Raw genomic sequence first — 53851 nt, 5'->3', positions numbered from 1 at the left:
TGCATCTTCGAATGTTGTATTTTAGATTTGTGGTTGGGAGCTGTTGGTGATCTTGAATTGGGGCTATGAAATTTACTGTAGTGTCTAAAATAGTGGTTCTTAATTTCCAGGTGGTACTTGGCAGAAAAAAGCTACATCTTTTGGGTATCTTTGCTAGTGTTATTTCGTATTGGTATATTCGCACTGCTATGTCTTGGACCCTCAGTGCACATTTATGTTGAGTAACCAAGTTGTGAATGCTTTGGTTGTTTTTCACTTTGATATATCTATGTGTTAAGTTTATAATCATTTGGAATTCCAAATGCTACACTGTCATCTCACTTCCGTCTTACTTTCTTTATACTTATTGCCCATCAACATTGAGTTTATTGTTTTTTATTTTGTATGTGTTGACATTTTACATTTGTATGTTAATTGGATAGGTTCCTTTGTGGTTGTTTCTTTTCTTCATTGATTGCGATTCCCAGCTTGTCTTGCTTCCTCCACAATTCATTATCTTATTTTTCATAGTTATATCATTAAAATGATGTCTTCTTTTGAGAAGAATACTCCAGCTATGCGCTACATTTAACGAACTAGATCAGAATGACTTCTGCCATGGTGGTGTTGGTGGAGGGGATACAGATGGTGTACACTCATAAGGCAGGGCTCAACTTGGCTCTGCTGCTGGATGTGATATAGACCAGTGCAGGAGCCTTCAAATCTCTGGATTTGTACGGAACTACGATTTGAAGAGGGCATTAGAGCCTGGATATTTTGTGAGCCACTTCGTGAAGGGCTTGGGGATTTTCTTGGAGTGTCAGAACATGGAGATGGCTTTGCTAGGGTTGGTTCTTGCTGAGCTGCTCTTTCTGTCACTCAAGGCTCATGGGGAGGGTGACTTGACCCAAGTGCATGCTTATCTAGAGCGGCTTAATAATGTTTCTCTTTCAACCTCTGATGGTCTCTCGCCTTAGAATGGTACACCTTTTTTATCATATGGGGGCAATGCAAAATATAAATTGTTGCTCGTTATCAAATGAACATTGTGATATACTACATTTGCGCATAAGTTTAGGAGGGAGACTTATGTTGTGTTCTTTTGTTTGTTATTTCTACTTTATTGTGTGATATTGTTGGATGTTTTAGCAATGATTTTTTGTGCTATCTTTCATATTGTGTAATGATGAAATTTGGGAAACGGGGGATATGGCATTTTTTGCTTTAGGATGCTCATGTATATAGCTCGTGCTACACAATTTGTTAGGCAAGCAATCCCGTAAGCTTTCACTGAACCTTTGCTTCACTAGTGACCTAGACATGATACCAATTATGTGATTCCAAAGTTCTCAAGATTGGATTGAAACTAATTACTTAAATGTTTTCTATTATATCCTTTAAGAAATGTTCGGGGTTTCTTGCTAGTCCAATCTGCCAAAATGATATATATAACATTGAAAAGCATATTGTTTGCATTCTCTTTAGTGGTGGTTGAGGGCCAAAACGAGCCCTTCTGAGCCATAGGTGGCCAGTTGCCCAATCTGTTATCTAAGCATTGGTTTACGAACTTGTAGTCAAAGTAGGTAATCTTTTATAAATAATTGAAGACTTTTTTAAAAGAAAGGCAATAAGTGTAACTAAGCCAAGTATACACGAGAGAATAAACAAAATTAGTTCGAACAAGCTTTTGAACAAAAATAAAAATTTTATTTTCAAGCCCATGTTAATGACATGTCCTACACTCCTAATATGACAAGATTTCATTTTTAGGAAAGATTTAGAAATTTGAATCCTATAAATTAAATCCTAACATGAGAGCAAAACGGATGGTATATCTTCCACACAACCTTGTAAGTAGAAGGATTTAAACAAAAATCTTTCAGCCTAATATTCCAACTCTATTATGTCAATATTATGCCATATCAAATGCTTTGATGCCATTCATAGGTTGAGTCTTAGACTTTTGTAAATGAATCTAAACAAAATCTCTCATATTTTCCCTAGTCGAGAAGGCAGAAGGGTCCAGGAATAGGTATAATTTCATACCTAATATCGAGTAGTGAACTTCTATAATCAAAATTTTAAAACAAAGGGTTAGAGTGAATGTAGGTCTTGCTTTACTTTGAATGCTAAAAGTATCTCAGAATATCTATGAATAGTAATGAATTAATTTATAAATAATAGTAAATTGTTTATTAATAATAATTAAGTAGTTTTAGAGTATCTGAAAATAATTATATTTTTAAATATGCCCTTAAAATTTTATCATATTTTGAACTTATTCAGACGTGATATAGGATTTGAAGTTGATTTAGCCTGGAATTACTCTTTCCCCCTCTTTTTCATCTAGTGTTGTTCGTAAAGGAAACGTCATTTTGTATGGTCATTGATGAGGTGGATATGGGATGTAACTGTTGCTAGAAGCTTTAGCAAAAAGGAGTATTAGGATTTGAGGATATCTTTACGCAGTCCTCGCATAGGGGAGACCCAGCGCACGCCTAACGTTGGTGAGCCACGTAATATGTGAAACGTTATGTTCATTTAAGTGGGAAAGGTAAAAGCTGTAAAACGTGTCGTTTCAGTCCATTGGACTACGGCTTTTATTGTTCAAGCTCCTTCCCCTAAGCCCTAACCTGCGAATCCATCTGCAGACATCAAACCCAAGGATGGAATAGGCTCAGTGAAACATAGTCCAAGAATCTACGTGGCATGAAATGGATTATAAAACTAAGGTTAACATCCTATCTCAAATGTTAGGTTAATCCGAGTCAAGTTTTTGTTTTTTTATTTAATTATTAAGGAAATATTTTTTAAAAAAAATTTTTATTTTTTATTTTTACAAATATTTAAATAGATTTAAAAAATGTTTAAAAAAAAAAATTACCCCATTCGATAGAAAAAATCGATAGAATTGTCTGATGGTGTAGCATCATCCATTACATACTTTGGACGTCTCTCTTTCTTGTTTTCTTTTTTTTTTTTTTTTTTTTGACAGGCTCTTTCCTGTTGTTGGTTGTAAACTGTTTCATTCTTGCGATTCTTGGTCTCTTTTGTTTTTATAAATGAGATGAGATGAATTGAGATAAAACTTAAAAATTAAATAAAATATTATTAAAATATATTTTTTTAATATTATTTTTATTTTGAGATTTGAAAAACTTAAATTGTTTATTTTATTTTATATATGAATTTGAGAAAGTTGCAATGATTATATTAGATTAGATGAGATGAGATAAGTTCAGAAGTTTCCTAAAAACAAACGAGGCATTGTCACGTTTGGTTTTTCATACTCAATATTAAATTTTCCTCATTAGTTTGGAAGGGTTTTGTCACGTTTGGTTTATCTGATTTTGAGAAAAAAAAATGAGAATATTTGAGAAATTTCTTAGATATAATATTAATAAGTTTTGTTAAAGGAGAGAATTTTGTAGTGTTGAAAACGAGCCGGTCGGTTCTATTTTTGCCTAAAATTGAAATTGATTGATAGGCGATTTTACATAAGGAAGACTGGCCGACTCCGACCGATGTAGAGGGAGAAATCGGCCGAACCCATTCCAAATCAATAAATAATAAGAAAAATAATTATCAAACATTAAAAAAAACAAAAAATAAGCTTGTTGCAAATTAAAACGCAAAAAGAAAAAGAAAAGGCTAGATCACATATTCACAAATCAATATGTGAAAATTGACAACTTCAAAAAACAATAGTCACCAGTGGAAATGAGGAAACTCGAAGGGGAAGAGGGAAGTTGGAACTCAGAGAGATGAGAGAAGTTTGGGAGGGGGATATGAGAGAGCTCGGAGAGATGAGGGACAGGAGAGCTTGGAGAGATGAGAGATGTGCAGGGGTTTAACGAGTGACGTGAATGCCGTAAATGAGGAGGGGATTGACAGGCTATAGGGCTGTGCGTGAGTGAACTGAAGAAGAATCTGGAAGAGGAAGAGGGAGGGAAGGGTGCTCTGTTCAGGATTATTAAACCTTAGATCAAAACGATGTTGTTTCATATAATTGTTTTCTAAACTTTTGGTGTAAAACAACGACATCTATATATGCATGATTAATTTAAATATATATATTATCGGTCATTTTTGTGGTTTGAAACATATTCAAACTAGGAATGAACCGGTTCTCTGCTGGTTTCAGCCAGTTTTGAACTTCGGTGGCCGGTTTGCGTCAATGACGGCCAAGTTGGTCAGTTTATGTATACCCTAAATTTGGAAGCCAAAAAACCTAAACTCATGTAAGAGGTGCTTTTGGAAGAAACACTATAAATTTTGAAGAGTAGTGATTTACAATTTATATACAATGTTATATATAATAATATTTTTTTATTAGATTTAAACCCATCAGATCAAAAGTAAAAGTTGGAATAAAAATTAAAATAATATATTTTGTTACATAATTGTAAACAAGTTGTTATTAAGCAGTAATTTTATCATTTTTCAATTTTGAAAGCTGTTTTGCCGAAAATGCTTGCAGAAATCAAAAGGGACTTTTCAAATAAAAATACCTTTAGATCTGCCTTTGAGCATTTGCTGTACATGTTCCTTTCCGGAGTGGACAAAAATCGCAATATTGGTGGAAGATCGCAACATTCAGGGACTGGCATGAGTTTTCCTTTCCTTCTAGATTGCGAAAGAGAGAACGTGAGACATGAGACTGTCGGGACCAGTGGCCCTAGCAGTCTCCATACATTAATTATTTCCGATTGCAACCCATTTCATGTAGGGTTGTGGGGAAAGCATTGTCCATTTGACTAATTAAAGAGATCAGCCAGCATGCTTGACTGCTTGCATGAGTGGTGCTGGAAAAAATGAAGCTATCTAGAATCCAATCCGACCAATACAAGGAGGAGTTGCTATGATCCATTGAATATAGCTTTTCCTAACAACAATTCTACTTATCAAAATAATTAAATAGATCAAATTCTAACCACGCACAGTCCCATTCCTGAAAAAATTATATGACATCATGATAGACAAGAATAAAACAAAGCAATTTTTCCATGTTCCCTAACTACTAAAGAATTTCAGCTGATCTCCTTAATTTTCCCCTTAAAAAGATAAAACTACACCTATAAATTCTTCAAAACAAAAAAAAAAAAAAAAAAATCCTATTAAATCAATTTTTTTATTTTTAAAAAATTAAAATGTGAAAACACAAAAAATCTTCAGCTGATGGGAATATGTATATTTTTTATTATTTATTTTATTATTTATCTTGAGCTACTTCCTTATGGTTTGCAAGGTCAATAACGGCACAAGACGGGAAGATAGATAGTTCCATCGTAGGAAACTAAACACATGAATATGATTGAATCTACTAATCTTGGCAGGGATGGAAAATTCCAGCCCACATAACGTATCATCTCAGCAAAGACCCTGGACAAAACTTAGCAATTATTGATCAACGAATTCCCTTTCCTTGGAAAATTTGCAGATGTGACGTTCTTTTAATTTTCCTTGGTTTGAAGTTTGAAAGTTCCACTAGATGTGGACATGGCAAGCACTAGCATTAATTTTTCTATATGTATATATAAAATTATATCTTTTAGAGATTGATTTTTCAAATCAAAATTCAAGAAAAAAAAATTTGAATTTCTTTCCGCTGGTGTAGAGAGAGAGCAAGGAGAAAGAAATATTTCAAAAGAGGGTTTATTTCCGTTAATGTCAAAAGAGAGATGGGGTGGAAAGAGAAAAAAGTAGTAAAAAAAGATTTTGAAAGTGAACAGTACATCTTCAAATAAAGAACTTTGCTAATTATCATCCCAACACACTACACACTACATTTTTTTATTTCTTAAATTTTTTTTATTTTATTATTCTTAAACTTGTTGAGTTCTCTACTCATGATCTATATATCACACATTTAGTAAAACTAAAAAATAAAAAAATAAGTATGGTGTGTGGTGTGTGTAGATGATGAATAGACTTTTTTTTATACAAATATATAGATGCATAATTCAATACTTGTGCTAACCTCTCAAAAAAAACATAATCATTATTATTTAAATTCAAATAAAATTTGATAAAAAAATAATGCTGATCCTAAAAGATTTAAAAACTTCTTAAAATCTTTTAAAAATATGAAAATCTTCTTCTAATCCCATATAAAATTCTTGGGTCTTCTTGAAAGTATGAAAAAAATGGATCCAAAAAATATTTCTTATAAATTGAAGGAATATGAAATTAAATTATATCTATAATGTACTTTCTTGTAATTATATACAATAAAGTGTATAATATCTGCCTATATCTTAAAAGCGTCTATAAAATTACTGTTCATTCTATTCATGTATAAACAGTAATTATTGTTTACGTTATTTTATTTTTTTTTAGCATGTATAACGTTATTTTCTTTAGTATATAGAATGTAAACAGTAATAAACAGTGATTATTATTCAAGTTATTTTCATTTTTTTAAGTTTTTTTTAAATAATCCAAATAATAATAAAAGTTTCTTCATCCTTACAATAAATAAATAAATAAGTAATAAACAGTAATTACTGTTTACGTGAACAGTATTTTGATATGGACGTTGCTACCCACAGATGATTTCTACATAAAGCCTCTACCGAACACACAAAATCTGTTTTTTATTTTTTTATCTTTTCTTTCATTATTTTTTTAAACTAGTTAAATATTTTTTAAAAATAAAAAAAAAATCACATATTCATTTAAAAATACTTACTTAATCACTAAGTAAAAAAAATTAAAAAAATTTTTGATAAAGAATTTAAATTAATAATCTTTCATCATTATTAATTTAAATACTGATTTAAATTAATTTAAATATATAATTAATATATAAATATCATATCATACATAAATTATCAAATTTAATTTATAAAATACTAATCTTTCATCACTAAATAAATGATAAAATTTTGTTAAATATTTTGAAAAAAGTAAAACTATATAAATAATTAAAATTTTAACATAATTTAAATATGATGATATTCTTAATTAATTAAAAAGAACTAATACAGCTATTGAAAAAATAATTCGAAAATGTGTTCTGAATGTGTATTTTACTTTTTTTATTTTTCTTTTATTTTTTTCATGTATATTTTTAATCATCATAAATATTTTTTAAAAAAATAAAAAAATTACAATATCATTAAAAAATATTTTCTTAATCATTAGTTAAAAAAAAATTTTAAAAATAAAAAAATAGGCAAACGTCCTTTGGACGTTACCTTGCTGCTAGTGTGTATATATATAGAATTTCTAGTTGCGCCGCTGGCTAGACGCCTTCGTGCTTTGGCCTACTTTGATCTAGATGCTCGTGTGATTATCATTACGTCCCTCTTCAAGTGATATACGTTTATTGGAGATGGGACCCTACTAAATTTTTCCATCCATTGGTATTAACAGAAATCACATTGACCAACAAGAGATTGTGACGTGGCAAGTTGATTTTTTTACAACATGATTTTAATTAAATGTTTTTTAAAAAATAATTATATTTATATAATAAAAAACAAGTTCTTCAATTTAAAAAAAAAAAATTAAAAAGCAAAAAAAAAAAAAAATGGAGATTGCTCTTGGTGGTTGGTGGCTCCAACTACCATGCCGTGGCTCGATTTGGCTACCGATGTCCACCACAGGCGGGCCTAAGTTAGGTGGTTAGGAGTAGTTTGAAAAGTAAAGTATTCTAATGAATACTCTATTATTATTTATTATCTTTTTTTTATTTTTTATTATTATTCACAGAATATCTTATATCACCTCATTATCTAAACGCAATCTAATACTCTTGTAAATCAAACAGTAATAGTATGCTCCTCCTAGAATTTTTCATACATAATGAGATTTTTCTCATTGGTTTGGAAGGGGTTTGGACACGTTTCGTTTGCTTGATTTTGATAATAAAAAAAAAAATAGAGAACATTTGAGAAAGATTTTAGATGTAACATTTAATAAGTTTTGTAAAATGAGAGAAACAAATAGAATAATTGTTTTTTTAAAAAATCAATTCTATATTAAAGTTTGTGAAAATAAATAATAAAATTGAAAATTTATTTAAATATATATTTTTTAATAATAATTTTTGTGTTGATTTTATGTATAAATAATAATTAGATAATGATTAAATAAAGTATTTAAATAGCATATTTTTCAGATTTAAAGATATTTAATTTGATTTAGAATAATATTTTTAAAAAATAAAAATTTGAAAAAGCTTTTTTGTACGTGGATCTTAACTGATGGGCTACTGCCGGTGACAAACGTCACATTATCCTTTGAACGGCTAGGTGCAGGCCGTAGAAGGGCTTCCCGTGTACTCCATAGTTTGTATGTCAGCTTATGTCAAATGGCCAAAATGACATCCTCCCCATACCCAAGAAAATGGTATACGAACTCTTTTTTATTTGGTTTTGCCGCTGCCCAGCTCGACTGTTTCTCTCTATGCCGTTCGAAATCCAACTGGTCAGCTCCACCACCACCAACGTTGTCCTCAGTTCCTCCACCAGCGACGCCGGTAACGTAGATCCAGCCCAGCCCAGCGTTCTTTTCCTCCAATCTGTTTGAGTTCGTCTTTTCTCCTTCTTTTAAAAAATGAGTTCTACTCATGCTTGCTACGATGAAATCGGCTGTATTTATTGAATTTTTTTTTGCTGTGAACTCACATGAAAAGTGATGATTAGGGTCTAATTCCTTCTATTTAGCATCTGAATCTTCATACTGATTTTTTTTTTTTTTTTTTGAAGTATGAGAATTGTTTCCTAGATTATTAACACGCCAAAGTTGAATAATAATAGATTAAAATAAAATGTTTATAAAAAATTCAAAATCAAGTTTGGTAAGAGTAAAGATGGGTTAACTGAATTGAGTTGAGATAATAAAATATTGTTAGAATATTATTTTTTAATATTATTATTATTTTAAAATTTAAAAAATTATAATAATAAATTAAGATAAATTGAGCTTTTAGTTTCTAAACGTACCTAATAATCATTTCTTGATTTTTCTAATTCCAACCCAGGGTTGTGTTCCTTGCATGGAAAGCACCGGCCTTGACTAGCTGGTTTCTTTTCGTAGATGATAAGTTGCGAAAACGAACCAGATCAGATCTGATCAGTGTGAATGCTTTAATGGAAAAAATGATGAGGCTATCCAATGAATGAAGGTGTTAATGTTCCATGGATATCGTAGTCGTGAAGTTCACGGGAAAGTGCGGATACAACCAAGAAACTCAATGATGAGGCTATCCAATGAATGAAGGTGTTAATGTTCCATGGATATCGTAGTCGTGAAGTTCACGGGAAAGTGCGGATACAACCAAGAAACTCAACATCATCCAAAGCGAGTCAAAGTCTACTGCCATCTTCCACGAGTGGGGTTGGGTACTTGTTCCTCTTTTTTCCCTTGTTCACATTGCGGATGTCAGATTCCATGAATTTTCTATTAATCCGATTAATCCATAACATGGTTTATTTTTCTTTATTTTAAAGCTATTAAATTCTAACAAAAACTTTACCAGAGAAAATAAATAAAAATGTTAAAATTAAGTACTCCCGGTCCCTTCTAATTTTGAATTTTCTATATAAAGCTTTCTCCCAAGCCAAGACACCTGCTCAAAACTCAACCCTCTCTCTCTCCATTTCTCTCTCTCACCCTCTCTCCAATGGCAACATTCAACTACTCTTGTTAATCAACCAACGGTGCCATCTGAGTCGACTCATGCGAATCGACCCCTGCAAAACCAGGCCTTCAGCCCCCAGTTGCCGCTGCAAAATTCACAAGGTAAAATTTTTATTTGAATTTAATAGCTTAAGGTTACGTTTCGATAGTGAGGTATTCTCATATATTATGTGAATAGTAGTAAAAGAATAATAATAATAATAAAATATTAAATAATAGTGAAAAGTATATAAAAAATAATAATAAAATAATGAATAGTAGTAAGGTATTATGAAAATACCTTAAAGTTCAAAAAATGTCTATAAAAATATTCATTATATAAAAAATAATAAACATAAAGTCCTAAAAAATAGAAAATAATAATAATAAACTAGGATATCTATATTTAAATCTGGTTATACGCCCTGGTTTTGGCCAGGTTTATTCGGGCAGATAACCACCTAGTTTTCAAAATTCAGATATGAATCTAGTTATGGTCGGGTATCCGGATCCGTATTCAGATTCACAGCCCTATTTTCATTTGTTGATTAGCTCATTGTCGAGATCAAAGTTCAGATCAGAGCCAGAACCAGAGCCAAAGTAACTCAACCTCGTGTAATGACAAAAACAACTCGAATATTTATCCATTCCTTTTTTTACATCAGTACCTTTTCCCCCTCTTTCTCTGCCTTGCAAACTCTCAGCTCAATGCTCAAGAACAAGAAATCCTACTAAACCTAAGAGAAACTCTAGGACACCAGAATCTCTATCAGCCTCTCATTGCTACTGACATTGGATTCCAACAAACTCCTCCTCTCATTGTTACTGGCATGAGATCACTTGCTCAAACGGCTCTATCATCAACTAATTCTTCCGAGATTATAACATCAATGGAACAGTCACATTCTTCATTTGGAATCTCAAGAACCTCACAACATTTTATGTCTATAATAACAGTTTCCACTCAACGGAGTTCCCAAGAGCTCTCTACAACTATTCCAAGTAGGAAATTCTGGACCTCTCACATAACTACTTTTATGGTGCAAAAGTTCTTGACCTCTCTACAACTTCTTTTATGAAGGATTTGTACAAAATTTTTATGACCTAAATTTGCACAAATCATTTTTCTTATTTTAACTGCTCCATTTGACATGTAAACATAATTCATGCTAAATAAGATTTGGCTATTATATTTAAAAATCATTTAAGGGCTTAATCTTGTTCCTTTCAAGTGACTAGAGGAAGAAATATACTACAAAATCAGCTTTTTTATGAAAACAAGGATTTGAAGCATGTACTAATCATGCTAAACACTCTCTTACCATCAGGTGTGTTTTTTCTTATCTTTTTCGAATTTTCATCTATTTATTAGGTCTTTGTTGAGATCAGAGTTCAGACCAGAGCCAGAAGCAAAGGAACTCAACCTCATGTCATGAAGAAAACAACTCTAATATTTATCCATTTCTCTTTCTACATCAGTACCTTTTTCCACTTTCTCGGCCATGCAAACTCACAACTCAGTGCTCAAGAACAAGGAATCCTACTAAACCTAAAAAAACTCTGGGGAAACCCGGAATCTCTCAGACATTGGATTCCAACAAACTCCTCCTCCCATTGTTCTTGGCCTGAGATCACTTGCTCCAACGGCTCTATCATCGAATTATCCTTCCGAGATTATAACATCAATGGAACAGTCTCACCCTTGATTTGCAACCTCAAGAACCTCACAACATTTGATGTTTATAACAACAGTTTCCACTCAACGGAGTTCCCAAGAGCTCTCTACAACTGTTCCAAGTTGGAAATTCTTGACCTCTCACAGAACTACTTTTATGGTGCAATCCCTGATGACATTCACTTCATGTCTCGGCTTCGAGAGCTTAGCCTTGGAAGCAACAACTTCAATGGTAACATCTCAGCATCTATCGGACGGTTGACAGAATTGAGAAAACTCATGCTTATCTATTGTCCGTTTACTGGTTCTTTCCCGCCAGAAATTGGAAACCTGTCCAATCTCGAGGAACTAGGATTGGCCGGTAATTCGAAGATAATGCCAACGTTGCCTTCGGAGTTCGGAAAGTTGAAGAAGCTAAAGATTTTATGGATGCCCAAGACAAATTTGATTGGGGAAATTCCAAACACGATCGGAGAAATGGCAGCTCTGGAGCATTTGGATTTGTCACAAAATAACTTGACGGGGAAGATTCCTGATAGTTTGTTTATGCCAAAGAATCTAAAGATTGTTTTCCTTCATAAAAACAAATTGTACGGGGAGATTCCTCGGGTGGTTGAGGCTTTGAACCTCGATGTCATCGATCTCTCAGGAAATAATTTGATAGGAACAATTCCCGATGATTTTGGAAAGCTAAAAAATTTGACAGGTCTGGCTTTGTTTTTCAATCAACTATCTGGAAAAATCCCAGATAGCATTGGTCGTCTTCCGAAGCTGATAAATCTTAGGTTATTTAACAATAATTTTTCAGGGACTTTGCCTCCAGAACTTGGGAGGTATTCTATGCTGGAAGAGTTTCAGGTTTCAACCAACAGGATTACAGGCCAGTTGCCAAAACACTTGTGTGACAATGGGAAGTTGGTGGGAGTGGTAGCTTTTGAAAACCAGCTCGTTGGAGAGTTGCCCAAGTCGCTTGGAAATTGCAGCAGTTTGGAATTAGTCAAGATATACAAAAATGGGTTTTCTGGGAATATTCCAAGTGGTCTTTGGAAATCATCAAATCTAAAAATGTTGATGCTAAGTGATAATTCTTTTACAGGCGAGCTTCCTGAGAGATTGGGATGGAATCTTTCACGATTGGAGATGAATAACAATAGGTTTTCGGGTAAAATTCCTCAGGGAGTGTCTTACTGGAGGAATTTGCTTGTTCTCATGGCTAGTAATAACCACTTCAAAGGCACGATTCCTCGAGATCTTTCTCGTTTGACAACTCTTTTGCTTGATCGAAACCGACTTTCAGGCTCCCTTCCATCAGATATTAATTCATGGAAATCGTTGAATACCCTAAACCTCAGCCGAAATGCAATCTCTGGACAAATTCCAGAGGAACTTGGTTCCTTACCAGGCCTTACTGAATTGGACTTGTCAGAAAACCAGTTATCTGGCATAATTCCATCAAAACTTGGCCTCTTGAAGCTCACTTCACTTAATTTGTCTTCAAATCATTTGACTGGAAGCATCCCAAGTGAATTTGAGAATGATGCATATGCCTACAGCTTCTTGAACAATCCTGATCTTTGTGCTAATAGACCATCTCAATCCCTTAACCTCAAGAACTGCATTTCACACCACCAAAAGTCGAGCAAAACTTCTTACAAAATAATTGCTTGGATCATAGGTTTGGTGGTAGCAATTCTTCTAGGCTTATTTCTTTCTTTCTTTGTGATCAGAAATTACAAAAAAAGAAAGCATGGATTGCATTTGACATCGAAGCTCGTTCCCTTCCAGAAGTTGAATTTCACAAAATTAGACATTTTGTCAGGATTGACAGAAAATAACCTAATTGGTTCTGGTGGATCAGGTCAAGTATATCGTGTTGTAATTCATCATTCAGGTGATACTGTTGCTGTGAAGAAGATTTGGAATAACAGAAACCTTGAAGAAAAGCTTGAAAAAGAATTTCTGGCAGAAGTCAAAATACTTGGTTCAATTCGACATGCCAACATAGTGAAGTTGCTCTGCTATATCTCCAATGATAATTCAAAATTTCTTGTCTACAAGTATCTGGATAACCGTAGCCTAGATCGCTGGCTGCATACAAAAAGTAGAGCAACAACCTTTTCAAGTTCAGTTAGTCATGTTGTCTTGGATTGGCCTAAGAGGTTGCATATAGCAGTTGGAGCTGCCCAGGGGCTCTCCTATATGCACCATGACTGCTCAGTACCCATTGTTCATCGAGATATGAAGTCAAGCAACATCCTTTTAGATCTCAATTTCAATGCACAAATAGCTGATTTTGGTCTAGCAAGGATGTTGGTCAAGGAGGGAGAACCGGCTACAATGTCAGCCGTGGCTGGCTCTTTTGGCTACATAGCTCCAGGTGTGTGACAATATAGATTTTCAAGTTTCCTTTTATTGATTATGTTTTCCTCTTTATCTATCACTAGAAGTTTGGCTTAGCTTGTATTATTGAATTGAAATGCAGAGTATGCTCGCACAACAAGAATTAATGAGAAGATCGATGTTTACAGCTTCGGGGTTATCCTTCTGGAACTGACAACCGGAAGGAAAGCCAACGATGGTGATGAACACACATCTCTAGCTGAATGGGCATTACGACATATTCAAGATGGAAAACCGATAGGTGATGCCTTGGATGAGGAGGTCAAGGAACCCTGTCACTTGAATGAAATGTGTCATGTTTTTAGACTTGGACTCTATTGTACTAGCACACAGCCTTCTACTAGGCCATCAATGAAAGAGGTTCTTAAGGTTTTATCTTCAATGCAGCCAACCAGTCATAAACGGTGAGAAGAATGCGGCAACTGAGATGTTTTTCCATGCCTAAGAAATTCAAAACCAAATGAGGATGTTGAGCATTGTTCAAGAGAAATAAAAGACTAGATCCTCTATGGTTACTAAAAAGAATTCAATGGTGAAGTTATTACCGTTAAGATTGTGTTTGGTAAGTGAAGTAGTGTCAGGCCTCATACTACTTCATTACTATTCACTACTATTTATAAACACTTCACTATTAGTCACAAATTATTTTCTACTTTTTCACTTCTATTCACTTTTTTTTCTCTAGAAAGCAGCAATTGAGATTTCAAGAACTCAAAGGTATTGTATAGGATAGCATATTGTATGATAATGTTAGATCAGCCAATACGTGAGACACAAATAGTTCAACTTTCTTAGTGATAAAACATGTATCATAAGGTGTTAATCTAAGTACACCAACGTGGTCTTCCATAGTGTTTGAGACATTATAGGACAATCTCCATGTTGCATTTATAAGAATAATAAACCAAATTTAGAACACTTCAAAGACTTCTCTCTAATTCCCAATGCTTATTTCTGTTCAAAATTACTTGTCAAAAAACTTCTCCCCGAAGTATACTATTCTTAACTTCTATCTAATGTCCACACGGATGGATGAGTTGTTATATTTTGGTTTAACTTTCCCATCGACTATTCCATTCCATTCTAGAAAATGAATATGACAGGGGAGGAAAATGCTACTTGATATTCCAAGTCTCTTTAGAGCAAGTTGACTGCAAAATCTGCATGGGAAACGAACTTTCTTTCATCTGAAGTGCCTCCCAAGTCTACACCACTTTTGAATAGAGATCTTTTCTATAAATGAGGGCTGACAATTGTATCTTCTTGCAAAGACGGTAGAGATGTTTGATATTATCATTAATTTGTAAGGACTACTATATCTATAAAAAAAATTACACAAAAAATAATCTCATAAGCTGATGTATCTTCATCTGATCCGTTAGATCTACTTTATAATAAAAGTAACTTTACAATTTGACAAATCACATCAAGCTCCATCAGTTTATGAGATTATTTTTGTGTAATCATTTTGGACTTGCATACTAAATTATCCCCTGTTTCACTATACTTGTCGTTTCACACCCCAGTTTTGAAAATTATTTTTATTGTAATTATTTACACCCTTCAAGCCTTTTTTACCATCTGCTTCACTATATTTTTAATGGGTAATTTTTTAAATCCTTTCAAGCCCTTACAATACACAAAGGGTACACATTGGAATCTACATTTAATTAAAATGACAAATACAAAAGTCGATATCGTAAATTATTCCCCCTCCAGCCTCCCCAATAGGCAATATGTCACCACAAAAGCACGGCGAAAACCAGAGATTCTTTACGCAAGAGATAATCAGTCTTCTTAAACTGGTTTGTAAGGTCGATCACCAGGACAAAGATCATGTTAGCAGACTCACGAACTTAAAAGCAGTATTTCTTATAACTGAAACAATCGAAGGTACTTTCTTCCTACAAAAAGTAACAGCAATTGTACTTATCAGAATAATTAAATAGATAAAATTCTAACCACAGTCCTATTCCTGAAAGATTATATGACATCAAGATAGACAAGAAAAAAAAAGACAGCAATTTTTCCACGTTCTTTAACTACTAAAGAATTTCAGTTGATCTACTTTTCCCCTTAAGAAGATAAAACTACACCTATAAATTCTTCAAAAAACAAAATCCTATTAAATCAAATTTTTTATTTTTAAAAAATTAAAATGTGAAATCGCAAAAAGTCTTGAGCTGGTGGGAATATGTACATTTTTATTATTTATCTTGAGCTGCTCCATTTGACATGTCAACACAAATTCAGGCTGAACAAGATTTGGCTACTATATTTACTATTATTCTCGTCGTCCCGCAGTTTGATTGTGAGGAGATAAGTCGCCGGGTGTCTCCTCTTACAACTGGCCAGGAATTGCATCAGGAAGAGGCGGGTGAGCTTCTTGAAGCTTCCTATTGTTCCCAACGATAAGGACCTAAACCAAGTCCGGGCGACTCCCTTCAAAGTTAGTGGGAAAGCTCGGCAGGCAACCTCTCTCGGGAAACCATGCAAGGTCATGTGGGCTTGAATGTTTCCAGGTACTCTAGCGGGTCTTTGGACCCATCGTACGCTTCCATCTAAGGTACTTTGAACTTGGGGGGAAGTGGCATAGTCATGATTCACGCGCTGTACGGGAGGTCGGAGCTAACGAGTACCTGGTCTACAATTGACGAGGTGTCTATCTTCTTCTCCATCTCTGCACATTTGTCCTCCAGCTCTCGAATTTTGAGGTGCATCTCGCGTCTTTGTTCTTCCACCGCATTGTTTATTAGGGCCCTCCACGAATCCTCATGCTCATTGTCGCTCGGTTCTGCTCCCCCCGCCAGCTCCTCATTGGCGAACTTGAGGTCTGCATTCTCCTAGCAAAGTGTCCCCGTTTCCTCTATTAGCTTTCTTATGGTCTCCTCCTCCATGCTTGCGAGTCGTGCTTCCATCGTTTCTTCCACGTGATCTCTCATTCTTGTAGTTTGGGACCGCGTTGTTGCCGGTATGCGAAGTACACGCTTTTATGGAAGACGACGTCACTGTTGATGTCGTGTTTCCCAGCCCGAGCAGTACTGCAAAGCCCAAACTCCACGTCGCCTGCAACTAAGAGGCAGAAGTGACTCTGGTGACTCCCGAGGTCACTCTAATGCCTAAGTCAGTGAATTGTTCTATGGAGAAAGCTCAAAAAATGCAGAATGATAGTAAGGGTTATCGGATAGAAAGTGAGTCCCGTAGGGTTCTCCCTTATTTATACCTGATCCGGTTCCACCGTCGAAAGGGATCGTGGTGTGCCAAGCGTCAAACCTGCCACTACTCATTTTCCTGTCTCCTTAGAGTGTCAGTCCGCGGCCTAGCAAGAGATCGTGTTGTGTCAGCCGTGCTAGGTCTGTCCTGCCGTCACCTCCCTGCCATGACAATGTGTCAGATCACGGGTGAGCCGTCCTTCGTACGTGGGGTGTGTCGTTGCGTGCCGGATCTCTAACATAGGCATTGATCGCGGCCTGCCTTGGGCCTGTTGAATCAGTGACCGGTCCTATCCAGTTCTTTGTATAGGGTTCGGCAATTTACCAAGCAGCAAAACATTCTCCTTGATACCTCTCAGTTTGGTGTCGGTAAGCCACCCTAGGCTGGTTCGCGTTGGTTACCTGATCCCCCGGCCCAGGGTCTCCAGCTTCCTCCCTTGAGCTTGGAGTTCCATAGCTTGGCCTTCTTGGGCTCGGGTCTTTCTGGGATGGACCACACTCTCGGTATCCGATCCCTTGGCCCAGGGTCTCTAGCTTCTTCCCTTCGACCTGGGTTCCATAGCTTGGCCTTCCTGGGCTTGGGCCCTTCCGAGATGGACCTTCCCTCATAGTTTGCAAGGTCAATAACGACACAAGACAGAGGGAGATAGATAGTTCGAACATAGGAAACTAAACACATGATTGAATCTACTAATCTTGGCAAGGATGGAAAATTCCAGCCCCACAGAACGTATCATCTTGGCAAAGACGCTAGACTAAACTTAGCAATTATTGATCAAAGAATTCCCTTTCCTTGGAAAATTTGTAGATGTGACGTTCTTTGAATTTTCCTTGGTTTGAAGTTTGAACGTTCCACCAGAGGTGGACATGATGAGCACTAGTATTGGTTTCTCTATATGCATATGTAAAATCATATATTTTAGAGATTGATTTTGCATATCAAGAAAAATTTTCACATTAGATTATGCATTTTTTAGCCAAATAATAAAATATTATTATTTTATTATAATTATTTTTGGGATTTCTTTTCGCTGGTGTAGAGAGAGAAAGTAAGGAGAAATAAATGTTTCAAGAGAGAGTTTGTTTCCGTTGGTGTTGAGAAAGAGAGATGGAGCGGAGAGAAAAAAAACTACTAAAATAAGATTTGGGAAGTGAACAGTGTTTCTTCAAATTTGTAAAGAGTTTTGCTACTCATCATCCAAACATACTACACACCACACTTTTTTTATTTCTTAATTTTTTATTTTATTTTATTCTTCTTAAACTTAGTAAATTCTTCTACTCATCATCCATATATCACACATTTGGTAAAATTAAAAATTAAAAAATAAAAATAAAAAAAGTATTGTGTGTGGTGTGTGTGGATGATGAATAAATTTTTTCTTATGCAAATATGTAGATGCATAATCCAATTCTTGTGCTAACCTTCCAAAAAACAAACATAATCATTATTATTTAAATTCAAATAAAATTTGATAAAAAATAATATTGATCCGAAAAGATTTAAAAACTTCTTAAAATCATTTAAAAATATGAAAATCTTCTTCTAATCCCATATAAAATTCTTGGATCTTCTTGAAAGTATGAAAAAAATGGATCCAAAAAATATTTCTTATAAATTGAAGGATTATGAAATTAAATTACGTCTATAATGTATTTTCTTATAATTATAAACAATAAAGTTATAATATATATATATATATATATATATACACATATGGCCCCCCAAAATAGAATTTCTAGTTGCGCCGCTGACTAGACACCTTCGTGCTATGGCCTACTTTATTTTTCATCATAACGTCCCTCTTCATGTGATATGCGTTTATTGGAGATGGGACCCTCGTAAATTTTTCCATCCATTGATATTAATTAACAGAAATCACATTGACCAACAAGAGATTGTAATTGTAACGTGGCAAGTTGATTTTTTTACAAAATGATTTTAATTAAATTTTTTTAAAAATAATTATATTTATACAATAAAAAACTAGTTTTTCAAATTTTAAAAACTTTTAAAAAAAAACAAAAGAAAAAATAAAAATTATTCTTGGTGGTTGGTGGCACCAGCGACCATGCGGTGGCTCGATTTGGCTACCGATGTCCACCGCAGGGCTGGCCTAAATTAGGTGGTTAAGATTCTTGTAGATCAAGCAGTAGTATGCTCCTCCTACATTTTTTTCATACATAATATAACATTTTCCTCATTGGTTTGGAAGGGATTTAGACCACTATTTTAAATTTTATACTGTATCGGTCGGTATAACCAAAATTTTCCGTACCGATTGCTGGGCTGGTATAGGTACCCTACACTTTTCGTTCCGGCCCAAATACCGGCGGGTACCGGCCTCAATTTCGGCCTTCAATTTTTTTTTTTTCATTTTTTCAAACTAGAATTTTATTTTTTGACCCTCAATTCAGATTAGGTTATTTATAATTTATATATATATATATATTTATATATAATTTATTCATATATCGATTGTTCCGAAACGGTACATGAAACAGTACTGGTGTCGAAATATTTCATTCCAGTGCTTTGACCAGTACGGCTTCCAGTACGATATTCAAAACATTGGTTTGAACACGTTGGATTTGCTTGATTTTGATAATAAAAAAAAAATAGAGAACATTTGAGAAAGTTTTTAGATGTAACATTTAATAAGTTTTGTAAAATGAGAGAAAAAAATAGAATAATTATTTTTTTTACATCAATTCTATATTAAAGTTTGTGAAAATAAATAAGAAAAGTGAAATTTTATTTAAATATATATTTTTTAATAATAATTTTTATGTTGATTTTATGTATAGATAATAATTATATAATGATTAAATAAAATATTGAAATGACATATTTTTCAAATTTAAAGATATTTAATTTGATTTCGAATAATATTTAAAAAAAAAAAATTTGAAAAAGCCTTTTGTATGCGGGTCTTAAGTGATGGGCTACTGGCGGTGACAAACTTCATATTTTCATAATGTCATGATAGCATAAAGAAAGAGGCAAATACGTCATTGTATTTTTTATCTTTTGTGTAATAATCCTATCTTGATTTTTCTAATTCCAACTCATTTCACGAGGGTTGTGGACCGTGGAAAGCATCGGCCTTAATTAGACTGGTTTGTTTTTATAGATAAGATTATATTAATTAAGATAAAAATTAAAAATTAATTAAAATATTATTAAAATATATTTTTTTAATATTAGTTTTATTTTAAAAATTGAAAAAATCAAATTATTTACTTTATTTTATATAAAAATTTAAAAAAATTATAATAATTAAATAAAATAAAATAAAATAAATTAAAAAAAAATTGTCAAAACAAACCAGACCTAACAAGGTTGAAAACAAACAAAGCAGTGGAAAAAATATGACGTTATCAAATGGATATCGTAGTCGTGAAGTTCACGGGAAAGTGCGGATACAACCAACAAACTCAACGTGGAGTTGGGGGTACCTGCTTCTTCCTCTTTCTTCCCATGTTGACATTGTGTCAAGTTTGAAGCTTTCCGTTCAAACTTTGACGATGTAAGATTCCTTGAATTTTCTATACAACGTTTAAATATAGAAACGATTTTATTTTATTTATTTTATTATTATAATTTTTTTTAAATTTATATATAAAATATAATAAATAATTTAATTTTTTTAAATTTTAAAATAATAAATAATATTTTAATAATATTTTATTTAATTTTTATTTAAAATTATTTTATCTTATCTCATCTTATTATTTAAATTGAGATTTAAACCTCCCATCATTTGTTGTGTGTTTTTTTCATCTTTCTCGAGTTTTCATCGAAGGGTGTGCAGTCAGATTGAATTTTTTTTTTTTTTCCGATACAATATAAAATTCAGAAATCTAGACGGTTACCTGCTCAAATCTAATTACGGCTCCGGTTTTTAAATTCGATTAGTCCATAACCTGGTCTTTTTTTCTTTGTTTAAAGCTATTAAATTCCAACAAAAACTTTTACCTGTGTTGAGAGAAAATAAACAAAAATGTTAAAAATCAAGTCCCTCTCCCTCCTAATTTTCTATATAAAGCTTTCTCGCCATGACACCTGCTCAACACTCACCATTTCTCTCTCCAATGGCTCATTCAAGTACTCTTGTTAATCAACCAACGGTGCCATCTGAGTCAACTCATGCCAATCGACCCCTGCAAAACCAGAGCTTCAGCCCCTAGCTGCCGCGGCAAAATTCACAAGGTAAAGTTTTTGTTTGAATTTAATAACTTTAGGTTGTATTTTGGTAGTGATGTATTTTCAGGTATTATATGAATAATAATAAAAAAATTAATAATAAAATATTGAATAGTAGTAAAAAGTATGTGAAAAATAATAATAAAACAATGAATAGTAGTAATGTATTTTTTGAGTGAGCTCAACTCATTTCAGTTGAGTTCTGTTTTAGACCTATTCTAACATCTAAATACACAACTCCTAAATTACTAAATATCACTCAACTCAAAAGCTCTTTACATGTGGGACCCACAACCTTTTTCAACTCAACATCTCTTTACCATATGGGATCCACAACCTTTCTCAACTTCTCATAAATACATATAAACTCATCTTAACATTCAAATACATCTAAACTCATCTTAGCTGAGCTTCACAAAACTCACTTCATCATTTCAACTCACTACTATTTATAAAAAACTCAATCCATCTCAACTCAGCTCAACATCCAAACGGAGCCTTAAAGTTTAAAAAATGTCTATAAAAATATTCATTATATAAAAAATAATAAACATAAAGTCCTATAAAAAAAAACCTTTCCAAAAGTGTTAAAAGGATTTTTTTTTAGGTTGGGTTTACCCGAACGAACAACAACTCGGTTTCCAAAACCCGAATACGAATCTGGTTATGGCCAGACATCCGAATTCGTATCCGAATTTACAATCCTATTTTCATCTGTTGATTAGCTCATTGTTGAAATCAGAATTCAGATCAGAGCCACTAGCCAGAGCCAAAGAAACTCAACCTCTTGTAATGACGAAAACAACTCAAATATTTATCAATTTCTCTTTCTACAGCAGTACCTTTTCCCTCTTTCTCAGCCATGCAAACTCTCAACTCAGTGCTCAAGAACAAGAAATCTTACTAAACCTGAGAAACTCTGGGGAAACCCAGAATCTCTTAGACATTGGATTCCAGCAAACTCCTCCTCTCGTTGTTACTGGCATGAGATCACTTGCTCCAACGGCTCTATCATCGGATTATTCTTCCGAGATTATAACATCAATGGAATAGGCTCACCCTTCATTTGGAATCTCAATAACCTCACAACATTTTATGTCTATAATAACAGTTTCCACTCAATGGATTTCCCAATAGCTCTCTACAACTATTCCAAGCGGGAAATTCTTGACCTCTCATAGAACTACTTTTATAGTGTAAAAATCCTTGACCTCTCTACAACTTCTTTTTTTAAAGATGTACCAATCATGTTAAACACTCTCTTATGGATTGCAAAAAGGGGGGGGGGGGGGGGGGTTCTTAGGGAACTATCATCTTGGTTCTAGACATATGAGTAAATCAACTAATCTTGTTTTAAAAAAGATTGTTTTCTTTAAGAATCCCCTACTTTGGTTCTTATTTACTTAATAGGGATTGAAAGTTCCATGCCCACATAACCGTATCATCTTAGCAACGATGTTGGATTAAACTTGCAATTATTGGTCAATGAATTCCCTTTCCATGGAAAATTAGCAGATGTTATGATCTTTGAATTTTCCTTCATTTGAATTTGAAAATTAGCAGATGTTACCATCGGGTGTGTTTTTTCTTATCTTTCTCAAATATTCATCTATTTATTAGGTCTGTGTTGAGATCTGAGTTCAGACCAGAGCCAGAAGCAAAGGAACTCAACCTCATGCAATGAAGAAAACAACTCTAATATATATCCATTTCTATTTCTACATCAGTACCTTTTCCCTCTTTCTCAGCCATACAAACTCTCAGCTCAGTGCTCAAGAACAAGGAATCCTACTAAACCTGAAAAAACTCTGGGGAAACCCAGAATCTCTCAGACATTGGATTCCAACATACTCCTCCTCCCATTGTTCTTGGCCTGAGATCACTTGCTCCAATGGCTCTATCATCGGATTATCCTTCCGAGATTATAACATCAATGGAACAGTCTCACCCTTAATTTGCAACCTCAAGAACCTCACAACATTTGATGTTTATAACAACAGTTTCCACTCAGCAAAGTTCCCGAGAGCTCTCTACAACTGTTCTAAGCTAGAAATTCTTGACCTCTCAAAGAACTACTTTTACGGTGCAATCCCTGATGACATTCACCGCATGTCTCGACTTCGAGAGCTCAACCTCGGAGGCAACAACTTTGACAGTAACATCTCAGCATCTATCGGGCGGTTGACAGAACTGAGAAACCTCATGCTTATCAATTGTCCGTTTACTGGTTCTTTCCCGCCAGAAATTGGAAACCTGTCCAATCTCGAGGAACTACGATTGGCCGGTAATTCTAAGATAGTGACAACGTTCCCTTCAAAGTTCAGAAAGTTGAAGAAATTGAAGTATTTATGGATGGTCGAGACGAATTTGATCGGGAAATTCCCAAACACGATTGGAGAAATGGCAGCTTTGGAGCATTTGGATTTGTCACGAAATAACTTGACCGGGAAGATCCCTGATAGTTTGTTTATGCTGAAGAATCTAAAGATTGTTTACCTTCACAAAAACAAATTGTACGGGGAGATTCCTCGGGTGGTTGAGGCTTTGAACCTCGATGTCATTGATCTCTCCTCAAATAATTTAACAGGGACAATTCCCGATGAATTTGGAAAGCTAAAAAATTTGACAGGTCTGGCTTTGTTTTTCAATCAACTATCTGGAAAAATCCCAGATAGCATTGGTCGTCTTCCGAAGCTGATAAATCTTAGATTATTTAACAATAATTTTTCAGGGACTTTGCCTCCAGAACTTGGGAGGTATTCTATGCTGGAAGAGTTTCAGGTTTCAACCAACAACCTTACAGGCCAGTTGCCAGAACACTTGTGTGACAATGGGAAGTTGGTGGGAGTGGTCGCTTTTGAAAACCAACTTGTTGGAGAGTTGCCCAAGTCGCTTGGAAATTGCAGCAGTTTGGAATTAGTCAACATATACAAAAATGGGTTTTTTGGGAAAATTCCAAGTGGCCTTTGGACATCATCGAATCTGAAAATGTTGATGCTAAGTAATAATTCTTTTACAGGCGAGCTTCCTAAGAGATTGGGATGGAATCTTTCACGATTGGAGATGAATAACAACAGGTTTTCGGGTAAAATTCCACAGGGAGTGTCTTACTGGAGGAATTTGTTGGTTCTCATGGCTAGTAATAACCACTTCAAAGGCACGATTCCTCGAGATCTTTCTCGTTTGACAACTCTTTTGCTTGATCAAAACCGACTTTCGGGCTCCCTTCCATCAAATATTAATTCATGGAAATCGCTGAATACCCTAAACCTCAGCCGAAATGCAATCTCTGGACAAATTCCAGAGGAACTAGGTTCCTTACCAAGCCTTACTGAATTGGACTTGTCAGAAAACCAGTTATATGGCATAATTCCATCAAAACTGGCCTCTTGAAGCTCACTTCAATCAATCTGTCTTCAAATCATCTGACTGGAAGCATCCCAAGTGAATTTGAGAACGATGCATATGCCTACAGCTTCTTGAACAATCCTGATCTTTGTGCTAACAGACCATCTCGATCCCTTAACCTCAAGAACTGCAATTCGCAAGGCCAAAAGTCGAGCAAAACTTCTTACAAATTAATTGCTTGGATCATAGGTTTGGTGGTAGTAGTTCTTCTAGGTTTGTTTATTTTATTCTTTGCGATTGGAAATTGCAAAAAAAGAAAGCATGGATTGCATTTGACATGGAAGCTCGTTTTGTTCCAGAAGCTGAATTTCACAGAATCAGACATTCCGTCAGGATTGACAGAAAATAACCTGATTGGTTCTGGTGGATCAGGTCAAGTATATCGTGTTGTTGTTTATCATTCAAGTGATATTGTTGCTGTGAAGAAGATTTGGAATAACAGAAAGCTAGAAGAAAAGCTTGAAAAAGAATTTCTAGCAGAAGTCAAAATACTTAGTTCAATTCGACATGCCAACATAGTGAAGTTGCTCTGCTGTATCTCCAATGATAATTCAAAATTTCTTGTCTACGAGTATCTGGATAACCGTAGCCTAGATCGCTGGTTGCATAGGAATAGTAGATCAACAACCTTTTCAAGTTCAGTCAGTCATGTTGTCTTGGATTGGCCTAAGAGGTTGCATATAGCAGTTGGAGCTGCCCAGGGGCTCTCCTATATGCACCATGACTGCTTAGTACCCATTGTTCATCGAGATGTGAAGTCAAGCAACATCCTTTTAGATCTCAATTTCAATGCACAAATAGCTGATTTTGGTTTAGCAAAAATGTTGGTCAAGGAGGGAGAACTGGCTACAATGTCAGCCGTGGCTGGCTCTTTTGGCTACATAGCTCCAGGTGTGTGACAATATAGATTTCCAAGTTTCCTTTTATTGATTATGTTTTCCTCCTTTTCTATCACTAGAAGTTTGGCTTTGCTTGTATTGTTGAATTGAAATGCAGAGTATGCTCGCACGACAAGAATTAATGAGAAGATTGATGTTTACAGCTTTGGGGTTATCCTTCTGGAACTGACAACCGGAAGGAAAGCCAATGATGGTGATGAACACACATCTCTAGCCGAATGGGCATTACGACACATTCAAGATGGAAAACCGATAGGTGATGCCTTGGATGAGGAGGTCAAGGAACCCTGTCACTTGAATGAAATGTGTCATGTTTTTAGACTTGGACTCTATTGTACTAGCACACAGCCTTCTACCAGGCCATCAATGAAAGAGGTTCTTAAGGTTTTATCTCCAATGCAGCCAACCAGTCATAAACGGTGAGAAGAATGCGGCAACTGAGATGTTTTTCCATTCCTAAGGAATTCAAAACCAAATAAGGATGTTAAGCATTGTTCAAGAGAAATAAAAGACTAGATCCTCTATGGTTACTAAAAAGAATTCAATGGTGAAGTTATTACCGTTAAGATTGTGTTTGGTAAGTGAAGTAGTGTCAGGCCTCAGACTACTTCACTACTATTCACTACTATTTATAAACACTTCACTATTTGTCACAAATTATTTTCTACTTTTTCACTACTATTCACTATTTTTTCACTAGAAAGTAGTAGTTGAGATTTCAAGAACTCAAAGGTATTGTATAGGATAGCATATTGTATGATAATGTTAGATTAGCCAATACGTGAGACACAAATAGTTCAACTTTCTTAGTGATAGAACATGTATCATAAGGTGTTAATCTAAGTACACCAACGTGGTCTTCCATAGTGTTTAAGACATTATAGCACAATCTCCATGTTGCATTTATAAGAATAATAAACCAAATTTAGAACACTTCAAAGACTTCTCTCTAATTCCCAATGCTCATTTCTGTTCAAAATTACTTGTCAAAAAACTTATCCCCCGAAGTATACTATTCTTAACTTCTATCTAATGTCCACACGGATGGATGAGTTGTTATATTTTGGTTTAACTTTCCCATCGACTATTCAATTCCATTCTAGAAAATGAATATGACAAGGGAGGAAAATGCTACTTGATATTCCAAGTCTCTTTAGAGCAAGTTGACTGCAAAATCTGCATGGGAAACGAACCTTCTTTCATCTGAAGTGCCTCCCAAGTCTACACCACTTTTGAATAGAGATCTTTTCCATAAATGAGGGCTGACAATTGTATCTTCTTGCAAAGACGGTAGAGATGTTTGATATTATCATTAATTTGTAAGGACTACTACATCTACAAAGAAATTACACAAAAATAATCTCACAAACTGACGTGTCTTCATCTGATACGTTAGATTTACTTTATAATAAAAGTAACTTTGCAATCTGACAAATCACATCAAGCCACGTCATTTTATTAGATTGCTTTTGTGTAATTATTTTGGACTTGCATACTAAATTATCCCCTATTTCACTATACTTGTCGTTTCACACCCCAGTTTTGAAAATTATTTTTATTGTAATTATTTACACCCTTCAAGCCTTTTTTACCATCTGCTTCACTATATTTTTAATGGGTAATTTTTTAAATCCTTTCAAGCCCTTACAATACACAAAGGGTACACATTGGAATCTACATTTAATTAAAATGACAAATACAAAAGTCGATATCGTAAATAATTCCCCCTCCAGCCTCCCCAATAGGCAATATGTCACCACAAAAGTACGGCGAAAACCAGAGATTCTTTACGCAAGAGATAATCAGTCTTCTTAAACTGGTTTGTAAGGTCGATCACCAGGACAAAGATCATGTTAGCAGACTTACGAACTTAAAAGCAGTATTTCTTATAACTGAAACAATCGAAGGTACTTTCTTCCTACAAAAAGTAACAGCAAATTTGGCTCGTTTTGTTGATATCGTCCAAATGTGAAAGAGTAATATTAAATACAAACACGCAACGTATAAACCTTTCGAAAAAAGTGAAAATTTTCAAGTGGGTCTCACTTTTTTTATCAAAAGGCTTACTCGAGAGGTGCACAACCTAAGCTTGTACAAATCATTTTCCAAATATTCCACATTTCTGATACACACATCCTGTTTTATTTGCAATAAAAACAGGAGAATGCTCTGTCAAAGTGAATCCTGAAAGAACAGTTAACATACCCCATTTTATTTCATAATTCAGTACAAGTGCACTTAAAATATGCCAATACCAACAAAATACAACACCATCACAAAAGCAGCAGAATTAGAGGCTGCAGCATGTAAGCATGAGCCCTACTTACCCGCCAAATATGATCCACTGTTCTATACTATGTGCTCTGCAAGACCATAAATTAAGGTTTTGCTGGCATGATCTCTTGAACTAGGAGCAAAGACGAGCTCCGAGTGATCCGGAATGATGAAAAAGGGAGAAACAACAAATATACAAAAAAAAAAATTAATAATGAAAATGTCACACTTCTCCATCTACCTTGGCTCCGACATTTTTTCATGATTCCTCTACCTCAAGGTATTGGGAATGTGAGGCAGCAAGGAGGGCAGCTCCAGCGCCAGAGCCATCATTGGAGTGCTCAACGGAGACGTTCTCAGCAACTTCCTCTCCCAATAACTCCTTGAGTGTACTCTCCAAACATGTCCTGAATTCAGTGTAGTGCTCATACAACCCTCCATCGATCCCTATAACCGACTTCTGATTCTCTCCATCCCTGATCGTGTCTCTACCCAATTTCTTGAGGATACCAAAGATCCCAGCAGCGGATAGGCGGGCCCCACGTGAGGCAACAATGTCGCAAAGCTCCACAATGACTTTTCTCATTTTCAGGGAGGTATTAGATATCTAACAAAGAAAAAATTAAAGTATAAGAAAACCCATTGAATTAGGAAAAGATCTGTGTTTTTATTTAAATTTCCTCCAAAACACCAAAATAAACATAAGAATTCCTCTCTGGAAAAAACATTACACAAAAGATTTGAGTTATTTTGAATCCTTTCTACTTTTCTTCTTCTAACACAAACAAATACATGTAGAAAGAAAAATGACTCCTTTGTACACATCTAGTTGTGCTTGGAATGCGCCTTTTACAATTTTTAATGAAATTCTTATTACTTATCGGAAAAAAGAAAAAAGAAACTGATTTCTAAGGTTGGATAATGTAAATAAAATTTCATCCAACAATTTGGGCCGCTTATAATACCTCTAAGACATCCTTCAATTTGCTCCCAACCACTCTCAGATCTGAAGACTTGTCATGATGCATTGCAGACATGTCTGGAGTCCTGCATATTTTACATCAACAATATAAAATCTCTAAAAGTTGTTGCCCAACACAACCTACATCATGCAAATGCAAAGTAATCTTAAGCAGCAAAACTTACACAAACTACACCACAACAATTCAATTTACAAGGGATACGAGTTAAACAAATAAACATCTCAAATCATAGTCCAAAAACGAAACAGTGCAGGGGTGAAAAACACGTGAAACAGTGGAATGCTTGTAGACTATCTTAACTCTAATTAGAAGCAACTTTTTTGGGGAAATTGACTTATCTATTTCCTCTTATTTTTCTTACGAGTAATGCTACATACAAGCCTTAGGCATGCAAGCCCTTTACAAAAAGTGGTCCCCACCAGGTAGTAAAATTTTCCCTTATCAGCCCTACGCTTCTTTTGGCTGTTATTATCATTGACTTTCTGTTTTCTTTTTCTATGCTCCATGGTAGCAGCACTTATTGCTAGAACAAGTGTATTTTCAGGAGATTTATTGTTACCAGACAAATCAGGTACCCGCTCAGAACACTCGGTGCCAATAAAAAAAAAAAAGACTCAAAAACATCCTAACAATCCGTTAATAATCAGATGATAAGACCGAATTACCAAAAAAAAGCTCTTCAAAATTCAGGTTTGAAGGCCAATGCCACAGGACCAAGGATGAAGCCAGAATTGTAGGCTTTGGGGGGCCAAATATTTGGAGTTGGAATAGGAGGTTGGATTTGAGTTTTTTTAGCAACACCAATACCAAATTGCTAAAAATAAAACGAAAAAAAGCAGATACATAAAAAAAAGATCAGACAAAAAAATTCACTAAAAGAAAAATAGATATTTTGCCAAATTCAACTAGATGGTAAATGCATACATTACAAAAATAAATAAATAATGTAATGTTGGTGTACAAAGTTGGGGAGAAAAGGAATGAAAAAATGGAGTTTTAAATAGGTTGAGAAATTTAAGCAAATTTTGCATATTACTTTTCTCTCTGAGTTTCTTACAAGTTCAGAATTTTCCCCACCAAAAAGTTGATAGTGAAATGACCTATCTAAACAATAAAATAACATAAAATGTCGAATCTTAATGAGAATGCCAGAGAACAAAAAAAAAAATTACCATGAAAAAAAAAATGACAGCCTTAGATTATACAAAACAATAAAAGGAAAAGCTGCATGAAAAAAGACCACCAAGTCAAATTGGTGGCAAGGAATTGCCCATTACAAAACCTATGGTCAAAATTGCCAATGGTTTCACTGTCACTAGCATACCCACGAAGTTAGACAGTGGGAAGGGACAGGACAACGAGGGAAATCGCCCATAATTTCTTTGTTTCCTACATTTTTGGGGGACTCTTCTTTCTGGTTTGTCTACTCTTTGGGGGACCCTCTTATGCCTTCGTCTCTGATGGGAACAAAATATGACATACAGAACCAAAAACAATTTTGGCAACAGGCATAAATTCAAGCACTGACCTTCATAGTTGCATTAATGATTTGAGTTTTATATTGAAATTGGCTAGACTAGGTGATAAAGGATACCACTCGATTCATACAAGCAAATCAAATAATCAAATTATTAAACATTCCATGCCAATGGTCAGGTTGTTTATCATTATATTCAAATTAAACACAGCAAACAAAGCACCCAATTTAAAACATTTGTACAAGGTTTGGGACAGGGTTGTATTAACTGGTAGCTCCAATGCACCCAGAGTTCAAACAGATATCTGCAGCCAAAACCAACTACAAATTTCTAGAAATCTTGTTACGCCCAGACAGAAGTAATTGGTTTGAAAGTAAGCTAGGTTTTTAGGTTTGTATATTTGATTTAGGATGGATAGGGGTTTAATGGCACAGCGGTTTACCTACTCATTACTTGAAATAGATAGTATAGATCATGCTCCCTATTTCAGAAGTCACTAAAATTAATGAATTATGCCACTTGCAACAGAATAATGTCAAAATAATTAATTTATTACTAAACAAGTCAGTATTCATTGGTGCACAGTATAAATGAAAAATAAGACTATACACAGACTTCAAGCCGCATAAGTAAAAGAGAAGTCACCATCTGACAAGTTTAAACAGGGTGGTGTATAAAAAATTTTCCTACCTCAGTATTAAAGGAATTCTCAATTTGGGTGGAACGGTATCACCAAAAAATGCAGCTTCTTCAGCCATCCTACACAGAACCCTGCGTACAATGTCCCCCAAATACATACCAGAAATTATCTTCTCAAAGATCTGCACACAACAATCAGGAAGGTGTGACAAATATTCAGTGAGCCATTCAAATAAGCAGAGATGTATTTAAGGCATGATTCAGATTTCACAGGAGTTGACCTGTTCTCCAGGGTTTAAACTCTCATCGTCTAGTGCTTGATCATATTCTGTTAGTGGAAGGTGGGATGACCGGAAGTTACCCCACTCCATATTGATAACCTACATTATGATAAAAATAACTTATTGTCGGTTCATCATCTTGTACTTAACAGTAAACACTGAGAACTACTCCTGAACAGTTTTGTAAGTGAAACAAAAAAAGTGATGGAAAACGCAGGTAACAGTTTCACAAAATCGATACCACCGAAGTATACTAACCATCTCTCCTGATTTAGGAAGAAGACCATGCCACTTGGGAATAGCATGTGCCCTTTCTACATATGCTGCATTTGTACCAGTGCCTAAAATGACACCAGCAATGACATCCTGGTTGCAGTATCTACCTCCTGCTAATGTTCCGATTGTATCATTGACCTACATCAATCCAGCAAGTTTGTGTTGCCCATGATAGAAACAAAGATCATAGTAAACAGGATGAAACATTGAGGAACCAAGAAAGACAAATATCATGATACCAAACTGTAATTTTTCCTCCCAATAGCTGAACATGAAAATCTTACCAAAGCTGACACACGCATATCTAGGCCAATCTTTTCCATGGCTTTGGTCAATTCTCCAACCACATCTTGTCCAACCTATATCAATTCCAGCCAAGAAATAAGTTAAAAGAGAGGACTTCAGGAATATTGAATATGTATGCTCTTCAGTATGGAATTTGTCCAAAGCTTTCATGAGCAACTATAACAGGGACCAGCACAGCCTAAAAAAAAAATCAATTGTTTTCTGATAGAACCCATCCCTGGCACACACTGATGCATTATGCATTGAGAAGGGGAGGGTGGGCGGGCAGTTGGGCGGGTCAGAGAGAAAGGAGAGGGGAGGAAGAGGGAGAGCATACTAATGCATATGTGCACTGCAGATAAGATTCCCTAGATGTTCAGGCCTTACACTAATTAATGAAAACCTTTCCATGGTGTCAAGGGCAATATTAATTATGTCAACTTTTTTTAACATTTCAGCCAAGTCTAATTGCAATTATCGACTTCTACTCCCAAAATATGTAGTGAACAAAGTATCCCTTCTCAAAAAGCAGGTACAACAATTTCAGTAGCAACAGAATGTTTTGGAGTGATTTTCCATTACACATTACATCTTGTTTCTAGACCCTGATATAAGAGTGCATCATTTTAAAATCCAGATCAAGCACTGGGCCCCGCCTATCGGCTTCTAGGTGAATGACCATTCCCATAATATGAGCAGCAGGGAAAATTGTTGCTGCCAAATAAAGTGAAAATTGAAAAAAAAAAAAAAAAAAAAAAAAAAAAAAAAAAAAAAAAAGGCACCACAACATTTACTAGTTAAATTTAAATCGAAAGAGTTTTTACCCCAGGCATAATCAGTGTAAAAAAAATATTTGCAGGTTTTTTATGCTTACTTTACTTGGACAATGGACCACAGACCTGGTCATCAATTATAACAACAGGCAAAGATAGCCATATCAATATGAAAGACCAAGAACAAGCAGCCAAAGCAACTAGGATTACCACATCTTCAATGTTGAATCCCTTTGTCCACTTTATCAAGGTCCCTGATGAAATCGATAATTGTCTCACTGGGAATGAGAAGGTAAAACCCAACTCCCTTTGTCTACCAGGTGCTGGATGAAACCCTTCACTTTCTGTAGCAACAAATTTTGCAAGAGCTGCGGCTATAAAATCAAACAATTCCTGGAGTAACATCATCTAGAATAGATTAGAGTTTGAACCATTTAACACAACTTAACCTTTGATAGATTTATTAAAGAAGTACTAACGTCAGAACTCCCTGTCATCAAATGTCGAGGAATTGCAACTTCATCAAATTCTTGATGGATAATGTGTTTTCCTGGCCCTCCTAGCTGTACTCGTAGGACACGGAAGTTTGTCCCTCCAAGGTCCAGTGCATAAAAAAGCCCTTTCTCATTCCTATTAAAATTAGATTGAAAGTGAATGAACATGCTAAGCTGAAATTCAATTCAGTAGTACAAGGACAACTGATATCACATCCACTGTGTAGGATTATTTCACATAAGCTTTATCATTTCCATAATTTAGAAAACAATTACTACTTTTTTCTCATTTTTTAATCGGATCGGATTAAAAAATGAGAAAAAAGTAGTAATTGTTTTCTAAATTATGCACGTTTTTAATTAGTCCTGTCTTTCTTATTATTTTTACTCATATTAACACCCATCAGGATAACCGAAATAATTCTTTAGGGCAAATCTCATGATATATATTGACGTGAGGAAAGTGCATACGCCGATTGATACTTTACGCAACTTTAACTAATGAGCCAAAACTGTACTTTACAGCAATAAATGCGCAAAGAGTTGCCTCATACTATGAGAGTAAGCTACAAATTCTTTTACTACCATAAATAAGAAAGTTGAGTTGCACTCAGCAAAATTGTCTCCACCAATTGCTTGCCGACCATAAAGTGGCCATATTCCACAAAGAACATGCCAAACATGGAAACTAGAAGGAGAAACCTTAGAGACTCCATCCATTAGATCTATAAGACAAGCAATTTGATTATCTGTAAAACCACGACGTGATGGTCAACTTTAATATCCTTCCAAAAACCTAACTTTATCAGGGATTCATCATTATAGATGAACATCCAATAAAAGTGGAAGAACTGCTAGGAGAGTTCCATGCTAAACCCGCATGAAAGCACTGCACAAATTCAATGACAGCTATGAGCCAAAAATTTCAAGCAATAAATAAAATAAAATAAAATATAGACATTACAACCCATATAATATAAGGAAAGAACATAAAATGGAAAAACCAAAAGTCGGGAAGGCGAATATTGCAGAGAGAGATAATGGGAAAAGGATATAGCAAAGAACAATTAAACATACAACTCCCACCAAATAAGCATAAAATTTGAACAACGAAAAGAAAACTAAACACGAGAAAAAGTTTAGGCTAATCATAAAGCAAATGCTACCTTCACAATAAAAGTCCTATAAATCCTAAGTGAATTTTGTCCCTATCAATTCAAGCTGAGTAATTTTCTTTTCTGAAGAGAACGTTTCATTCGAACTAAGTAACTAACAAGTCTCGGATATCTTTTCCTTTTACACCAATCTTTCACAGACAAAAATAGCTCTCGGCAAGATTGACCCTGAACTTAAGTTGGTACCAAAAGCGCTCAAACACACTAGAAAAAATAACCACAAAAAAAAAAAAAAAAAATCATTTTTAACCCTTTGAAATCTGACCAAAAATATCATTTCTTCAATCAAGATCAGCCTTTTTTATGCAATCACGATCAACAGAAAGCAATAACGAATTGTAGAGCCCAAAAAGAATCGAATCAATTGAACTTCGAAATGAATAGAAAGGAGTTTTTTTTTTTGGTTACCCAGTGGGGAGGTTGTCGACGTAGCTGATTAGCATCTTGAGTTTGCTGCCACCCTCCGATGCGAGACCAGCATGCATCTCAACGGTCATGGCGTCAGCCACCTGTCTCAGCTTACCAAGGGGGGTACCACACTTCTCCTCAAATTCCTTGACGATCGCCATGTCTCGGGCCCACTTCCCCGAGCTCCTCATCCTGTGGCGCACCACCAGAGCCGCCGCCGCGCATACCGCCGCCGCACACACTACCGCTGCTCCGACCGCCACCTTCCCCATACTCTCTCTCTCTCTCTCTAATTCAACTCCCCGATTGGTTGGATTCGACTTTTTACTTGAAATTCGTTATCAAAGATTCGTATTCCCGTGCATGAGTTCTCCCAGCTGTAACAACAAGTATAGAAGGAGATGAAAAACCCCAGATCGGAGGGAGACGTAAAGGAAGAGGAGGAGAAGCTACAGCGGAAAACAAAACCGGTTACTTGCTCTTTGATTTGATTTTTCCGAAGGGAAAGGTCAGCAGAAAATGCGAGTCGTATAAATCTTATTATATATATAAAATATTTATGGAAAGAGAGATAAAGGGTTTGAGAAAAGGCCCATCGTTTTGGATTTGAATAACGATACTGACATCTCGGGTGCCAGTTGCCTTGTCTACTTTTTAATCCACCTTTCACCGTCATCATCGTTTCTTCGGTCGCCAGTTGTTTCGGTTTTGGTTAAAAAAAAAAAAAAAAAAAAAAAAAAAAAAAAAAAAAAGCCCATCCATCGTTTCTGTACTTTTTTGTTTCAGGAAACGCCACGTGTACGGCTCCAATGCATCTTTAGCTTGACCCGTAGCTCGTGTTAGTTGTCAAGACTATTTATAATTTTATTTTTTTTAAACAAGACTTTTTATAATTTAATTTCGCACGGACTCTGAAGGATTTGCATTGGCATATTAAAATATATATATATATATATATTAGCAGCCGTCACGTGCTACGACCGTTTTCATTAGTCTTGATCCCTTCGAAATTTTATTTTTATATTGATGACCATATCTCTATCCAGATTCTCAAATCTCGATAAAAAAATATATATATATATATATTATTTCAAAGGTATATTATTTACTTGTAAATGACACTTCTCATACCACCAACTATACGGATAACTTACAGCAAAGAAGAGGTAGCACTAATCGTCCTAAGTAAACTTCGATACTTAATCATAGTATAAAGATGAGTGTATATCAAATGAAGATGAAGTGAATCAAGTTCAAGTGAAGTATTTGTTACCTCCTGTAAGTTATTTATAGAAGTTATTTTCTTAGAGTGATAGAATCTAATTTATCTTGTGAAACCTTTTCCTTTTAGGAATTTAAGTCAATCTCTTATTAGGAGTCTGAGTCTATCTCTATTGGAGTCTGAGTCTATCTCTTAGGGCAGTTAAAAAACTGATGCAACTGGCCACTGTCGACGAAACTGACCGGTGGAACCGGTGGAGAACCAACCGGTCTGCAGTTGAAATTTGAGAGAATTGACATTTAGCGGTTCGGTCCAAGTTTAAAGCTGGACCGGACCGCTGAACCAACCGATATAATAAAACTATTTTTTTTAATATACCTTAATCAAAACGACGTCGTTCCACTTAAACTTAAATGGAACGGCGTCGTTTCGAGATGGAGTTTTCTTCTTCCTTAGCCTTCTTCCCAATTTAACCTATGCAACTTTCTCTCTCCGTTGCAACTCTCTCTCTCTATTCTCTCAAAAATAGTTTGCCGTCAAGGGAATTGAACGCCGATCGAGAACCGTTGTAGTTGATACGGCCGATTTTCCTCCTCCTCATCGACCGGTTACGGTCAGTTGATCCCTCCTTGTGGTAGTCGTCGGTCGGCGTCAAATATTATCCCTTCCATTACAAATATTATCTCTTATTATGAGTCTGAGTCTCTTATTGACTTTATCTTTTAGCTAAAATTATAGAGGCCCAAATATCCCTTCCATTACAAATCCATATAAATATATGATTATTTTGAAATTATTCCTACTAGTAAAAAAAAAAAGAAAAATTTATTGGAAGATCTCCATTATTGGTGGCGCGGGACATCGCATCTTGCCCGTTGCCCATTATTTGTTTTATGGTACTTAGATCAATTGTAAAGAAGCAAGGAAATATGAAAAGAAAGTGTAATACAAATTTATGAGAAATGAAAATGGAAACTAATATTTTATTCACTGTTCATAACATCACACGATTGATTCGAGACAAATCCCAACCTCCAAGAAAGAAAAAGAAAGTTTCAACTCAAGATATTCAATAATGATTCTCTAGTCCCCCTTACATTGATATCTAATTGAAACGGAAATAACACAAAATGACAAATAAGACTAGTAACAAACTACCTTCCAAGTGATGAAAGGAGTGTGTCCTCCACAATTGAAATGCATAATTTCAACTATGAGCCAAACGCATAGCTCCATTTATTCTAGCATAAACAACGCCGTACAGGTGGTAACTCTAAACGGCACCGCATTACTTCTATCTTTCATCGATAAGCCTTCACTTTTGTAAATCTCTTCAACACATTAGCAACCCTCTCGCTTGTCTTCTTCTACCTTCCCTCTAACTGGGAATTGAACCCATAAGCTACACCCTCCAGAATTGAGCCATAACAATTTGGCTCCCACCTAGTGGAGGGCCATCCAGAATTTTTTTCCATCCAACCTGCCTAAATATAAATATATATATATATATATATATATATTCTTTATATCCAAAATGATGTTTTTTCTTAAGATTTTCATTAGGAGTGATTTGGATTCAGAGATGAGTTGAGATAGGTTGAAATGGTTTGTAAATAATAGAATAAAACTTAAATTATTTATTATATTTTATGTGAGAATTTGATAAAATTATTTTAAATTTTAAAAAAATTGAATTATTTATTATATTTTATATGAAAATTTAAGAAAGTTATAATGATAAATTAAGGTAAGTTTTAAATACAAACAAGACCTTATATACTATCTTCCTCTCTTTTCTTTTTCTTTCTTTCCATTAGTAATAATTTATGCGTGAAAAATTAGAGCCTACTTTTTTACAAGTAGTCTAAGACTTATATCTAGTACCATTGTTATAAAGATTCTACTTCCCGACTGACGTGGCATGCCGTGTGGCATGGTTTGTATATTAAAAAAAAACAAAAACAAAAATGAGCAAAACATATGAAAAATCTCCCTCGTGACAAAAACGTAGGAAAAATCCATTCTAAACCGGTAAATCCATTCCGAGTGACAAATATCCCTCCGTTCGGCACCGGCCTACAGTCCTAGCTCCATTTCTGGCGCCGTCTTCCATCACGCAGTTCCACTCCGTAGCTCCTTTCCTGCAACCCACATCCTTAAATGAGCTTGAGTTTTAGCCTTAATGTGGGATATCATCAACCCACATCCTGTAAAGGGTTTGGTCTTGAAAGAAAATGAAACTTGCAGATGAGAAACCCATTTATGCGAACACAGTCGAGGATGGATAGAAGGAGATTTGTTGACAGATTGTTTACAAAATAAATCATAAGAACAAAAAGAGTTGAGTCTTGACAGTAGAATGTGAAAAAACACTCAGGGTTGGCATTAGTTCCTAACTTCTTTTCTTCTATTGGAGCCGTAAGAGGATTTGGAATCTGCTAATGGACGAAGAAACTTCCAGTCGATCTAATCTATTTGTTTTTTGTTGTTGTTTTTTTAATAATTACACGTGACTGCCAGGTGGCATGCCACATCAGTAGAGAAGAATTTGGGTGAAACCATAGTGACTGTAGCATTTTTCTATATTTAATATATTGTTACACAAAGAGGTTACACAAAATGTTTCCTCTATTTATATGTCAAGAAGCAAGACTTACAATAAAATTATGTGCGAGATGTTCACATAGATAATATAAAAATTGATGCGAAAAGTTCAAATAAATATCATTAAAATTAAGACTGTAAATGAATCAATTTGTTCGATAACCCGCTCGGTATTCGTTCGGTTAAATTCGAATCGAACTCGACTCGTAAAAAAAAAAAAAAAAAAAAGTCGTTCATGAAACTAAGATACCCGCTCGATTTGTAAATGATACATATTCGACAAAACTCGCCTCGACTCGGCTAAGGTCTGCTTGTTTATGCTCGAGTTGACTCGTTAGCTCGTCTCAATTAAAACTCATTCATATATTGATAAATATATACATACACCTATGTATATATACATATGTATATGTATTAACTAATAATATAAGCATATCACTTTTATAATTAAATATATAATATGTAATCTAATTACTTATGTCTAATATTAAATATATTTCATAGATATATTTTATAATTTATATAATAATTAGTCGATAAGATTTAATAATTTTATATACTAGTATATGATAATCATATATAAAATAGATATATACTATCATATTAAGTGTATGTATTAATAATATATGTATGTTACTGTGTCTATATATTGAATATACTTCATAGGTATATTTTATATTTTATATAATAATTAGTTGATAAAATTTAATAATTTCATATACTAGTATGTGAGAACTATATATGAAATAGATATATACTATCATGTTAAGTGTATGTATTTATAATATATGTAGACATATAATATATTATATTATTTTGGATAAATATCAACTATTTAGATGTTAATTATTTACAAATCTTTTAAAATTTTATAATTCAATAGAAGTTCTACTTGTTAGTTGTATAAATTCAATATTAGATCTTTTAGTTTTTATTTATTTAATTTATTAATTATTAAATCTTATTAAAAAAATAAACAATTCGAGCTCTAGCTCAAGCTCGGCTCTACTTGAACTCGTTTGTGAGATGAACTTGAGTTAAGAGTTTAGCTTATCGAGTCGACCTCGAATAAAGAATAAAACAAATCTCGAATTCGGATATTTTAAATCGAGTCGAGTTTAACAAGCCAAGAATTGGCTCGGCTATGCTGTGCTCGATTACAGCCCTAATTAAAACCACTCACATGTCCGCATTACTCGCATTACTTAGAATAATAAAAAACAATTGCGAGTGTCATGGCGTGAGAATTGGCAATTTGTTTTTATTTTGACATGTGAAGAGGGAACGAATGAGATATTGTTGACTTTTATTTCTTTCATTAATTTGTTTGAAGTGCTGTAACATAAATTAAATATATAGATTAAATGAGAGAGAAGTGTTAGGTTTATAGATAATATAAAATTTATGATTTGATATGACAGTGTAATTCGTTAGAAATTATTCAGAAAAAAAAAGCTTAAAAAAAGGTAATACGTCAGAAATTTTATAATAAAAAATTTTACAATATGAGGGACTATATTAAATCACATTAACGTGTAAATTTTTTTTTTATATAAGATCTCTGTATAAATTAAACATTTATATTAAGATGAGAAGTGATATATTTAAGAAGGTACGTGCAGCATTTTATGAAGAAGCAAACACAATGTAAATCAAGAATGGTAGATCTTACATGTATATTACCCAACCAAAGTGTCCGACTTTAATGAAAAGTAGCACAAAAACTTTGTACATTTAATGTTATCGATAAAATTATAAAAATTAAATAAATCTAGAGAAATAATATTTGTAATTGTAGAATGCACAAGTACTACACAATTATTTTTAAAAAATGAGTAAATTAATACGAGATTCATATGAAAAAAAATTAATTTTTTAATAGTAACTCTTACTATTTTTTAAAATAATTACACGATACTTATATATTATTCGACTGTATGTAATATTACTCAACGTATATCAGTATGTAGTATTCGTTATATAAGATTTGTACAAGATTATTATATATGCATGATTTAATATTCGTTCATATAAAGAGTCAGATCTTGATCTTAGGGGATTATAAGACGAATGATACCCGATTATGTAGAATATGATTTTTCATCATTAAATAAGAAAATATTTTAAGAGAAATGAACGAAGGAAGCATGTGATTATTGCCTTCGCGTAGCTGTTGCGGTGCAAAGAGAGCACGTGACACTTTGGCTATTTTGAAACTTAAATACTTTCTTGTTGCCCTTTAGTCAAACGCTGAAATCAAAACTTATCTCAACGTTCAAACGTGGCCTAGTGTTAACTAATTGCCAACCAACCAATTGAGACTGGGGCTGTGTATTTGGATAAAAAATAATAATGTAAATTCACACCAATCAAATATACAAGTTTTTACCCTACAAATTTATTTTCACCATTTATTTTCAAATTCAACTATTAAAAATATTAAAAAAGAATTATTATATTTCCAAATCACCTATTTTTAGAAAAAGAAACGCTACATAAAAGCATTACATTACGAGAAATTTTATTCGTAATCTCTATTTAAAAATTGTATATACAAATCTTTTATTAAATAAAAAAAATATTATTTTAAAAAAAAATATTTTTATAATTTTAAAAATAAAATTATCTAGATTTATATTACCGTCTTTAATAAATAATGAAGCCAACAATGTTACGTTAAAATTATTCAAGCCCATTCTCAAACAAAAAAGAAAAATATTCGAGCCTGAAAATTTTGAACGTCAGAGTTGATTTTTCAACCCTGCAGCTTTATCCATTTTCCCACGTTTGGCCGCAAGTTGGGATAGCCAACTTGGCAACAAGTCATCATGAATATTATAATGTAATAGAGATCTAAACCCCATGATTATAAAACGTTTTTGTCAATCGTCACGAGTTTGCCTTTATTGTCTTCTTTCCCAACCCTCTAAAAGAATTAGTTAAAAGGAAATAGAGATCAAGAAAGAAAAGACCATCTCCTCTTCTAAAAGTCCACAGATCATAAAATCTCAATGTGCCAAGCTTGAGGCTAACGATGGCTTGTTTAGAATATTTTAATATATATATATATATATTTATAGCAATAAAATAATTTGAATTAAGATATTTTATTAAATTTTAAAAAAAAAAAATATTTTTTGTTTAAGTGATATTTAAGAATAAAAAATCTGACAACACCTAAGAATAGTTGTGTTACCAACCGGTCTCTCGATTGTCTTCTTGTATTAAGGAACAAAATAATGTTAAGTACAAGTCTCAAATAGATAAATTTCATACAAATTTTTTATAAAAAAGTAAACCTCACTAATAAAAAATAATTTTTTATACTTATTTTAAGTGAAATCTTTTTTTTTTTTTAACAAAAGTTTGGATAAAATTTATCTATTTATAACTTTCACAAATCATTTCACGTGACCCCTTCTCAATAATTCATTGGAGGTCAGATCTGGGAATTGATTTTGAGTTTGATGTTTTGGAAAGTTAAAATGATTGTGGCAGGGGTCATATATTGGACAAGAAAATAAAATAAAGAGGCCCTTGTTTATGCACTGTTCGTATAAATACTAAGGTTTAGTTTGAATCTTTTAACTCATCTTAATTCATCTCAACTTATCATTACAATTTTTTAAAATTTCTATATAAAATATAATAAACAATTCAATTTTTTTAAATTTTAAAATAATAATAATATTAAAAAATAACATTCTAACAATATTTTATCATTTCAACTCAACTCAACTCAACTCACATCAACGTCCAAACACACCCTAATAATGCACGAACAGAAATACTACTTACCCCAATGTAAAGATTATGGCTCTTAAGAAATTAGTAATGGGACAGAAATAGGAAAAAATCCCATACATCACAAAGGATTGTTATGTTATAAAAATAAATAAATAAAAAATAGAACCATATTTTTATGATACGTTAAAATAGAAACCTCAAACAAAAAAAAATAGGACCATATTATAGAGCAAAGAAACCTCTAACAACACTGAAAAAGTAGCGAGAGAGAGAGAGAGAGAGAGAGAGAGAGAGGGAATTTTTCTCCCAACAAGATCGCGTCCATCCAGTCATCCAATAACTGGGTCCATCCCTATCTGGTTCTCGTCTTTTATTTGGATGGGTCCAAAAAAAGGAAATTTGGAGGGGCCCAGGAGCTATATCTTCCAATAAAATTCTTCTCTATTTTTTTTTTTTTATAATAAATTCATCTCGAATTTTAGTTGGACAGAGACGTGCTTATTTGTAGGGCATCTTACTTTATTTACATGTTAAGAGTAGGTATGCATTACAGTACAAAAGTGGTGGCCACTCCCCCACATGTCAGCATGTATGATCTTCTATAAGAAGGCTAGAACCCATATGCAATGTAACGCGTGTAAATATCGTTAGTCCACAGGAGTCACTATGAGATAAGAGTGTGGAAATGCCAAGTCTATCCATACTTGAGGCTTTTCCAAGAAATAGAATTTTTCAAATCAACAAAATGTTGCTTTTGCAAGCTGGTCTACAGAATATTGCTGCATGACAGAGTTTGATTTGCACAAAAAAAAAGTTGCAAAAAAAAAAAAAAAAGAGTTTGATTTGCCAAAAAAAAAAAAAAAAAAAAATCTTATTTTTAAAATTCTCTTATAAACCAAATCATTCCATGTCAGCGGCAAGGAAGTGTATCCTGAATCAGCTTGCAAATAAGACCCTTGTGAATCAACTGCACACAGTTTGATTCTAATTGTATTCTTAATTTAATGTATATGGTTTAGTTGTGTGCAGTGGATCAGCATGGCGACTGTGGAATGTTATGAAGGACTTTGGGATGCCATGTTACCATTTACTGCGACATGGAGGGTGATGGCTACATGACTGAATTAAAGTGAGTTATGGAATTTGCAGCAAAGAAACAATGCAAGCTAGGGAAATTAAATTAATCAAACAAGAATTCTTGTATTGTGCAGGCTAGACTCAACAACTAAGAGTGCAACCTTTTGTTACCAGTTTTCGCCACATTTTGTAACGCCCAAATGGAAAGCCTAGGTCAGATAACCTATACTCTAAAATGACTAGTCAATGATACAATTGTAACCCCAATAGAGCATTATAAAGAGGAAGAACTTCTCATTCCCCAACAATGTGAGATCCTATACACCACCTACCCTTATCACTTATCAGAATGAGGAATCACAATCTCCTCTCTTATATTCTCGACAACCTCATTAGGCCAATCTGTCGTAGGTGGCATGGCTCAAGTCCTACATTATAAAGAGCAATGACTTCTCATTCCCAAGAAATATGGGATCCCACACACCACTCTTATCACTTATCAGAATGGGGTATCACAATCTCTCCCATCATATTTCCCGACATCCTTCTCGGGCCAGTCCGTCATAGGTGACACGGCTCAAGTCCCACATTTCTGGAATAGGCTTTGATACTATTTGTAATAATTCAATGGAAGACCTAAACCACATGACCTATACTCCAAAATGACTAGTTAATGATACAATTGAAACCCTATTGGAGTATTATAAAGAGCAAGAATTTCTCATTCCCAAACAATATAGGATCCCATCACCACCTCCCCTTATCACTTATTAGAATTGGGGTATCACACATTTAAACCGTGGGAACCCTTACATAGTAAAGAGCAGCAGCATAAAAATGCTTGGTGATTCATGGAAAAATCTGTACATGCTTAAATGTTGGAAAGCCCAACTTCTATGCTTGAGTGCATGGGACATCTACAAATACAGAATCTGCAGAAAGAAAAACACAAAATTGTAATCAGTACAATACGTGAGATTATTGAGCTAGTTCATCACGAGTTGGAACAACAGGCACAAGAAAATTTCCATATTGTGAATCAAAGATCTTAAAATTTCCAGTGGAACCATCTTGCTGTGCTTGGGTTACTGCAAGAGTTTTGGCCTGTTGAATTGTCAAGTTGACACCACGTTCAACCACTGGAACCTACCAAATTCAGCCACATGCTAAACTTAAAGTCGTTTAAGAAATTAGATAAGATGCCAAAGGAACAAAGCCGGGGAGATCATGGTTACCTTAAAAGTCTCAGCAGATGTTTGAACTCTTTCTTTCTTAGTAGCAACTGAAGAGACGGTCCTGCACGTATAAAGGGGGGTCCCAACAAATCATACTCTATGAATCTCACACAGGTGTTATCCAACCCCAAAATTTAATAGCTTTTGGGGAAGAAAAGGTTAAACTCTTTCTTGAGTCATTTTATTGAAAAAGAAAAAGTAACAAAAATCTTCCTCATATTACTTTCAATATATAGAAGCTGCACTCAACTAGAGTAACTGCACCCCACCCTTCAACATAACCCAGTGCCCTATTTGCCTTACAATCACGAAAGTCAACCACAAAACACTTCTCTATTACAGCAGTTGAACAATTACGTCTCATATCAACTGCCTTTCCTGAAATTCTGGTTTCCTCAAGTCATATCATCAATTGACAGTTGGATATTACAAATTTGGATAGAAAACAAAAAGAAACTCTTGCACACATAATGCGGCTGCTCATCCTTCTCATCAATTCTGTTAAACTCCAGTCTATGCCCTCAAAACCAAACCCACAAACTAACAAATCCAAGCACCATATTGAATCTCAGATCTCCAGTAAAATATTATGGAAACCCACACAACCAAAAGGTTTATTGACAGGAAAAGTTCTCCACTTCAGATAGGAAAACACCACAGAACTCCACTTATGGCGGGCTGCAGGAGGATACCATAAAGCAATCACAAAATAACCTCTCCTCCTTTATTAATAACCCAAAGGTCTTTAAACAGGCTACAAATGGAGAGAACACCTAATTCATGAAAACATTTAAATGTCAAACTAATGATAATATTAAATAGGCTAATCCTAACTATCTAACCTAACCACTAACCTCATTTCACCCTAATCTTATCCCTAACACAAAACGTAGCTTTGAATTCCATTCCTACTTCAGATGACTGCCTCACCTCATTGCATCCACGTACACACCCTTAACTTCCAGGTATACAGTGCTTGCATACGTCAGTTGTATCGGTCTATCAATAACCACTATCTCAATTTAAGCCCCAATCCCACATATAAATAACTGACAGCATTTAACAGGTCAGTACCATTCCTCAAACTCAAATCAAAACCCCAATATCTTTCAAAAAATAAAATAAAATTAAAACCCCACTCTAACTATTACCAACAGTCCCAAGAATTGCCTTGAAAATTCACATATTTTTTTAAAGACATTCACACGAAAAGTTAAGTTACGCACATCATCTTCAACCACCACCGATTTCATCAGCAGACATGCTACCAATTCTATGTCATGAAAAATTGCAAACCCAGAATTACTATGAACTGAACCCAAAAAAAGTTCTGCTATTTCAGTTTATACTTTCCCAAATCGGATTATTCTATTTAGAAAATAAAAAATTCGATGTTCGGAACCACTCCAAGCACCTAATCTAATCTCTGATAAAATTAACAAATGTATATTACAAATCAATCAGATTTTAAGCACCTAAAAAACTTGTTTTCAATTGAAAGAATAAGAAATCAAAGGCAAGAGATAATAAAGGCGACTGGGATTACCGGCGAGGCGGTGGCTGGTAGATTTTTCTCCGCTTTTGTTCAGGTTCCATATTCACATATGGCTTCGAGTTCGTACCAGGAAGATGAAAGAAAAGGCCGAATACATCCCTTTTTTTTTTTTTTTTTTTTTTTTTCTTGGTTGGATTGTGGACCCCTCGAATTGGGCTCATGCCTATCACATGTGGGTACCGATCTTCTCCCTTTTTTTTTTTTTTTTTTTTTTTAAAAAGTAAATTAGTTAAACAAAATATCTCCCTTCCTAGGTGAGCTCCGACTCTAGAGTCGGGCCAATTTGAACTCCAACTCTAATTCTGACTCTAAATCGGAGTGAATTTTTACTCCTATCAAAGTTGCTAGAGTTGGAGTCAGAACTCGGATAAGTGAGAGATGCAAACTAGAGTTTTGACGATTTCAATTCACATAAGGCATAAAAACATAAAATTAATCCCGTGAAAATAATTAAAAAAGAAAAGCTTCAAGTAATATCACTCTCCATGTTTTTAATAAATATGGATCTCATCAACTACAAAAAGTTCTATGAAGAATAATTCTTACATCAGTATCAAGTCCAAGAATCCATAAATCTCTATCTCCGGCTAAGTAGTTGGCATAATGCATAATGTTTCAAGGTTTTTTTCCTAGAGGATTCATAATCCATAAATTTCAATCTCATGCTAAACAATTTTCTCTCTCAGTTTCAATTATTGTATCGGCAACCAAACAGAACTCAATTAGGACTCGAAGAAGTGAAAAAAAGCAAAGGGACCTATTGGGAAGTGACATCGACGATGCGAGTCTTGATGTGGACGTGGAGGTTGTTAAGGACTACCTCTAATCAATGCCTAGAATAAGAACAAACCACAAATCTAGAGAACAAGAAACAACTCAGGAATAAGTAACTGATCAAGATTCAATTAGAAACCTTGAGGAGAATTTTTGAGAAATTCTCAACCTCCAAGAATAGTTCAACACAAGATCAATCTATGAATCAAGACACTGAACTTTTATCGCTCATAGTCCTGCGAAAATTGTTCTTATAAAACAATGAAACACATTATATAAGCAAAACACAACATCCTACAAGTAAAACGCATACACTACATTCTTCCATCACAAAACACATTGTTCTGCTTCTAATACAAAACTCATCATTTCATTAATCTTCAAAACACCTTGTATAACCTTCCTCCTTCTTCTCATGTCCATTAATATAGTTGTTGCCCTCCATGACAGACCCATTTCCTCTTCAAGGTCTTGCCCCAAGCACTCGTGACAATACTGTCCCTATCAAGTGAGGGTAGAGACTGCGTAACTTCCACAATAACTTCCAAGAGCTATCTTCTAATAGTGCCCCCAACCATTTGATCAATACCTAGAAGCATGATTTCCCACTTCTACATTCTCCTCTCAAGGATAGCTTCAGGTTCTAGTTGCACATTACCCTTATGATCTAGTGGAGGTAAATAGGCAAAGGAGAAACCTAGTCACCCAACTTTTTCTTCAAACATGAGACATGTAAAACAGGATGTGTCTTGGACGTAGAAGGCAAAGTCAACTTGTATGCCACTGTGCCTATTTTCTCAATCACTAGAAAGGCCCATAGTATCTCTGGGTGCTAATTTCATGTTGTGTCTCATGAACACTGACTTTTGTCTGTAAAGTTGTAACCTCAAAAAGATCCAGTCCCCTACCACAAATGCTCTTTCAGTGCTTTTTGTCTGCATATAGTTTCATCCTATTCTGAGCTTTCTACAAATATTCCCTCAAAAGGGACAACAATTCATCTTTGGATCTGAGCTGCTGATCCACTATAGCATTGGCAGTGATTCCCAGAACATATGCAAGCAGCTTTGGAGGGAAAAATCCATATAGAGCCTCAAATGGTGAGACCCCAATGGAAGAATGGACAGTAGTGTTGTAACACCACTCTACCATTGGTAACCAATTGCTCTAAGTATTTGGTATAGTGCCAATGTAGCACCTTAAGTACCCCTCAACACACTTATTCAAAAACTTCAGCTTAGCCATCAGATTGAGGATGATATGCCGAGCTAAAAGCTAGTGAAATTCCTTGCATCCAAAATAATTCCCTCCAAAATAAGCTTGTGAATACTGCATCTTGATCATAAACAAATGTCTTGGGCAAGCCATGGAGTTTAAAATCTCTAGAAAAGAAAATTTCAGCCATTTTTCTTACTGTGTAAGGGTAGGCAATAGGAAAAAAATTGTCAAACTTAGTCAATCTATCAACAACAGTAAGAATGACTGACATGCCATTTGAAAGTGGAAGGCTTTCAATAAAATCCATAGATATATCAAGCCAAGGAGATTGATGAATAGGTAAGGGCTGAATCAACCTTACTGGATGCATATTCTCATATTTATTCACCTAGCACGCTTAACATTCTCTCACAATCTTCTTAATGTTTTTTCTCATTCCCTCCCAATAGAAATCCAACTTGGTTTTCTAAAGTGTTTTATGATATCCAACATGGTCTACTTCTGGATTATGGTGGATGTATTGCAGAACTTTTTTCTAAAATAGTGATGAGGGAACTATCACCAATTTCCCTTTCTTCAACAAATGTCCCTACTGCAATGAATACTCTTTAGGAACTTGCCCCCCATGTTCAGTAAAGTAGCATTTCCATGGATTTTAGTGGAGAGAACATAGCTTTACTTTAACTCCTCTGTCCAAATAGGTTTAGGAAAAGATATGAGAGCTAGTGTAGCCGAATCCTCCTCCATCTTCCTTGATAATGCATCTGCTACTTTGTTATCTCTACCCCTCTTATATCTCAATTTTAAAATCATAGCTCATAAGCTTTGAAATCCACTTTTGTTGTGCCTTATTTGTTGCCTTCTACTCTAACAAATATTTCAAAGCTTGGTTGTCAATTTTTATTTTGAAGGTCTGACCCAACAACAATAGCCTCCACTTGCCCACTGCACAAACCAATGCTAACAATTCTTTTTTATATGTCGATAAAAGTAATGCTTTGCCCTTCAAAGCCTTGCTAAAAAAGGCCACTGGCTGGCCTTCTTGCATTAGAACCGCCCTTAATCCCACACCAGAGCATCACACTCAATTGTGAATTCTTTAGAGAAATATGGTAGTTAAGGAGGCTAAGTCACAACTGTTTTCAACTCCATGAAAGCTTCAGTAGCTCCCTCGGATCACACAAAAGAATTCTTCTTCAGTAAGAGAGTCAATGGAGAAGCTATGGAACCATAGTTCCTAATAAATTTTCGATAGCCCATAAGGCCCAAAAACCCCCATCAATGACTTCACTATTTTAGGCATAGGCCAGTCCAACATTGATGCAATTTTTTTTGGATTTGCTCTGACCATCCAGAAATAATATGGCCTAAGTAATTCACTTCTGTAACCACAAATTTGCACTTAGATTTCTTAGCATATAGAGTATGTTGCAGTAGTTCTTAGATGTATAAGGTCCTCATCAAAATCTTGGTTGTAAACCAAGGTATCATAAAAAAAACCAAAACAAACTTCTTGAGATAGGGCTTAAAGACATCATTCATCAACTCTTAGAATGTGACAACTATATTGGTGAGCCCAAATGACATCACTAAGAACTCATAGTGGCCCTTATGAGTTCCAAATGCTATTTTAGCTATATCTTCTTCCTTCACCCTTATTTGATGGTAGCCTGACCTTCACCCTTATATGATGGTAGCTTGACCTTAAATCAAGCTTAGAAAAATGCACCATAAAGTTCATAAAGTAACTCATTAATGACAAGTATAGGAAACTTGTCTTTGATGGTTTCTTGATTAAGGGCTTAGTAGTTAATGCACATCCTCCAACTGCCATCAACTTTTTTAACTAGCAGTATTGGTGAGGAAAATGGACTTTGACTAGGACTTATGACTCCATTCTTCATTAAATCTTGCACCATCTTTTCAATTGCAGACTTTTGGTAATGAGGGTATCGATAAAGCCTAACTGATGCCGGTGGAGTCTCATCCTTCAATAGAATCTGATGATCAAATGCTCTAGGTGGTGGCAGTCCACTGGTTCTTCAAACACATCTTTAAATTCCTGAAGCACACTCTCTACTTCCTTCTGTAATTCAGTACCTTCTGCACTTGCTTCTATTGCTATTGATTGTAATAGCCAGCCTTGCTTCCTAATAAATGAAGATTTTAACAATTTCACATATGCTTCAACTTCTACCCCTTTAAGATAACCCCTACAAAGACAACTTCTTCCCATCTACCATAAACTGCAAATACATGTTTGTAAAGTCCCAATTTATAAGACCTAATGTCTTGAGCCATTGTACCCCCAGCACAACGTCACATCCACTCAGAGTCAGCACATGGAAATGAACAAAAAACTTAGTCCCTTGGATTTTGATTACCTCTTCACACATTCCTTGGCTTAGAATTTTATCACTATTGGCCACTTTAACTTACAATCTAGAATCTTTAACCATCCTCAACTTTGTTGCCTCTACTACTAATGGATCTAGGAAGTTATGAGTGCTTCCTGAACCCACAATCATATTCACTGAAAATGAGCCAATCTTGCCCAAGAACTTCATAGCATTATTATTGGAACAACCAGAAATGACATAAATTTAAATCTCGAGTTCTTCACCTGCATTCTTAAGAATTTCTTTAACTTCTTGTTAGGGGTGTAAATTTAAATCGAAAAACCGGTCAGGACCGGACCAAACTGGACCCGTTAGTCCAATTTTGAACCGGTTCCTATATTATGAAAACAGGCTGGATTCGGTCCGGTTTCAGTTTCGTAATTTTCGGGACCGAACCGGACCGGTTGAAAAAAATATATATATAAAAATTAATTTTATATATTATACAAAATATTTATATATATAAGTTTTATATATAATATATAATTATATATTAAATTTTTATATATAATTATATATCATATATGAAATAATTTCATATTATAATTTATAAATTATAACATAAAATGTTAATCTTAAATTTGAACATTTGTAATTTGTTTGATAATATCTTATTAATATAATTATATATAACATAATGTTATTATAATTTATAAAATAAAAGTTTAATCTTAAAGATGAAAATTTAATTGATCATATGTTTTAAACATAATATATATATTAAATTATTAATAACATTTTATCATAAGAAATAACACTTTATTATATATTTTTTACATTTAAAAAAAAATCGAAAAATCGGACCGAACCGGACCGGAAACCGATAAAACCGGAAGTACCGGTTTAGGAGGGTAACCAGGACGTAATCGGTTTTGAAAAATACAAAATTGGTACATACCGGTTCGGTCTTAGATTTTGTCTAAAACCGGACCGAACCGGACTGGTTACACCCCTACTTCTTGTACTGACTCATCTCTCCCTTCTTTTAGCTCATATTCCTCCCTAAAATGATCCATATGCATAAATTATACTTTGGAATTCTTGAACACATGGCTGGGATTCTATTTCTCATCACAGTGATAGCAAAGACCTTTTCTTTTTTGCTCATCCATCTGAAAAGAAGAAATCTTTCTAGTTGGTATGCTAGTTTTTTGTGTTCTATTGACCCCTTTGTTACTATATCAAAGGATCCTCTCACCACAACTACCCCACTTTGTTTCCATGTTTTGCTTGAGGTCAAGATATACTTCTCTTGGATTTTTGCCAACCCAAAAGTAGTACTAAGGTTAATTGGATTGAGCATCCTGACAGAAAGTCAAATCTCATCCTTTAACCTACTCAAAAAGCAACTAAGTTTATGCCTTTCAAACAACCCTTTCAGCTTATTAGACAAAACTTCAAATTCTTCCTTATATATAGCCACAAAAGAAGTTTGTTTCAATCTAGTCAATGCTTCCATTAGGTTATCATATGTTGTTGGCCCATATATGACTTTTAAAGCTTTGACAAAGGAATCCCACCCTATGAACTGACTAGAATCCAAGGCATCTTGTTGCCAAACCGATGTCTCTCTTTCTATATGATAATAAGCCATTAAAAGCTTCTAGTTAAAAGGTGTTTGATGGTAGTAAAAAAACTGAGTGCCTTTAAAGGTCCACCCAGCAGGATTATTACCATCAAAATGTCAAAAAATCGAAATGTATCCCTCTTGGCACAACACCCTTGTCCTCATAACCCATTACCTTGGGTTCATGAGACTCTTTGTGATGCGAATTAACTTGTGTAATAGCCTCACATAACTCTCAATGCAATGGAGAAAATAAGGTTGTGGAGATGTTAAAGAAGATGCTTTTCTTTGGAGAGAGAGTCCCACGAGTTGTATAGATGTATATAGATTTAAAAAGATTTCCTCTTTTTATAGAGGTCTCTTCCTTCTTTAAAGTAGTTGAGTCCTACTTGCCTTATGTCACTTTCACCTTTTTGTATGTCAGTTAACCACTTTTGGCTTTTATCTCTTCCTTGTTTTATTTCCTCCTTTTATTTCTAGCAAGAGCTTTTAATGAGTCAACAGGTACCCTGATTCTTAAGGTCAACTTTTCCAACAAGAAGACCTTGAGAATCTTCAATAAAAGTCAACAATAATAGAGAAAGTCTATGAAAACTGTAGAAAATAAATCATGGGGACCTATTATTGTGCAAAACAATGTAGATCTCCGAGGGCAAACCTTTGGGAGACTCAGATTCCTTGCAAGGGCCTCTAAGGGCAACGAAGATCTCCAAGGGTGGACCTCGAAGGGACTCATAAAGTTCCTTGTAATGGCCTCTGAGGATGGGCCTCTAGGAAGTTTGTTTGCATGAGTGTATATCTTATAAACGAGCATATGACTGATCATTGCATGTGACTGCTTATCGTTAGTGAAGAGTGCATATTTCGTACTTGGTGATTGTTTTTGTTTCGTCAATGCTAGTGGATTTCCTGCACTCTTGAGAAATTTCACATTGGCGTTGTTTTTTTGGCATTAAGGTTGAAGTTTGTTTGTTGTGATCGATGCTAAGTAGTCAAGGAGCCCATCGACCATTTGGTTCCATCTTAGGCAGTTGCCGAGCCTGTCGACTCATTCTCGAAGGCAACCTACACAACGTGGTAATGGAGCTTGAAGGCTAGACCGTTATTTCGTTGGGAGCAGTTGTGGTGGGAGGCTTGCTCGATCGCACTATCACTACAAAGGTGTATGCGTGCCTTGTTTGTCAGAGCTTGGCTGTTGTGGCGAAGGGCTTGCTCAAACGCGCTATTCTGGCGAAGGCATATGTATGCCTTGTTTGTCAAAACCCACCCTACATGTTACTAGTCTTGCCTATTTGAGTTTGGGAGGATTCCTCTACCATTATCTTGGTGAAGGCGTGTGTGAACCTTGGTCGCCTGTTTTGCGAGGGGCTCGAGTGGTTGACTCTAAGGTGGTCTGACTACTCTAAGAATTTTTTTACCAAAAGCCAAACTCGTAAGTCTAAATAATTCAATCCACAAGTTTGAGTTTTGTAAACCTGAGCCAAGTGGCCTGACGTTTGGTAAGATCTCAATTTCCATAGTGCTCAAGTATGGCTTGACCTCGATTTTGGGATTTTTCCTCTTCTTTTTCTTTTTGCTAGATTGTGGCAAGGGTTCGAGGCACCCATGTGAGGCTAGAGAGTGGTCATGCCTTAGTGATAATGAAGATTCGACACGTTCAAGCGAGTGTTATAGGGTAGTCTGTTTTGGTTAAGATAGGGAGCTGAGGTGCCTTAGCGGCGCTCAAAGGTGACCTCGCCTTTGGTGCTTCAATTCTAATGGCTAGGTTTCCAAAATTTTTGTTCAACTGGGGTTGATCACCAGTGTGCATCATCTTGTTGCTGGCACCATCCTTCTATTGCATGGGAGAGCATTGTTGCTTGATGAGTGCCTTTGTTTCTCGAGAGAGATGGCTGTTCGACGAGTCTGATTAGCGTTGTTGCTCTGCGGGATCCTCTGTTGCTCAAGTGATCATTGTTGCTCGGTGAGTTGCTTGGTTGC

General features: G+C 34.8%; 3 protein-coding genes across 5 annotated transcripts; 2 read left to right on the top strand and 1 right to left on the bottom strand.

Annotated features, from left to right (window-relative positions):
• The first annotated feature begins 9531 nt into the window (after positions 1-9531).
• LOC121253168 (receptor-like protein kinase 5) lies at positions 9532-14341 on the top strand. Its single transcript, XM_041153109.1, has 3 exons — positions 9532-9729; positions 10979-13658; positions 13764-14341. The coding sequence occupies exons 1-3, from the start codon at positions 9667-9669 to the stop codon at positions 14087-14089; spliced, it is 3069 nt and encodes a 1022-aa protein (XP_041009043.1). The 5' UTR covers positions 9532-9666; the 3' UTR covers positions 14090-14341.
• A 978-nt stretch (positions 14342-15319) lies between these two features.
• LOC121253170 (hexokinase-1-like) lies at positions 15320-35004 on the bottom strand. 3 transcript variants are annotated; one of them, XM_041153112.1, is made up of 12 exons: positions 34474-35004; positions 32876-33026; positions 32607-32789; positions 31623-31697; positions 31321-31476; positions 31063-31161; positions 30833-30963; positions 28647-28728; positions 27923-28288; positions 27304-27325; positions 23034-23041; positions 15320-15504 (listed from the first exon to the last, which is right to left on the bottom strand). In XM_041153112.1, exons 1-9 carry the CDS (start codon positions 34743-34745, stop codon positions 27941-27943), a joined length of 1497 nt encoding a protein of 498 aa, XP_041009046.1. In that variant the 5' UTR covers positions 34746-35004; the 3' UTR covers positions 15320-15504; positions 23034-23041; positions 27304-27325; positions 27923-27940. The 3 variants fall into 3 exon arrangements, with proteins under 3 accessions (XP_041009046.1, XP_041009045.1, XP_041009048.1); XM_041153111.1 differs by lacking the exons at positions 15320-15504; positions 23034-23041 and adding an exon at positions 26992-27249 and having other exon boundaries at positions 27299-27325; XM_041153114.1 differs by lacking the exons at positions 15320-15504; positions 23034-23041; positions 27304-27325 and having other exon boundaries at positions 27599-28288.
• LOC121253169 (LRR receptor-like serine/threonine-protein kinase HSL2) lies at positions 20966-26340 on the top strand. Its single transcript, XM_041153110.1, is given in 4 exon segments — positions 20966-21106; positions 22721-24479; positions 24482-25399; positions 25505-26340. Coding segments are annotated over 3 exon segments (2943 nt in total). The 5' UTR covers positions 20966-21106; positions 22721-22780; the 3' UTR covers positions 25831-26340.
• Positions 35005-53851: the final 18847 nt, after the last annotated feature.

This window comes from Juglans microcarpa x Juglans regia, chromosome 2S (assembly GCF_004785595.1).
Source record: "Juglans microcarpa x Juglans regia isolate MS1-56 chromosome 2S, Jm3101_v1.0, whole genome shotgun sequence".
NCBI classification, from domain to species: Eukaryota; Viridiplantae; Streptophyta; class Magnoliopsida; order Fagales; family Juglandaceae; genus Juglans; species Juglans microcarpa x Juglans regia.
The sequence above is the reverse complement of the archived record's forward strand: the minus strand, read 5'-3'. Positions and strand labels throughout refer to the sequence as shown.

Coding starts and splice junctions, on each gene's coding strand:
- LOC121253168 (XM_041153109.1), top strand. CDS start 9,667: ATGCGAATCGACCCCTGCAAAACCAGGCCTTCAGCCCCCAGTTGCCGC. Junction 9,730..10,978: donor GCCGCTGCAAAATTCACAAG/GTAAAATTTTTA, acceptor TCTATTTATTAG/GTCTTTGTTGAGATCAGAGT. Junction 13,659..13,763: donor TTTTGGCTACATAGCTCCAG/GTGTGTGACAAT, acceptor ATTGAAATGCAG/AGTATGCTCGCACAACAAGA.
- LOC121253170 (XM_041153112.1), bottom strand. CDS start 34,745: ATGGGGAAGGTGGCGGTCGGAGCAGCGGTAGTGTGTGCGGCGGCGGTA. Junction 33,027..34,473: donor GTCGACAACCTCCCCACTGG/GTAACCAAAAAA, acceptor TAATTTTAATAG/GAATGAGAAAGGGCTTTTTT. Junction 32,790..32,875: donor TGATGACAGGGAGTTCTGAC/GTTAGTACTTCT, acceptor ATGTTACTCCAG/GAATTGTTTGATTTTATAGC.